The sequence below is a fragment of the Trachypithecus francoisi genome, unplaced genomic scaffold, assembly GCF_009764315.1.
Source record: "Trachypithecus francoisi isolate TF-2019V2 unplaced genomic scaffold, Tfra_2.0 Lachesis_group10, whole genome shotgun sequence".
Taxonomy (NCBI): domain Eukaryota; kingdom Metazoa; phylum Chordata; class Mammalia; order Primates; family Cercopithecidae; genus Trachypithecus; species Trachypithecus francoisi.
In genome coordinates, this window is record NW_022681455.1 from 35423380 (window position 1) to 35488953 (window position 65574).

General features: G+C 53.0%; 3 protein-coding genes across 5 annotated transcripts in view; 1 reads left to right on the forward strand and 2 right to left on the reverse strand.

The window, feature by feature from the left end:
- Positions 1-1226, forward strand: part of RPL10A (ribosomal protein L10a) — a 2681-nt gene extending 1455 nt beyond the window's left edge. Inside the window, exons 5-6 of the mRNA XM_033216924.1 lie at positions 621-793; positions 1026-1226. Coding sequence (XP_033072815.1) covers positions 621-793; positions 1026-1196 — 344 coding nt within the window. The 3' untranslated portion in view covers positions 1197-1226. The remainder of the gene's footprint in view (positions 1-620; positions 794-1025) is intronic.
- A 3862-nt stretch (positions 1227-5088) lies between these two features.
- On the reverse strand, positions 5089-30761 carry TEAD3 (TEA domain transcription factor 3). 3 transcript variants are annotated; one of them, XM_033216926.1, is made up of 14 exons: positions 30261-30761; positions 19288-19538; positions 17410-17474; positions 12833-12895; positions 12573-12635; positions 11814-11825; positions 9953-10090; positions 9794-9843; positions 8821-8882; positions 7800-7933; positions 7417-7590; positions 7061-7201; positions 6831-6983; positions 5089-6652 (listed from the first exon to the last, which is right to left on the reverse strand). In XM_033216926.1, exons 2-14 carry the CDS (start codon positions 19292-19294, stop codon positions 6539-6541), a joined length of 1176 nt encoding a protein of 391 aa, XP_033072817.1. In that variant the 5' UTR covers positions 19295-19538; positions 30261-30761; the 3' UTR covers positions 5089-6538. The 3 variants fall into 3 exon arrangements, with proteins under 3 accessions (XP_033072817.1, XP_033072818.1, XP_033072819.1); XM_033216927.1 differs by lacking the exon at positions 12573-12635 and having other exon boundaries at positions 5098-6652; positions 30261-30751; XM_033216928.1 differs by lacking the exon at positions 12833-12895 and having other exon boundaries at positions 5141-6652; positions 30261-30759.
- Positions 30762-31233: 472 nt separating this feature from the next.
- TULP1 (TUB like protein 1) lies at positions 31234-46080 on the reverse strand. Its single transcript, XM_033216925.1, has 15 exons — positions 45990-46080; positions 45823-45874; positions 45378-45468; positions 44854-45012; positions 44062-44211; positions 43037-43138; positions 42844-42960; positions 42437-42540; positions 39457-39462; positions 39186-39353; positions 38924-39036; positions 37222-37333; positions 37044-37142; positions 33346-33517; positions 31234-31820 (listed from the first exon to the last, which is right to left on the reverse strand). Exons 1-15 carry the CDS (start codon positions 46034-46036, stop codon positions 31687-31689), a joined length of 1626 nt encoding a protein of 541 aa, XP_033072816.1. The 5' UTR covers positions 46037-46080; the 3' UTR covers positions 31234-31686.
- Between the last annotated feature and the right edge of the window lie 19494 nt (positions 46081-65574).

The following is a 65574-nucleotide window of genomic DNA, read 5'->3' on the forward strand; positions in this document are numbered from 1 at the left end:
GACATTCCCAGTTGTCACGTGTCCAGGGTCCACCGCTAAGAAATAGGCACAATTCGAGCCGAAGCAGCCTTTTTTTTAGTTACTTTTTGAGACGCGCTGGAGTGCAGTGGTGCAATCTCAGTTCACTGCAAGCTCCTCTTCCTGGGTTCATGACATTCTCTCGCCTCAGCCTCCCTAGTAGCTGGGACTACAGGCGCCTGCCACCACGCCCGTCTAATTTTTTTTTTTTTTTTGTAGTTTTAGTAGAGACGGGGTTTCACCGTGTTAGCCAGGATGGTCTCGATCACCTGACCTCATGATCCGCCCAAAGTGCTGGGATTTACAGGCGTGAGCCACCGTGCCCGGCCTGAGCCCTGGCAATCTTGACCGGAGCATCCGTTGTACAGCGGTTATGCCATGGATCATGGGTCAGCCTGATTTTCTGAGAGCATGTTTCGGGACCAGTGAAGGTCCAGAGGACTTTCTGGAAACCTTTTAGGCGGGGGAAAAGACTGAGGAGGGGGTAGAGAGGGTGCTGCTTGGATGTCACATGGTTGATTCAAGTTTCTGGCCTGCCACATTTGAGGTGTGCCTTGGTGACCAGGTCCTAAGCAATGCCAATGGCTTCCTGTCTTTACCAGCCAAGAAGTATGATGCATTTTTGGCCTCAGAGTCTCTGATCAAGCAGATTCCACGAATCCTTGGCCCAGGACTAAATAAGGCAGGAAAGTTCCCTTCCCTGCTCACACACAACGAAAACATGGTGGCCAAAGTGGATGAGGTGAAGTCCACAATCAAGTTCCAAATGAAGAAGGTGAGGGGATCTGGTGGGTTGCTATGGGTGAAGGTGTTGGCAGGGTCTAAATCTTACCCAAGTCTCTAAATATGCCAGTAAGAGCACCCACTAGGATTGAAACTTTTGGAGTAACCCTGGTCTTCCTTGGCCCAGATCCAAATACCTGCTCACCAGGCCACTGGGGGAGGAAGGACAGGCCATTTGCCATTCTTCCACCAACCTGACTTGATCCTCTTTTCTGTCCTCCCAGGTGTTATGTCTGGCTGTAGCTGTTGGTCACGTGAAGATGACAGATGATGAGCTTGTGTATAACATTCACCTGGCTGTCAACTTCTTGGTGTCATTGCTTAAGAAAAACTGGCAGAATGTCCGGGCCTTATATATCAAGAGCACCATGGGCAAGCCCCAGCGCCTATATTAAGGCACATTTGAATAAATTCTATTACCAATCCCCTCTGTCTGCCTGTGATTGAGGGTGGGGGGTGGTTTGTCAGCTGACAAGTGAGGGCCTTGGCCCTGCCATGGTTAGTTGTGTAGTTTGTCACCTTGATGATGGATAGTTGGGTACTATAGGGAAGAGGATGTTTTTCTGCCATCAAAATTAGGCAGTCTTGGGTATGTGATAGGGTACTAACAGCATTGAAGCTTTTTGACAGGATTGGTCCATGTAAATTTAAAATAAGGATTTTAGTCAGCATTTCTGTCTTAAGGCCCCACGTGGAGTATCCCATGCTTTAGGTCAGTAATGAGTAAATGTTAAGGAAAACAAGGCGCACAGCAAACCAGTACAAAAGTGTAATTAATTAACGGACTTTGTTTTTTCTTTTTTTGAGACGAGTCTGTAGCCCAGGCTGGAATGCAGTGGTGCGATCTCACTGCAATCTCTGGGTCCCAGTTCAAGCAATTCTGCCTCAGCCTCCCTAGTAGCTGGATTACAGGTACGCGCCACCATGCCCAGCTAATTTTTGTATTTTTAGTAGAGATGGGGTTTCATCATGTTGGTCAGGCTGGTCTCCTGGCCTCATGATCTGCCTGCCTTGGCCTCCCAAAGTGCTGGGATTACAGGTATGAGCAACTGTCTCCAGCCAGATCCTGTTAATTTTTCTAGGGGAACCAACAGTATTCCAGGTCCTTGCCCCAGGCAGGCTAAGCCCCCTCCTTTTCTGAGGCATTTCCGTGTTGGCAGTTCTTGCCTCTAGCACCCAGTACTGGAAGGGTGGCTTTTGGTGTGGTGGGAGATACCTGCTTTAACCTTAGACTAAAATCAGCTTCGTTTGACTTTGTTTTTAAACAGGGGACCCATTTCATCCCTGCTTTTTTTGGGGGGGGGGGGTAGGGGTAAGACGGTCTCGCTTTGTCGCCCAGATTGGAGTGCAGTGGCACCATCTCAGCTCACTGCAAGCTCTACTTCCTGGGTTCACACCATTCTCCTGTCTCAGGCACATGCCACCACACCTGGCTAATTTTGTGTATTTTTTTAGTAGAGACAGGGTTTTACTGTGTTAGCCAGGATGGGCTCGATCTCCTGACCTCGTGATCTGCCTGCCTCGTCCTCCCAAAGTGTTAGGATTACAGGCATGAGCCACTGCGCCTAGCCTCATCCCCGTTTCCGTTTTGTCACCCAGACGAGAGTGCAATGGCATGCATGATCACTGCTCACTGCAACCTCTGCCTCCTGGATTCTCTTGCCTCAGCCTCCCACGTAGCTGGATTACAGGCACATACTACCATGGCCAACTAAACTTTTTTTTGTATTTTAGTAGAGGGTTTCACCATGTTGGTCAGGCTGGCCTTGAACTCCTGACCTCAAGTGATCCACACACCTCGGCCTCCCAAAGTGCTGGGAGTACAGGCATAAGCCACCATGACTAGCTGAGAAGGATTATTGTTTTGAGACGGAGTCTCGCTCTGTTGCCCAGGCTGGAGTGCAGTGGCACAATCTCAGCTCACTGCTGGCTCTGCCTCCCAGGTTCATGCCATTCTGCCTCAGCCTTCTAAGTAGTTGGGATTACAGGCACCTGCCACTAGGCCCGGCTAATTTTTTTTTTGTACTTTTAGTAGAGACCGTGTTAGCCAGGATGGTCTCAATCTCCTGACCTTGTGATCTGCCTGCCTCGGCCTCCCAAAGTGTGGGGACTAAAGGCATGAGCCACCACACCTAGCGGAGAAAGGTTATTTTAAAGCATAAAAGTAGTGCTTAAAAACGCTGCATTTTGGCCGGGCATGGTGGCTGACGCCTGTGATCCCAGCTACTTGGGAGGCAAAACTGAACCCGGAAGGTGGAGGTTGCAGTGAGCTGAGATTGCGCCACTGCACTCCAGCCTGGGCGACACCAAGATTCCATCAGTGGTGGTCTGGGGGAGATGCCACATTTCTCAAAACAAGCTTTCCCTGTCTCTGAACTGAAGAATAGGGTTTTCACTCTTGAGCAGCTTTTGCTTTTTTAGCTTTTAAGTTACAGCACTTTCCTTTTTTTTTTTTTTTTTTTTTGAGACGGAGTCTTGTTCTGTCGCCCAGGCTAGAGTGCAGTGGTGCGATCTCAGCTCACTGCCAGCTGCCTCCTGGGTCCACGCCATTCTCCTGTCTCAGCCTCTGGAGTAGCTGGGACTACAGGCATGCACCACCATGCCTGGCTAATTTTTTTTTGTATTTTTAGTAGAGACAGGGTTTCACCGTGTCAGCCAGGATGGTCTCGATCTCCTGATCTCGTGATCCGCCCACCTCAGCCTCCCAAAGTGCTGGGATTACAGGCGTGAGCCACTGCGCCCGGCTAATTACAGCACTTTCTTGGTAAGAAAGATAGAAAACCTAATGAGGATGAGCAGTGAATTTTGGTTCTAAAGACAGGTCCAGCCAGCTACTTTAGCTTATTTTTTCTTTGGGCTTTTCTGTATTTTCTAAACCTGTGATCTTTGCAATCAGAAGGAAAAGGGAAACTTCAGCTTAAAGCAAAAGCAATTATCTGAAAACTTGGGTGCTAATCACGCACAGATGTAATCGGTATCCAGTGGATCCTCCAACAAAGGAATTTCTGCCTCCTGGACCCCTCCTACCTACTGGAGCTCTGGGCACCCTCCCATCCATCCATCCATCCATCCAGCAGGACAGTTTGGGGCTCCCTAGTGGGATACCAGACACACAATGTGGAGTCAGGCAGACCAGGTTGGAATCCTGATGTTGGCAGTGACTGGCTGTGAGAAGTACATTTAACATGTCTCAAGTTCTCCCCATCTGTTAACTTGAAGGTTGGACTAGAATGACCTAGAAGACTAGATTCTAGAGGGTTGCCAGATTTAGCAAATAAAAATGCAGGATGTCCTTAGTATTGCATGGAACATACTTAAATCATCTGTTTATCTGAAATTAAAATTTAACTGGGTCATCCCCATTCTGTTTAACCCTTTATTCTAGAGTCTCATCTCTAGCCTGCCACCCTCAGAGCAAATACAGTTTCATCCTGTGACAAGTGAGTCCAATCAGTTCACCCATGTTTAACTGCAGTTTGAAAAAGCTGGAACAGCCTCTTTGGAAAATGTTCGCTGAAAGTGTTTTTTTTTTTTTTTGAGATGGAGTTTAGCTCTGTCGCCCAAGCTGGAGTGCAGTGGTGCAATCTCGGCTCACTGCAACCTCCACCTCCCGGGTTCAAGCTATTTTCCTGCCTCAGCCTCCCAAGTAGTTGGGACTACAGGCACGTGCTACCACGCCCGCCTAACTTTGTTTTTTTTGTTTTTTTTTTTTTCATAGAGATGGGTTTTCACCATGTTAGCCAGGATGGTCTTGATCTCCTGACCTTGTGATCCACCCACCTCAGCCTCCCAAAGTGCTGGGATTACAGGTGTGAGCCACCGTGCCTGGCCGCTGAAAGTCTTGGACTATCTCTGCCCCAGCCCGCTAAGGACTCTGGTCTGTCCCTACTGAGGACAGGTGGCTCAGGACAGCAGGGCTTTCCAGGCAGACATGGTAGGTCAGCAGCTGTCACCTGGGGAGAGCGCCTACCCTCCTTGAGTCACTTAGGGTCAATTGCTAACCCCCAGGCTTTGGTCTGTGTTGTGCTGGCTTAGCAGGGGGCCCTGGAGCTTCCATCTCAGTCAATGTGCAACCTTGAGCAAATCACTTCCCTCAGGTGACCTCAGGCCAGCACATACAAGTGCTCAGCTGGAAGCAGGAGGGAGTGAGGGAAATGTTGAGTGTGGGTAGGGCTTGGGGCCCCCCAAGAGATGGCATTGCAGGGGTTGGGGGTGATGATACACCACGACCTGGGAGGAGCCCTCAACTGAAGCTGTTGCAATCCCAGGGTCTGGCACATTAAGTGGTTACATGAGTGACCCACAAACAAATAACTTTTAATTTTTTTTTTTTTTTTTTTGAGCAGGAGCTGGGCCTTGATGGCCCCTGCCCCAACCCCAAGCTGCATTTATGATACAACCCATCACAGCTGGATTTTAAAAATACACAAAAAATATTTATAATATACATTATAAAACCTAGGTGGGGTTTGGAGGTGGCCTGAGCGATATGCAAACGGTGAGGACCTTCAGGAAGCTCGGGCAGGGTCGGGATGAGGAAGGGAAGGGGCACAGTACTTCATATGAAACTCATAAATACCCACAGGTGGCTGCTGGACAGGCCCGGCTGGCTCTGGGGGCCTGGGTGTTGAGAAGGGGCAGCAGGTGAAGGGTTAACCTTCAGTCCCAGAACTGGGTCTGGGCGCTGCTACTCTAGGCAGGTAGACTGAGGTGGGGAAGAATCTAAGGGAGCAGTGCCCACAAAGGGTTTGTCAGATCCAAGCCTCAAGCAAGAGAAAACCCAAAAGCCTTCTGCTAGCCCCGCCCTCTGGGCCTCTGGTCTGCCCAGAGGCTGGGACTCCTTCCTCTACCTTGCCCTCAATCTGGAGGGTGCTGGGGGATGCCCCATCTTCCTGGGGCCCCTGGCTGGCTTGTGGGGTGCTAATGGGGTCTAGTAGCTACTGTGCTCCCCTCTTCATGCCCAGTCTGAAACAGGTACTCCCCTAACCCAGCTGCCCTCAATGAGGCTCCACCCCTCACACTGCAGAGCCTCTCCCCTACCCTGCGGCCAGCCCCCGCCCCAGGGAGGTAGTGTAAACCTGGGCTCTGGGGACAAGCAGCCCTGGGTGAGAACTCCAGCTCTGCCCACCTCTCCTGTGGGTCCCTCAACTTCCTGGAGCCTGGGCACTTCATCTGAAACCCAGAGACCCACACACGCTGTGCAGAGTCAGAGGACTGCACAAGCCATGCAAGGAGTCTGGGCACCAGGCCTGGGACACAGAGGGGCAAAGATGTATGGTCCCCTCTGTCCTCAGCCCAACCCTGACCGGACACTCTCCTTTCCCAGGGCCTCTACTCACTCACTAACTCCCTTGGTCTCCATCCTGCCCTCACCTGCCCATCACGCTTCCCCAACGGGGGGTGAGGGGGCAGTGGCCACACATGCCGGAGGCTGGAGGTGTCCCCTATCCCCACCTCGCTGAGGTCACGCGAGGCTTGGCAGAGCGAGGTGATGGTGGGCCAGCGCCCCAGACAGGCTGCCCCACCGCTGAGCCCTCCTCTCCTCTCTTCTCCCACAATTAAAGCGCAGAACAGTGGCAGGGAGTGTATGTGCTGGGGTAGGTGGGGAGGCCTCCTGGTCCTGGGCCTGAGGCCTGGCAGGTAGATGAATCCTCAATCCTGGACCCTCCCAGGGGTGCCAGGCAGGTGTGGAGAGGAGATGCTCACCCTGCATCCTTATGGAGGCGCAGAGGGCACCCTAGTCTTTGACGAGCTTGTAGACATGGTGCTGGGCCCCGTGCTCGCTGGTGGAGACTTCGAAGACAAAAGCAATGACAAGCAGGGTCTCCTGGGAGTCCCGGCTCGTGACCACCTGGGGGGTGAGCAGGTAAGAGATTCAGGAGGTCAGGGAGAACAGGGCCATGGGGCAGGGGGCTGAGCAGACCGTTCTCCTTTCCGGATCTGTGCCTCTCATCCCAGCGATGTGTCTGGCTACCCAACTTGGAGGCCCTGGCCTGTGGGACTCCCCACGACCCCTGCTGCCCCCATACCTGCAGGATGGTGAAGTTCTCCAGCACGCTGTTCATCATATACTTCTCAGGCAGGTGCTTCAGCTTATGAATGAAGTTGATCATGTACTCGCACATGGGCGAGCGGTGGATACGGTACACAAAGCGCCCGTTCTCCAGCCTGGCGTACTCAGTCTGCAGAGAACATGGAGAAGGCGTCACTCAGCTTGCCTGCTCCCAGCCCCACCAAGCCACCCAGAGCCCACACTCACCTCCACCTTCTCTACCACCTGTTTGCCAAAGGAGCACACCTTGGTGGAGACGCTGATGGTCATACTATCAGCAGAGCTGTACTGAGAGCTGACCCCATAGAAGGCTCCCGGGCCCTCCTGGATGGTGCTGTTGAGGTCGGCCTGGGCATAGGGGTCGGGGGTGTTAGGTGCTGGCAGAGACCAGAAGTATTCCCGCCACACCACATCAGAGTCCTGCCCAAAGATCCATCTCTGGCACTCTGCCCACAAGGCACGAGGAGACGGAGCAGGGTCAGAGGTCAATGCAGTAGGCCTGGATGTTGCACCTCTGTGGTAGGGAAGGGGACTTGGAGCAGAGAGGGCCAGGGGGGACTCACCCAGAACTTGACAAGGAAGAAGGCATTAGGGGGCCCCTTCTCATAGAGCTCCTTCAGTCCCCCCTTTTTCTCAGGGAATTTGTCATAGATCTGGCGCACGTCTACTGCCTCCAGGGGTGGGTCTGAGAAGGCGGGGTTCGTCTGGCCGATGTGCACAAACAGGTGTTTGCTGTACTGTGGGGAGGGCCCAGACAGGGTCAGGAGAGTACTCAGGCTTGCAGGCCCGGAGGTGGGGAAGGGAGCACTGCACAGGTACAGAACTGCCTGGAGCTTCCTGAACAGGCCAGACCCCCAACCCCAGCATCCTGAGTTGCAGTCCTGGATCACCTGGCTGGCCTCTCCACAATTGTGCAAAGGCTCACTCTCACCCCCAAACACATTACCGTGTCAGGGTCTCGCTGCACCTCCATGAAGGCTGAATACTCAAGGAGCCGCAGCCGGGACGAGGCAATGGTACGGTCCTGCCACACAGGCACAGAGGCAGCAGCTGAGGGGAGCGGGGCCAGGGGCTCATAACCTGGGAGGGCGAGACAGATTCTCATCTGCATGGACGCATGTAGGTGCTTACTGACAAAGCTGCCCCCAGCCTGCAAAGGTGCCCCTTTTGGCAAGGAACATGGGTTGGATTTTGACTCCCCTACTAGGTGTCCTTGTACAGTGTACAACCTGCACAACCATATGTGGTGGCCCTTAGTAGTATACATCAAAAACATTTCCTTGTGTGACTATTAATGTGTGTTTAAACAGAAAACACAGAGAAGTAAAAAACAGAAAGAACAATGACCCAGAATCCCACCATCTAGAGAGAGAAAGCCTTGTTAAGATTTCGGTGCATTTCCTTATTGGGAGTTTCCTACCCATAGAGATGTGTATAAATGTAGGTTTTGGTGGTGTGTGCTTGTAGCTGTGTACTGGCTATGGTTTTTTGTTTTTCTGAGATGGAGTTTCACTCTTGTTGCCCAGGCTGGAGTGCAATGGCACAATCTTGGCTCACTGCAACCTCTACTCCCTGGGTTCAAGTGATTCTCCTGCCTCAGCCTCCCAAGTAGCTGGGACTACAGCCATGTGCCACCACACCCAGCTAATTTTTGTATTTAGTAGAGACGGGGTTTCACCATGTTGGTCAGGCTGGTCTTGAACTCCTGGCCTCAAGTGATCCACCTGCCTCAGCCTCCCAAAGTGCTGGGATTACAGGCGTGAGCCACCACGCCCAGCTTGGCTATGGTTTTGTGCCAGAGATCTGGAACAACATTGTACAAAGTAAAGGGGCTATTCCTGGCCTGTCTCAGTCTCCTATAGATGTCACAACCCCCTCCCTCCCAAAGCAAACACACACAGTTGGACCCCAGCTCTCCTGAGCGGAGGTGCAGGTGCCAAGGGAGAGCACCTCGTGTGGAAACTTACTGCTGAGCGTCGGCGGCAGGGGCGGCTGGATGGGGTAGGCTGGCTGTGCAAAGGGCTTGATGCTGCAGACAAAAGCACAGTCTGGTGAGAGGGCTCCCTCTTCCCCACCTTCCACCTGGCCCAGCCCCTCTTCCAAGACCCCAGGAACAAGCCACCCCGCCTTTCTGCTGAGGCCTAGAAATGCATGCTGAAAAGCTAACTCGCAAGCTTTTGGTTTTCTGCACGTTTTAGCTTTTGTGAAATCCTGGAGCGTCTCCCAGCTGATCTGTGCATTTAATGTAGGATTTCAACCCTCCCCACGCCCCACCCTGAAAAGCTGCTCCTTAAGCTCCTTAAGCTGAGGGTCTTTTGATGAAAGTTGTTTTAAAGTTGAAGAACCAGCACACTTGACCACCTGACTGGTTAACTGAGAGACTGCCTCAGAAACTGAGTGAAAAGTAAACAAAGGGACAGATGACAAGTGGATGCATGCTGATGAGAGAACGCACAGGTGAACAGCCAGAGCATCAGCTCTCCTGTTGCCACTATCCAGCTTTTTTTTTTTTTTTTCAGAGACAGAGTCTCCCTCTGTTGCTCAGGCTGGAGTTGCAATGGTGCAATCAAGGCTCACTACAGACTGGAACTCTGGAACTCCTGAACTCAAGCAATCCTAGCCTGCCTCGGCCTCCCAAGTAGCTAGGACTATAGGCACCCACCTCAGCTATTTTTTGTTTTTGTTTTTTTTGAGAGAGCAGGTCTTGCCATGTTGCCCAGGCTGATTTTGAACTCCTGGCCTCAAGCACTCCTCCCACCTCGGCCTCCCAAAGTGCTAGGACTGATTACAGGTGTGAGCCACCACCCAGACTGCATCCCTCTCATCCCTCTATTTTTGAATTAACATTTTGCTCAGCTGTTGCCGGAGCCCAAATGGGAGGGAAGCCCTGTGTGGCTGCCAGGAGGAAGAGGGCATGAGACGATGAGCCACAGTACTCACTCCTGAGAGGGTCCAGGCTGCTGTCCCAGGAGAGGGGGGCTGCTCCAGAACTGCAGGGATGAGACAAGGCCCAGGGGTCCCTCAGCATCCATGAACCCCACTAAAGCTCATCCTTTATGGCACACCCCCACACCAGCCCACCTCCTGGGACCCATGTACCCGCGAGGAAGTGGAGAAGACGGCCTGGGGCAGAGGGGAAGGTGGGCTGAACTTGTTCTGCAGGACGCTGGCAGAGACAATCTGGGCAGAGGACATGGACGCCATGCTCTGAAGGGCTTTGTCCTTGGAGACCTGGTCCTGGGGAGAAGGGGCTGCATGAAGCCAGGGCCAGGCTGGATGAGGCCCAGATTTGCTTTAGGGCCCCTCCCATAACCCTGGCAGAATGCAAAGCACTAGGATGGCAGGTGTTCCCGAAGATCCAGGCCTGGATTCCAGCCCCAGTTCTGCTGTGTGATCTTGGGAGAGTCTCTGCACCTTCCTGGCCTCAGTTCCCCAAGTGCTCATCACCGCTGACCACAACCACAGTAAGAAATTTTTATTCCAAAGGCCAATATATATCAAGATATTTCCTCTTACTGTATGTCATGTACTCTCCTATTTTCTTTCTTTTTTTTTTTTTTTGACGGAGTCTCGGCTCTGTCGCCCAGGCTGGAGTACAGTGGTGTGATCTCGGTTCACTGCAAGGTCTACCTCCTGGGTTCACGCCATTCTCCTGGCTCAGCCTCCCAAGTAGCTGGGACTACAGGCGCCCGCCACCACGCCTGGCTAATTTTTTTTGTATTTTTAGTAGAGATGGGGTTTCACTGTGTTAGCCAGGATGGTCTCGATCTCCCAACTTCGTGATCCACCCGCCTCGGCCTCCCAACGTGCTGGGATTACAGGCGTGAGCCACCGCGCCCGGCTACTCTCCTATTTTCTATTCTGTTTCATCAGTGGTTCTCAAAGTATGGTCCCTGAACTAACACACCAGCATCACCTGGAAGCGTGTTAGAAATGTACATTTTTATTTTTTATTTATTTATGTTTTTTGAGACGGAATTTCACTCTTATTGCCCAGGCTAGAGTGCAATGGCACGATCCCAGCTCACCACAACCTCCACCTCCCGGGTTGAAGCAATTCTCCTGCCTCAGCCTCCCGAGTAGCTGGGATTACAGGCATGCACCACCACATCCGGCTAATTTTGTATTTTTAGTAGAGACGGGGGTTTCTCTATGTTGGTCAGGCTGGTCTCGAACTCCTGACCTTAGGTGATCCGCCTGCCTCTGCCTCCCAAAGTGTTGGGATTACAGGCATGAGCCACCATGCCCGGCTGACATTTTTATTTTTTAAAATTTTTATTTGTAGAGATGCGGTCTTGCTACATTGCCCAGGCTGGTCCAAATTCCTGGGCTCGATGGATTGTCCCACCTTGGCCTCCCAAAGTGCTGGGATTACGGGCATGAGCCACTGTGCCCAACCAGAAATGCACATTTTCAGGCCCCTGCCCAGACCCCACTGAATCAGAAACTCTGAGGTGAGGCCCAGAAATTTGTTGTAACAAGCCCTCCAGGTAATTCTGATGCACTCTAAGATTTTTTGAGAACCACTGTATTTCGTTTTTTTGTTTTTTTTTGAAATGGAGTCTTGCTTTGTCACCCAGGCTGGAGTGCAGTGGCGCAACCTCGGCCCACTGCAACCTCCACCTCCCGGGTTCAAGCAATTCTCTTGTTTCAGCCTCTAGAGTAGCTGGGATTACAGGCACTCGTTAACATGCCCGGCTAATTTTTCTATTTTTAGTAGAGACGGGGTTTCACCATGTTGGTCAGGCTGGTCTCAATCTCCTGACTTTGTGATCCACCCACCTCGGCCTCCCAAAGTGCTGGGATTACAGGCATGAGCCACCACGCCCAGCCATTTCGTTTTTTAAAAAATGAGGCTTGCACACCTATTAAGCTGGTTTCATAATCTGTCATTTGAAAATCCTGTATTAGGTGTTAAGACCCTTTCCCCGCTCCCACTGGGGAGGGCCGTGCTACTTACCAGGTTCATGGCCTGTGAGGGAGAGAGGGAAGATGGATTAGAGGACATGTGTAGCATCAGGGCTGTGGGGTGAGGGACGTCTTTGCGCCTACCTCCACCCAGTGCCCATGGCTTTTTAGCTTCTGAGGAGCCCAAGGCTCAGGCTCAGTAGACCCTCCCTGTCCCCCTAGAGGGAGTGCCTGCCAGCTAGGTCAAGCCCTGGAAAGGGCCGAGTGAGGGAAAACAAGCTGGCACCCTCTGGGTCTGTCCATATGTTCTAGAACTAGGCTCTGGGCATGGGGGCCTGGAGGTAAGAGGCCCCCTCCGCTGCACTGCTGTGGGCAGGGAGAAGAGCACATGGCCAGCATGAGGCCCTGAGAAGGGCCTCAGTCATGAACCCCAGACTCTCAGATCCGCAGTTGCAGGACAGCCAGATCTGCAAGGAACTGCCATGCCCACCTCAATAGCCCTGCCGGCCAGTACCCCTGGGGCCTCCTCCCTGCCCACGGAAGTCCCCATGCAGTTAGTAAGCAGCAGTCAGGAGGAAGGAGAAAAGGAAAAACAGAGAAGAGGAGGGGTGGGCCTTAGTGGCCCCTAGATGGTCTCCCTCTCCCGCAATGACAGGGCCCTTGGGCTTCCTGCTGCCACTTGTGTTTCTTTCTGGACCCCCTCACAGCTTCTCAGCCCCTTGCCTGTCCCAGGCTGGAGCCACAGAGCAGCAACAGGCCTGCACCCAGGAGGGTGCTGGGCAGGCCAGGGTGGGTGGCAGGGGCCCCATACCTTCAGCTTGGACTGAATCTCTCGAGATTTCCGCCTGGCTAGAACCTGCAAGTGGCTAGAGACCTGTAGAGAGAGAAAGAAAGAAAAAAAGAGAAAAAGAACAGAAAGAGCGGAAGGAGAGGCAGGAACAGAACTTCAGCCAGAAAAGAGGCACAGTGGGGCTGGAGAGCTGGCCAAGGAAAGGCCTGAGCTATGCAGAGATAGCGCCGTGGGTGAGGGGCCCAGGAGGGCTGAAGGCCCCCGCCAGGCACCCAACATACCTTGATGCCAACCTGGTACTCCCGCACCTTCTTCCGAGCTAGAACCTGTATGTGGCTGGACACCTAGGGGCCGCCCCGCGCCCCGCCAGAGAGGAAAACACAGACAGTGAGGAGGCACAGCCATGGGGTGGCCACGGGCAAGGAGCATCCCAGTCCCCTCATCTCTAGGGGACTACATGTAAATGGGGGGAACTTTTTTCTTTTTGAGACAGGGTTTATGTTGCCTGGGCTGATCTCAAACTCCTGGGCTCAAGCGATCCTCCCACCATAGCCTCCCGAGTAGCTATGACTATAGGCATGTGCCATTGTGCCCGGTTCAGACACCTCTTGACACTGCCAAATCTGTTCTCTTCGTGGCCTTGTCATGATCAAGAGCCACAGTAGCCTCCAGGGCCACCATGTACAGATGCACAGGTTGTTCACTGGCCCAAAGGGCACCAGTGAGGGTTGAAATCCAGCCCAAGTTCTACTGCCCAAGCTATGTGTCACTGTACAAGGCTGTGCCTAACCCTGTCCTCCCCCCAAAAAAGGTGACTTTTTCTCACTGGTGTCCTCAGAGGAGACCACCTTTTTCTAATTGGCATCACAGGTGCTAGCAATGGCCATGGTGCTCCTGTTGGTCATTAGCTTATACACCAAGGCCACATCCTCTACCAGGGATTTCCCTGGTACCACTGCCTGAGTCCTCCTGTCAACCCCAACCACAGCCCCAGCCTATGAAACCAGGCCTGGCCCTCCTGCTTTGCTCCCATAACTTTTTCCCCTAATACACCTTCTCTTTGCTTGGGCTAATATACGCTAGTGTATATATATGTACTCAGTAGGTGTTCTTAATTGCACTTCTCTAGCAATCTCCTCCTTGAAGCCTCCACTGGCAACTTGAGCTAATCACAGTCTGGATGTGTGCGCCCTGTGCTGTGTGCCCAGCTGACACAACAGACCCTTGACCTTGTCAAAGATCTGACCCAGAGGCACAGAGAACTCAAATGTCACTGTTTTCCCCAGGAAACACACAGACCCTTGATGCCGCTTCATGCTTCCAGCATTGGCAAGTGGCTTTCTTGGCAAGTTGTTTTTATTCTTACAAAGAAAGCTCCTTTTTCTCTTTAACCACAGCCTGACAGTGAGTATGTATGTGATGCCACCTGGTTAGGACCTGGGTGGGTGCTCCTCACACTGCCTCACTGAGCCCAGGAATCAGACTCCTGTCCAGCAAAATTACTGACCACTTCATGCTGTGACAGTAACTGACATTTACTGAGCACAGATACTGTTGTCCTCTGCATTTACACATACCGACCCCTTGATCTTTACAGCAACACAAAAACATAGGTACTAATATCCCTGACTTACGGATAACAAAACTAAAGCCTGGAAAAGTTAAGCCATCACACAGCTGACTGCCACAGCCAGGATTACAAACCCAGGCGGTCTGACTCCAGAGCCCACTCTGACTCCACTCACCACCAAGCTACGCTACCAGGAGTCGCTTGGACCCTGAGCTCAGAAGACTACCTCCACATGGTTGACTCTGTAACAGCTGAAAGTCACAAGGAGCTTCATTCTAACTTAATATTTAGCTCTTTTGTCCATATGGAGGCGCTGTGCTTGCTACAAATTGCTGCATGTATGTATGTGTAAAAACCTAAAACTGCATTTCTTTGCCAAAAGTAATTTTTTTTTTTTTGAAATGGAGTCTCACTCTGTCACCCAGGCTGGATTACAATGGTGTGATCTCGGCTCACTGCAATCTCTGCTTCCTGGGTTCAAGTGATTCTCCTGCCTTAGCCTCCCGAGTAGCTGGGATTACAGGTGTGCACCACCACGCCTGGCTAATTTTTGTATTTTTTAGTAGAGACGGGGTTCCACCATGTTGGCCAGGCTGGTCTCAAACTCCTAACCTAAGTGATCCACCCGCCTCGGCCTCCCAAAGTCCTGGGATTACAGGTCAAAAGTAAATTTTAAAAGGACCAAAAAAAACCTTGTCAGTGGTTACTCTTTTTAACACATAAAGACATGCCTTGTTCTCACAACTAGAGGATGGTCCCCTTTCACTGGGATCTAAAAGCCCAGAGTTCTAAGAAAGAGTACAGATAGGGGGAGTTTCATCCTTGTACCTTATGCTCTTACGATGAAGGCAGTGGTTTCTAAAATTCCAAGCTTGTCAATAGTTGGTTTGTAAAAGCTCTTTTCTGGGCAGCCCTCTCAGGATGCTGGGCAGGAGCAGGTGTGATGGTGGACCCTGAATTCAGGGGCTGGGATGTGCCCACCTCTGCAGTCCACCCTGGCCTCAGTTCACAGTGACCCAGCGTGGCTGGATGCAATGGCTCGTGCCTGTTATCCTAGCACTTTGGGAGGTTGAGGCGGGAGGACTGCTTGAGGCCAAGAGTTCAAGAATAACATGGCCAACATAGTGAGACCCCCATCTCTACAGTAATTTAAAAAACTTAAAAAAAAACAAACAAACCAGTGACCTAGTTTAATGACCCTTGACCCCTTCCCACTCTGACTAACAGGTTCCTATGAATACCTCTTCTGGGTAGAGGAGGACCTGCTGAGAGTTCACTTCTGAGCTCAGAACAGCTTTCTGTTTATAATAATGACTGGAATAATAATAATAGCAGCAGCAAATTCTTCTGCAGCGCTTATGCTGTTCTAAGAGTCTTCATATGTTAACTAACTCAAAGGCTGAGGACGCAAGGGTGGGAGGCCAACTACTGCCCACTCCCAGGTAGAACTAGTATTTGAACCCAAGGGCTCCAGGGAACAGGGCCCTGTGTGTACACCTCCATGTGGTATCCCTGGTGCCTAGAACATAGCAGTAGGTCAATCATTAGCTAAGTGAATAAATTTGGTGCTGCATGAGCTAGACTTAGGGAGGGTGGTTCATAAATGCTTGAATGAATGAGGGATCTTCGCTGCCCCTACACTGGGAGGGGAGGCTCAGAGCCTTCCTTTGAGAAGGAGGTGGGCCGGGCGCGGTGGCTCAAGCCTGTAATCCTAGCACTTTGGGAGGCCGAGACGGGCGGATCACGAGGTCAGGAGATCGAGACCATCCTGACTAACACGGTGAAACCCCGTCTCTACTAAAAACTACAAAAAACTAGCCGGGCGAGGTGGCGGCGCCTGTAGTCCCAGCTACTGGGGAGGCTGAGGCAGGAGAATGGCGGGAACCCGGGAGGCGGAGCTTGCAGTGAGCTGAGATCCGGCCACAGCACTCCAGCCTGGGTGACAGCGCGAGACTCCGTCTCAAAAAAAAAAAAAAAAAAAAAAAAAAAAAAAAAAAAAAAAAAGAGAAGGAGGTGGAACAGGCCAGACTTGTCATATGCACCATGGGGATCTGTGGGTCCAAATCCCACCAGGACAGGAGGCTGGGAACGTGAGGGAAGTACTGGCCTCCATTCCTCCAGGTCCTGCCTCCAGCCTGGCCTCTCTCCCAGGCGGTGGGGCCATCACTCCCATCCACTCCCCTTCAGATTTCTGTCACCACACTGCCACCTTCCCTGGACCAGAAGCCACCAATTGTCTCTTACATCATCATTTTTCTCCGTTCCCACCACCACTACCCTTGTCCCAGGCCCTGGCACTGTTGATCTAGGCCTTTGCTTATGCCCCCAATAGCCAGCCTCCCTGTCTCCACCCAGTCCTCTCTAATCCATTGTCCCGGCTGCTTGAGGGCCTTCCTCAACAGCTGCCACCTGCCACTCCCTGCTCCATACCCTTCTGTGGCCCACTGCTGCCCCTTGGGGAACCTGTCCTCCATGTCTCCTGCTGAGTGTCCCCTACCCCAGCAGTCCCCACCCTCCCTCTGCCACATCATGCTGCCCACAGGCATGGCTCTTTCCTGCCTGGGGGGCTTGAGGAAATTACTTAACTTCCCTATGCATCAGTTTCCTCATCGTAAAAAAGAGATAATTACTGTACCTATCTAATAAGGTTGCTGAGAGGATTAAATGAATTAACTTAAAGGAAGCTCTGTGTGGGTTTACCATGATGATTAGTTGTATATTCAACTTCCTCAGCCTGGAAGGAAGGGTCCTCTCCCTTTTCTCTGCCTGGCTAACTCCCATTCCTTCTTAAAAATACATCCCTAGTGTCACCTCCTCCAGGGAGCCTTCGCAGCTCTCTCTCCCCACTCCCCTAGCTTTGTCTGGGTTGGCTGCTTGTCCCAGAGTGCCCTGCACCCACCCCCTCTCAGCCCCGCCACCCTGCTCTGTACCCGTCCATCTGACTGTCTGGCTCCCTGGCTTGTGACTCAGGGCAGAGACCATGTAGCAGCCACAGCAGCCCCGTGGGCTTATCTGTGGTCCCTGAACCAAAGGCCCTGGGCAGGTAGTGGGTGGTCAGAGAGGACAGTGGGGCCATCTCTCTAAGAGAAGATGGAAGGGTGAAAGGAGCTGCTCGGGAGTGGGAGGGGGTAAAATCGAGGGCGTAAGGGGAGCACGATGAGGCAAGGAGGGTGGCAGGCCAGGTCGGGGGCAGCCTCGAGGAGGTGGGCAGGGTAGGGGCAAGGGGTTGACCAGGGCAGCTGAGACAGAGTGTGTGGGTGGCAGACCCAGCATAAACTGTCTCTCTACCTGTTTTCTCGTCCGAGTCTTCCCCGTCCTCAGTTTAATATAGCGTGCAATCAACTCATTTCGGCCTAGATTGGGGTGAGAGAGAAAATGAGGAGTGGGCAAAGGGTGGAGCCAGAGGCTGGAGACCCCCACCCCACTGGGAAGCCACTCCAGGTCCCTCCCCAAAACACTGCTCTTCTGTTCCCCACTCTCTTCACTCCAAGCTGCACGTGCAGGGCGTGCAAAAGTGGCTGGGGAGTCTCAGCTGCATCCTACGGCCTCCAGGACCTAGAGGGGCTGCTCTTCAGGGGAGGGGTGCATTAGGAGCTGCAGGGTAGGAGGAAGGAGGGCTGAGGCACCCTGACAGGCTTCCTTGCAGACAGACCGGGTGGCTGTGGTACAGGTCAGCAGGACAGTAGCAGAGTAGGGCTAGTCCTGGCCAGGCACGCCCATCCTCCCAGCCCCCAGCAGTGCTTCCTGCCTGTGTCACCAGCTCCAACGCTCTTAGTGCATGGATTTGTGGAGGCGTGTGAATGAGCCTGCCCCAGGTGGATGTCCTGCCCTTACTCTGTCTTTACCCTGGACAAGTCCCTTCCCTTCTGTGGTGAAAGACCAGGAAGGACAGGAAGGCAGCATTGAGCGCCTCCAATGTGCCTCCTACACTGGCAGCCTTGTCAAGATGTGTCACTGAGCATGTCGCCAAGTCCTTGTGCCTTTTACGACCATGTCACCAGTTCCCAGTGTCTCTCCACCCTGTGAGAGCCTTGTGAGCCTTGGGGTGCAGGCTCTGTTCTGCACCACAGACCCTCTGAGGGCCCAGAAGCTGCCAGTGTCCAGGGACTTGGGCCTGAAAGGGGGATGCCTGGGCCACACAGCTGAGCCCACATCAGCATGGTCAAGGTGTACACCTCTACCCCCAAATCCAGGCTATCTGCCCCCCAGCCCCATGGCCTCCCCAGAACAGCCAAATTCTCCAAATTCCATTACAATGACTGAACCAGCCCCATTGCTCCTCCCTTCCCGCCAGCCCCTCTCCACCCCACTCTCTCCACCCTGTCTAAAAATACCCTGTGGGGCTCCCCCAGCCTGGGAGGCAGCAGTGGGGGCAGACAGCACCCACCCTGTGGAAGGCACCCTGGATCATCTGCCTGCCCCCAAGGTGGGGCTCTGGGGCTGGGGTGGGCGTGGCCAAGGGACACAGAGCAGCCCTGATCCCGTCCCACAGGCTCGCCCTGGGAAGGGCTGGGCCTGCCTCGCTCAGCCATGGGCTGCTGGGAGGAATAGGGGAGCTGGCCAGGAACCAGGCCCAGAAGGGTCAAGTTATCCCAAAAATGCAGCTCTGGGAGAGTCCTCTCAGGGCTGGACAAGAGGGGACACTCCCTTCTGGAAGTGGGCAAGATGGCATAGAGAAGGGCCAGCAAACACAAGGAGTGGGGAAGGGGACTGAGGAGGGCACGCGTCCTCTCGGCCCCAACGCAGGTCTTTGTCCCGGTGCGACCTCCCACAGCCCGCACTGGAGGGAACTGTGTTGCGACTGTCACCGGGCCTCCTTTCCACATCTTCCTCCTGGAAGGGATCCCCTTCAGGGTCCCGACTGGCGCAGACTGGGCTGACCCACTTTCTTGGGCCCACTGAGTCACCTCGAAACCTCCAAGCTGGTAGCGGGGAGGAGAGGAGGAGCAGGCGGGGCTGCCAAGGTGTGGGCTGTGCCTTGGATGGGGGGCGAGCCCGGCTTGTTTATGAGGAGGAGCGCGGAGGAGGATCCAGACACACAGGCTTGCGCGCCCAGACTCGCCCGGCCAGCGGCTGGCAGCCTCCGACGTCATCAAACCGGTTGGGTGAGAGGGCAGAGAGCAGGGGGAAGGGCCGCAGTCCCGCCCGAGCTCCCGATGCACGCACCGTACATCTTGCCCTCGTCGGACAGGATGATCTTGCGCCGGCCGCAGGGCGGGTAGATGGCCAGGGCCTCCTGGAAGCTCTGCTCGATGTCCGGACTCCACACGCCCTCCGCATCGTTGTCCAGCCCCTTGTCCAGGCCCTCGGGCCCATCCTCCCGGGCTTCCCCGGGGCTGTTGCTGGCGTTCCAGCTGTTGGACGCTATTGTGCTGGTTGCTCTGGGCTCTGGGCCTGAGCCCGCTGGGCGGCCGAGCCTGGGGGACAGAGAGAGAGGAGCTGGGGCCAGGGTCCTCCTCGACCACAGCAATCTCCTATCCCACAGCCGCTGGGTCTGGAGCTCCGCCCCCAGCCCAAAGCCCACCCTAGGAACAGGTGCTCCGGGTGGAATGGAGGTAACAACCAACCACAGCTTGTTCAGAGCTGTGTGACCTGGGATGCACGCACTACTTCACCTCTCTTGGCCTCAGTCCTGTAAAATGAGAAAAGGGTCTCCTTGAGGTTGTGAGGGTTAAAACTTAAATGAGCTCATGACAAAGTACTAGCCATATGCCCGGCTCATGACACTCAAGAAATACGTAATCAGTAACAACAATGCCTCACACCAACACAGCACTTTTGTAGGAAAAAGGCATTTTCATATTCATTCAAACCTCACAAAACTAGTCCGGCATGGTGTCTCATGCCTGTAATCCCAGCACTTTGGGAGGCCAAGGCAGGCGGATCCTTTAAGGTCAGGAGCTCGAGAACAACCTGACCAACATGGTGAAACCCCGTCTCTACTAAAAATGTATCAGGGCTGGACACGGTGGCACATGCCTGTAATCCCATCACTTTGGGAGGCCGAGGAGGTTGGATCATGAGGTCAGGTGTTCGAGACCAGACTGACCAACATGGTGAAACCCCATCTCTACTAAAAATACAAAACTTAGCTGGGTGTGGTGGCACGTGCCTGTAATCTCAGCTACTCAGGAGGCTGAGGCAGGAGAATCGCTTGAACCCAGGAGGCAGAGGTTGCAGTGAGCCGAGATCACGTCACTGTACTCCAGCCTAGGCAACAGAGCAAGATTCCATCTTTTTTTTTTTTTTTTTTTTTTGAAGCGGAGTCTCGCTCTGTCACCCGGACTGGAGTGCAGTGGCCGGATCTCAGCTCACTGCAAGCTCCGCCTCCCGGGTTTACGCCATTCTCCTGCCTCAGCCTCCCGAGTAGCTGGGACTACAGGCGCCGCCACCTCGCCCGGCTAGTTTTTGTATTTTTAGTAGAGACGGGGTTTCACTGTGTTAGCCAGGATGGTCTCGATCTCCTGACCTCGTGATCCGCCCGTCTCGGCCTCCCAAAGTGCTGGGATTACAGGCTTGAGCCACCGCGCCCGGCCGCAAGATTCCATCTTTAAAAAAAAAAAAAAAAAAAATTAGCAGGTCATGGCAGCGCACTCCTGCAATCCCAGCTACTCAGGAGACTGAGGCATGAAGATCACTTGAACTCCAGAGGCAGAGCTTGCAGTGAGTAGAGATGGCACCACTGCATTCCAGCCTGGGTGACAGAGCAGACCCTGTCTCAAAAAACAAAAACAAAAACAAAAAACACTAAAGCAGGGAGGGTAGGGAATAACGCCCATTATCCAGAGAGGAAAACTGAGGCTCACAAGGTCATGCAGCTGCCAAAGGCATGCTAAGGAGCACAGAGAGGAGGAGCAAAGGGGCAGGGCTGTGCTTCCTCAGCTCTCCCTATCAGCTCCTCCTCCCCAGTGTCCAGATCCCCAATCAGGGAACTCTACCCCTCACTCTTGCCCCAGCATCAATGCAACCCAGCTAAGGACCCCTCAGGGGACAAGGAGGGTCCCTGACCCAGGAAGGGAATAGTTTTACCTTCCCCAAATCGATAACCAAACAGAACTCTGCCAACGGGCCTAACATGGGGCAGGAACTGCCCCAGGAATTATAAAAAGAGAACTGGAGAGGGAGCAGCTGAGAAGGTGCTTGGCCAACAGCCTGGCTCAACCTCACCCGCTCCTCTATCCCACTTCCTGTTCCCGCACCTCCAGGCCCCACAGCAGCCTGTAAACCACTCACACCCGTAAACCACCCACACGCCCACCCCCGCCCTGGCCCATCCTCCATGTGGGCCAGGGCTCTGTAAACTGTGAGCGCCCTGAACCTACCAGGCTGAGTTATTAATTAGGACCACACCCCACCAGGCCCCCCATCACTCACAACCCCAAGCCTCAACCCAAATCCCCTTCAGCCCCAGAACCCACATGTCCAATGTATTCAGGGTCCTGGAAACCTAAGAGCCCATGATGGCTGGATCCTGGGACTTAGCTCTGGGCAGCAGGAAAAAGGGAGGGGTGGAGAGGTGGGGGACCCCATCAGAAGCCAGGGAGAGGAAGATGAATTCCAGGTCCTGCTGCTTGAGTGGGGGTGGACTCTCTCTGCAGAGCCACCTGTTTGCTTGGGGAGGCTTGAGGGGGTCACTAGTAGAACGAGGTGGGGAGGGCCTGGGGGGCCTGAATGTCAGCTAGTTATTCAGTTATTCTTTTTTTCTTTTTAAAATGTTTTCTTTTTTATGTTTTAGATGGAGTCTTGCTCTGTCACCCAGGCTGGAGTGCAATGGCGCGATCTCTGCTCACCGCAACCTCCACCTCCTGGGTTCAAGCGATTCTCCTGCCTCAGCCTCCCCGCTCAGCATGGTGCCACGTACCTGTAGCTGGGATTACAGGCACGTGCCACCATGCCCGGCTAATTTTTTTTTTTTTTTCAAGATGGAGTCTCGCTGTCTCCCAGACTGGAGTGCAGTGGCGCCATCTCGGCTCACTGCAAGCTCCGCCTCCTGGGTTCACACCATTCTCCTGCCTCAGCCTCCCCAGTAGCTGGGACTTACAGGCGCCTGCCACCACGCCCGGCTAACTTTTTGTATTTTTAGTAGAGACGGGGTTTCACCATGTTAGCCAGGACAGTCTCCATCTCCTGACCTCATGATCCGCCCACCTCGGCCTCCCAAAGTGCTGGGATTACAGGTGTGAGCCACCAAGCCTGGCCAATTTTTTGTATTTTCAGTAAAGACGGGGTTTCACCATGTTGGCCAGTCTGCTCTCAAACTCCTGACCTCATGATTCACCAGCCTCGGCCTCCCAAAGTGCTGGGATTACAGGTGTGAGCCACTGCGCCTGGCCCTCGGTTATTCTAAACTATTATTCAGTTAGTTATTCAGCTATTCAACTAGTTATTGTAATTATTCTAAACTATTGAGTTTAGACTTAATATTACTACTAATAACAGTACCTGTCATATGCCAGGCACTGTTGTGGGATTTCACACACATTGACTCATTTAATCTTCACAATAACCCTATGGGGCAGATACTATTATTATTCCTAGTTTATAGATGAAGAATCCAAGAAACAGAGAAGTTAAGCAACTTGCCTTAGGGCACACAACAAGTAAGTACTAGGGCTGGGTTCTGAACCCAGGTAAGCTGGCTTCGGTTTTATAACCAGGAAGGTTATAGGGAGGGTGCTGAGAGACCCCACCACCTGGAGAGAGAAAGGAGGTTCACCTGCCATAGCAACCGCCCTAAGTCTGCCCAGGAGGTCCCCCTCAGCCCAAGCAGCTGCAGCAACTTCAAGGACCCCTGCACTGCTGTACTGCCCTTTCTGTGATGCCTCCAGAGTCACCAGGAATCTCTCTCCCATGGCCAGTGGGCAGCCAGAAGGAGCTGTGCCCCTGACCTGTCAGAGGGGACAGATGCCCTTATTCCCAGCCTGTCCCTCACCCCAGGAAACTGGATTGAGAGCCCCAGCCCCCACTCCTCAATCAGAGGGGAATTCTTGGAATAGAAATGTGAGGGGTAAACAAAATAAATAAATATAAATAAATAAATAAGGAAATGGGGGGGTGGTGGCTCATGACTATAATCCCAGAACTCTGGGAAGATCACTTGAGGCCAGGAGTTCAAGATCAGCCTGGGCAACACAGTGAAAACCTTGTCTCTATTTTTAAAAATTAAATTTGAATTTAAAAAAACAAAAAGAAAAACAAAAGTGAGGGGACAGGGGTACGCTAGCTGAGTGGGCACACCTAGCGACTCCCCTGTTGATATAGCTGGGATGCAGGCCCTGTCCACAGGTATCAGTCTGATACTGCCACAGAGCTGTCGGAGGGGAGGGAGAAGAGGGGCTACAATGAGCTAAGACCCCTCTTAACCCCTTCCCGAGGCCTCCATCGAGCAGCAGTGGCCCAGGCAGCCCCAGACTTTTAAAGGAACTTTCCTGCCTCCCCCAAGTCCCTGCCCGCGTCCCCTCAAGCAGGCTGTGGCCCCCCTTCTGAGGGTGATGTCAGCCCCGCCCCGCCCCCCGCGGGAGCACTGTGGCCAAATATGGCGAACACAGCAGCAGGCTTGGGAGCTGGGACAGACTGGGGGGGCGGGGCAGGCGGCCCCTGGCTGGGACCGCTGGCAGCTGGTGAGGGGGAGGGGAGGGGGGACGGCCCAAAGGACGTGTCAAGGAGAGAATAGGACCACCATCCCTCCCTTCCGCTGGCTCCTAGATGCATGCGAGACTCACTTTCTAGGAACACTCCTGGGGCAGAGGCACCAACACAGGAGCAAGTGGCACTCCCCACACACATCCATGCACAGGAGCACACTGTGCAGAGGGGCTGTGTGAGTGCTCGGGTGGACAACCAAGCGAGAATGTGTACCCCCAAGCTGAGGCACACACATGGGCAGTCGCGGGCAGGCAGCTGCCCCGGGCTGGGGGCTGGACCGGGGTCTCAGTGGAAGGGAGTCTGCAGGAGGCATGAGCACTGGCTGCTCTGTTCTCCTAGAGACCAGCATGTGCCCGCCTTCTTCTCCCTAGACCCTCTAACTGCTGGGACCCAGGCCGGGCTGAGAGACGAGGCTATGGCTCCCTGGACAGGTGCGGGCTGGGCTGGGGCAAATGTGGGACTCTGGCTTGGTGGATGGGTGGGACATCTAGAGAAGGCTGACTGTGGGCGAGAGGGCAGACCCTGGGCTGCTGGCTGACGATGCCCAGGTGTCAGGTGTCTAGAAGCTCTGCCTCGCTGTGCCATGAAGAGGGGTAGGAGAGGGAGGAGACTCAACTGAGGGTCAAGGGGAGGGAGACCAAGGCCAGGGTGGGGCCTGAGACAGACAGGAGGGGCAGGGGAGACAGGCTGGGGGAGAGTCTGGGGCAAAGAGAAGCTGAGGTAAACCCAGAGAGAAAACAGACCAGAGACAGGAGAGTTCCAGTGAGTGAGAGACAGAAAGCCCAGCCCAGCGGGGGACAGACCAGAGCCCCGCAGAGTGAAGGGAGAGACCCCAGGAGAGACGTGGAGGCAGGGCTGGGGAGTGCTGGACCGTCAGACCCACAGACTGACAGAGCCGGTGGGGGGTGGAGGGAGAAGGCGTGAAGGAGGGCAGGAGAGGGGAGAAGAAAGAGGCGGCACAGACAAGGCAACCAACAAAGACCCAGAGAGACACAGAGCAGAGAGGGGTAGACCAGAAACTCAGATATGACAGGCATCGAGGGAGGGGCAGGCCAGGAGGGGACAGGGAGAAAGAGAAAGACAGGGACAAGGACAGAGACCCAGAGGCCAAGGCCGAACAGAGGGAGGGAGTGACAAGGGAGGCCACTGCCGGGGGCTGGGGGCCAGCCACAGTCCAGGACACCCCCACTCCCATCTCAGGAGCTCCCACCCTCCACCTCCTCTTAGAACCCCTCCCATCTGCCCCTGCAGAGGAGTCCTGTTGTACCTGTCCTGCAAACCCGCCAGCAGGCTGCAGACCCCCAGGGGACTCAGTCTGCCTTCACCCTCATCCTGACCAGCCACACCCGCTTCCCCTCTCCCAGGGCCCTCAGCCTTCCAGGCTCAGAAGGCCTCTGGGTGGAGGCAGGGATGGGGGCTAGGAGGCTGCGTGAGCAGGCTTTGGGGCCCTGGGGAAGATAAGGGGCACCTTGCTGCCCACCCCCACCCTGGGGCAAGACCTGCCGGAAGAACTGGCTGGACAGCTCCAGGGATCAGGCCAGAGCTGGGGCCGCTGCAGAGGCCCTGGCCCCCCACCCCCACAGGCCCTGCAGCTTCCAGACCACCCAGCCCTGTAGCTCCCTTTAGGGGCCCCGGAGCCACTGCCTCAGTAGGAGGCACAGAAAAAACCAGTCTGGGTGGGTGGGCACCTCCTGTCTTACCCCTCCCCCTGCACCAGCCCTGCTGGGAGGATGAGCTGAGCTATGACCTTCCTGGGTCTAGCAGCCAGCAGTCCACCCCTGCAGGGACCCCAGCCCCCAAAGCCTTCTCACTTGGAGTGAGAACATCACTCAAAATGTGGGAAGATCAGTGAAATCAGCAGTTTCCTCCCAAATCTCTGCCCTCAAACCTGAGCTGGGCTGACCAGCCAGGGGGTCGAGGATGGGGAGGGCAGCTGAGGAGGGCTAAGGGAGCCTCCCACCCCCTCTGCCTTTTCCTCCCTCCTCCCCTATCCGCCCGACAGCGGGCCAGCTGTTCTCCAGCTGCCAGAAGCTCCTACCCTAGAAGTAGCCATGCTCTGGGGCAGCAGAGCAATTAGGGATGTATCTGCCTCCCCCAGCTCCAGCCCAAGGACCCCGGAGGGACCCTGCCAAGCAGCCACACCCTGCCAGGCTAGGGAGGGATTCCCTCCTCCCTGGAACAGGGTCTCAATTTTTACAGGAGGAAGCAATTTGCAGAGCCCACTAGGAGGGAGGTGGGGGCCCCTCCACTCTCCCCCCTCCGCTTATTAATGTGCTTCCAATTTGGGAATGGAGACTCTCTCGGCCCCTCCTCCCCACACTACTTGGGAAAGGGGCTTTCTCAGGGAGCAGAGGGGGTTGGGATAGTTCCCCCAGGCCCCAGGCCTCCTTCTGCAAAGCTCATCCGTTGTCACGCCCCCTCTCCTTGAAGCAGTATAGGGGGTAGGAGGGTGGAGACTCAGCCCTCAAGTCCCCTGCAGAGAGAAGGGCCCAGTTGCCAGACCTCCCTTCACCCCCTCCCTGGGACTGACTTGTCTCCTCATCTTGTCCTAGTCCCAGGGTGGGAATCTCAGGTATCCAGTGGGAGACAGGCTGTGGGCGGTCACTGGGTTTCTCAGTTCTCAGTTACCATGCCAGACTCCTGGTACTCCGGGTCGCCCACTGGGCTCCCACCAGCCACTCAGTCAGTGCCCCCATGAGAGTCACGGTGTCATCTAGAAACAAACAGGCTCCCTCTGCGCCCTTCCTCTCGCTCGCATACACAGTTGCGTCACAGCCACTGTCCTGCACATTCACTGTTACCCGCATCTCTCTCCTGCTGGGTTTTTAAAAAAATCTTTATTGTGATAAAATATACATAACATCAAGTTTACCATTTTTGCCATTTCTAAGTGTACAATTGAGTAGCATTAATTACATTTCTTCTTTCTGTTTTTATCAGTGTCTTTCTCATGGTCTTCCACATAGATGCCACACGTGTCAGGGACCACAGGCCCCCAAACGCATCCCACAGAGCCTCCTACACGCCCTGCCTGGCACAGCCCTGGGGGTGTCACCCACACTACCCGAGAGTCCCAAACACGTTCAGATAGTGACCACCCACCCACAGTGCCAGGATCAGTCACACCCCACAGTTTCTCTCACACACGGCGTCGCTTTCTGGTGCTCAGTGTCACCCACACACCACATACCATATTCATGCTTGGCACATATCGGATGGGGTCCACCTTGCTGGTACACACATCATACTGACACGGAGTTGGTCGTATTGTTTTACTCGCATGTAGTGTCACACGTAAGTCACACATAGACAAACCTGAAGCCATCTCACAGGCTGCGTCACAACATACAGGTCACAAGTGGTCACACCACAGTGTAACACATCACACAGATCGCCACTCATCCGACTTCTCACGCACACACGCCCGCGCGCTCACATACACACAGCATCATGCAAGCGTGGTGTCCCTCACACGCAGGTCACTTGAGCATCAGAGTCACACCCAGTGTAATCTCCAGGCACACAGATGGTTAGGCAGCCGGCTTCCTTCAGCGACACATCCAGGGCACACACAGAACATCCCCATGCAGGTTCTCAGGTACACAGGTGGCGGCATGCCCGGACACATGAAGAGTCACCAGTTTCTCTTATGGATGTGTATATCTGTCACACACACGAATGTCACAAAGCCACAGTTTCTCTCCTGCATACACCCAGCCCCACACAAGCCGCTCTGACCAGGGTTCTCTTCCACACATATCCAGCCCCACAGAAGGCAAGTCTCACCCACACAGAAATGTCCCACTCACGGCTTCCCTCACACACATCCAGCGCCACACACAGTTGCAGTCTCATTTCCCTCTAACACTTCCTGCCCTTTCAGGCCTGGCAGGGAGCACAGGAAACAATCAGCACTCTAGGAAACCCCAAGGGCTGAGGCTTTAGGATGTACAGGGGGATGAACCTCTCTGGCCCTAACCTCAACCTCCTGTGGGTCAGGGAAGACAGGCAGAGCCCTCCCTCCCACAAGGCAGAATTCTCCCTGGAGGGAAGCGGCCCCTTCTGCAGACAGCCTAGGGCACAACACCGGGAGGGGAGGGGGGAAAGACAGGGCAAGGCCACCGGGACAGTACTGAGTGTGATCTGCTGACCTCCCCAGCTCTATCCAGAGGCAGGTCCTCAGGGTCATCCCTGGAATCCCACAGCTTCTGCAGCCCCCATGTGGGAAGAAGAGGCTGCGACCTCCTAGCTCCTTCACAGAAAGCTGCAGCATTTAGACCCCTAGGCTCCTCTCCCCATCGTGAGTGGGGAGGAGGAGGAGGGCAGGACCAGCGATTTCCACACTGAGCCCTGGGGCCCCCAGAGGTGTTTGGGAGTGGGGCAGAGGGTAGGGCCACCCAAATGGCCTCTGAAGACCCTTTGTGCCATCCAGCCCTACCAGAACGCTCGACCACCTCAGAGGCAAGATCCCCCAATCCACTAAGCCTCCCTGTTCCTTGACACCTGCTTCCTGCCACCTTTTCAGCCCTGTTCACCTGGCTGAGCTACTCCTCAGTCACTCCTTGGTTTGTCCCTGCCTTCTTCCTTGGGCCACTGGATCACCCACCCACCTCTCCAGATCCCACCAGGTTCAGGTTCCATCATGGGAGAAGGGAGGCAAACTGGGAGACAGACTCTGGGAGGAGCTCAGAGAAAAGGGACCTGAGAAGTCATTCATTCCAAGCAGGGAACTGAGGCCCAAAGGGGCTGGCCAAGATGGCACAATTGGTTAAAGGTCCAGAGGGGACCAGATCCCTATTTCTTGACCACTGCTGTTGAGATGTGGTTTTGATATTCCTTCAGTCGGTAGAAAGTGCCAGGATCTACAAACCTTAGGGTGAGGATGGGAGCAGGGCTCAGGACCCACGTGATGCTCCTGTATACTTAATGCGCCGCTCTGTCCTGGCAAGCACTGACCATTCTAATAAGCCATTCCCCAGCCCAGATGCACTCATTAGCATTAATGACGGTTCCCTCCTTAGGGGAGTGGGGAAAGGCCCAAGAGCTTGGGACTCATAATGGCTCCTACACTCTCCCTGAGGAGGGGGCATCCAGGGCCCCTGAAGTCACCCTTACTGGACAGCCTTGTCCTGGAAGATCTGTGTACTCCCTGCCCATTGGGTGAGCAGGGACCCAGAAGACCACAGAACCACATCCTTTAGGTAATGCCCCTAGGAGAGGGCTCTTGGGGGGAGGGGGGGCTACAGGAGTCTAGAAGGGAGGGGACATAATTCCCCCAAATCTCCAACTTTTGGGGAGAGCCTTCCCTCCTTGCCCCAGGTGGCCCCAGCACTGCTGTGGAACATGTGTACAGAGAATCAGGCCACAAGAGACTGGATACACAGAGCCACCATGGGCACCAGCCCCTCTGAGCTGTGTCCAGCCCCTATCCCTATGCCCTGTTCTTCCGGACAACAAGTCCAGGCCTGACCTGGTTCTGCCCCTACCTGGAAAGAGGGAAGACACAGAAGACAGCTCTTGAGAAGCCCGCCCCAAGGCCTCCTTCCCCCTCGCACTGAAAGAATCTCTCAGCCCTGGATCAGGGCCCCTCACCAGTCAAGTTGACAGAGCGGGGTCTCAATGACACTGCCCCAGGGCCCAGCTGGGCTGGAAAACAGATCCAGACCAGCGACCCCAGCCCTCCCTCCCATGGCAGGAATAAAGGGCACGACAGACAATGGAGGGGACCGGGGTAGGAAGCGGGGGACCAGCCACCCTCAAACCTTCTCAAGTCTAAACAAGAGCCCTGAGAAAGTGTGGGGAAGAAAAGGCCCCAAATCCAGACCCCTCCGAGCCAAGCTCACAGCGTTCAGGGCTGGAACTCTGAATCGACACCCCGACGCAGGCGGCAGAACTTAAGGGAACGTGAGCCCCTCCCTGCCTCTCAGGGGACACACGGCCGGGGCGCGCGGTTTTGCTCCTAGACACCCTCCACAAGCCAGCGCAGCCGCGGCACTGCGCGCAGAAACCGGCCTGGGGGGAGGCCGGGCCCGAGGCCTGCGTGGAGCTGAGGCCGGGCGGGCTCCGGGAGCGCGCGGGCCGGGAGTCCAAAGGGCGGTGGGGCCCGGGACTGGGCGCCCCGGATATGAGATCCCGGGTGGCAGGCAGGCCCTCCACACTGTGCGGCCCCTGGATCCCCGCCCCGACCCCCCAAGCGCGGATGGCGGGACAGGCGACGGCACAGGGGACACGGTCTCCCCGGCTTCCCCACCTTCCCAGACCAACTCTTCCCCGTCGCGGGGGGGGTGGTGGGGAGAGCGGGGGGCGGGGCTTCCCGGAGAGATTTTCTCCCTTCCCTCTAAACTTCCCGGCACCCCAATCCGGGGCTCCAGCTCCGGCTGGACAATAGCTCGGGGACCCAGTCCCCCTCGGGTGTCGCCCCCCCTGCCAGCCCAGCCGACCAACCAAACCACCTCTCCCGAGCGGGGCCTCCTCCCGGCGTCCGCCGGGCTTACCTGGTCCGAGCTCGCGGGGGCGCTCCGGCCGGGCCGCTCCGCCGGGCCCGAGGGAGCCGCGAGGGGGGCCGGGGAAGGGGGGTCGTGGGGAGGGGGCTGGCCGGAATGTGCGGAATGAGCCGGGTTGGAGCGGGAGGCGCCGAGCGCGGAGGAGGGAGCGAGCGGGACGGAAAGTTTGTGTTGAGGAGCCGGGGCGGGGGTGGGGGCTGCGGGAAGGAGGGGGCGGGGCGCGCAGGGGGCGGTGCTGGCCGAGAGGGGCGGGGCCGGCCAGCCGCGCTCGGGCCGCCCACCCTGAGGCCTGGCGACCCGGCCACCCCGGCCGGCGCGCGCCTGGGAGCCCCACTCCTCGCCAGCCCGTGCGCAGCTGCCTTCCTCCCCCTGCGCGCCGGGCCTCGCCCCGCTCCCGGGTACCCGCCGGAGTTTGGGGCCCCGGCCTGGGGCGGGGCCGGGGGCGGAACCCCCGCCTCGGGGGCAGGGCTCCCGGTGCCGGGGGCCTTGGGTGCCGCGTCACGAGGAGCCCTGCAGAGCCGGAGCGCACGGGCCCCGGGGCTCCCGGCCTCTCCACCCTAGTCCCGAGCCGCCGAGGCGGAGCGTCCCCTCCAGCTCGCGGGCCTGCCCCCCACTCCCGGGGCCCCAGACTCGGCTCCGCCCTGGCGGCTGCGCCCGCCCTGCCGGGACCCAGTTTGTCTGGTTCTCCCCGCGTGGCTCGTTTCTCGAATTTCTTCTCCCTTTCTCCCTCTTCCCCGACCTCCGGGACCCTCCCTTTCGTCCTGGCTCCCCGGGCCCCCGCGGGGGGCGTCTCGACGCTGCGCGGCCGCCGAGTTTCGGTAGGACCCGCGACGGGCGAGGGGAGGGGACGCCGGAGCGCCCGGGGCCTGGGCGGGAGTGGGGCGGGGGTTGAGGCTTCTAGCCCGCGCCTCGGACGCCTCCTGCCGCCTCGTTCTCCGCACGCGCTGAGGAACCACCGCTCCGCTTGGCCAAGGACGCGGCTTTATTGGGGATGTGGGTGCCTGGTCCTCGTCCCCCATCACCTACCCCCTCCTCCTAGCACGCCCCAGCTCCTCGGAGCCCTAGCGCGGTCCCGGGGAGAGGGGAGGTTAAAACAACACTGACTACTGCTCCCGGACAGGAAGTGACTGGGACTCGGGGAGGAGGGGGGCACAGCGGCGCAGGCCAGCTCCGAGACCAGATGTGCGGCTCCAACTCCAGATGTTCTTCATCTCCGTCCTACCCGCCGTCCGGGCTCCTCCTGCGTCGGCCTGTGCCAGGCTGGGGAGCGGACAGAGGTCACCGAGAGGCAGTGAGGGGTCAGCCCCGACACAGGAGCAGTTTTCCGCCGGGGCTTTGCTGGAGGGACCCTGCAAGCCTCCACTGAATCCTTCCCCCCACGCTGACGGGCTCTGGGGGCGCTGAGGGGCTGCTGGGGTCATTCGCAGGCCAGCTTCCCGTCGAAACTGGAGAGGGCGATGGCGAAGGCCTGCAGGGCGCACAGCGGGTACCGGTAGTCTAGGGTGAAGGCGTCCTCCGCCACGCGGCCGAACTGCAGCACGATATAGTCGGCTATGGACACAAGACGGGGTGGGGGCAGCCCAAGACCTCCTTGGACTCCCATCGTGGCAGACAGTGCCTTCAACCTTGGGGGCAGTCTCTCCCTTGCCTTGGGGATCCAACCCTCAGCCACCATCTCAGTTACTCAACACCCATCCCTTCTTCCTATCTCACTCCACACCAGCACTACATGGCTTTGCAGTCACACTGTAATATCCTGGGGGCAGGGACCCTGCCTTGTCTGCTGCTGCCACAGGCCATGCCTAGAGCCCGCACCTGATTAACTATGGGACCCTGTCAAATTTATCCAAGCCCAGAATTCTTCCTTCCCAACTTCTCTGTTGTTTCCGGCCACATTCTTTCCTCCTATCCCCAGCCACTAAGTCCCACCTTAGACCCCAGCTCCACCCCTTGACTAGCCCCTAGGCCCCTTCCTCAGCCTCACTGGGCACCTCTCCCCTCTCTGATCCAGGTTCCCAGCCCAACCTCAGCACCTCCCACAGCATCCATAGGGACAGAAAGTTGCTAAAAATACCCCCAAACTCAGGTGGACCAGGCTCCACCAGAAACATGATCTGGAGAGCAGTCCCACGGCCACAGGACAGGTGGCACTGGGGGCACATCTCTAGGATGGAGTTGGGGCTCACTCAATGTTGGTCCAACCCTGTGAACCCAGAGACCTATGGGAGATACCCTGCCATCCCCAAACTTCCTCACCCTAGTGGGAAGGAAGCCTTTCCAACCAAGGCTTGTAAGAGGGACACCTTGTTTCCCTGACCCTTCCAAGGTAGTCCTTTGACCTCTCACTTGAGAGAAGACACAGAGTAGGCACTCAAAAATGCTTAATATTCCCCGCCCCTAAAAGGCAACCATCTTGAAGAGCTTAAGAGCATGGCCGCTGGAGATCCTGACTGTCAGCTCTACCTCCTACTAGTGATGTGACCATGGGCAAGTTGCTTAACCTCTCTGTGCCTCAGTTTCCTGTCAAATAGAGATAATAATGGCACTCCTCACAGGGATGTTGAAGGGATTTAATGATTCAGTATCTGTAAAATCCCGAGAACAGTGCCTGGCATATAGTAAGCACCGTGTAAGTTTTGTGAAATAAATTTTGAGGACCAGTGTAACTTCCTGGAGAAGTTGCTGAGAGACTTTGGGCAAAGGGCTGCCCTCCCTGAGCCTCAGCACCCTCTTTGACCAAAGAGGAGTCGGGCTGTCAGTGGTTTTCATACTCTAGGAGCTCAACCCTCCCTTCAACACAATCTTATCCAGAATGTCCCAGTATCTAACCTACTGCTCTGGCCAATGCTGGAATGGGAAACTGGAATCATGAGCCCCAAGACACCTGCTTAGAATATCGAGGCTCTTGAGAGCACAGCGTCAGTACCTATGGAGGAGAGAGTGACCTTGTCGGATGTCTCAGCTCTCGGGATAACCGTTGGTGTGTGTGTATGTGAGGGGGTGAGGGGAGCTTGAATAAGGGTCAGCGTCCTGGGGGTGGTGGAGAAGAGTCAGACCTGGGCCCTCAGGTACTCACGATCATCAGCGTGGACAATCTGGAAGTTCTTGACTGAGGCCTGGGTGACCCGGCCTTGGAAGTTGAGGGTGTAGGAGCCGCTGTCATCGTTCCAGACAGGTGGCTTGTTGTGCAGTTCTATGAGGCTCTCCAGTGTCTTGTTCTGCCAGCGCACCAGCAGGCCGTCACTAGCCTGGGGTGCCCCGGGGGGCAGAGAGGGAGAGGACAGTTAGAGGTGACTGAGATGGCTCAGGACTGACCAGAGAAGGGGCCTGGGCCTGTGTGCGCAGGGGTGTGGCCTGGACATCTTTATCCATTAGGATATCTGAGAACAGGTTTGGCATCTGTGGCATCCTCGTGGACAGGGTTCACATCTGTGAGAATGGGGCTTTGTCTCTGGGATGTCAAAGCGGAGGGCTGGAAAATGGCAAGGAGTATCTGGCACATAGGCGCTCCATGCCATTGGTACCCAAGCAGTCTTAGGAGACAGACACACACTGGTACCTAATGACAGGATGAGCCAATCTCGGACCTACGAAGGGCACACAGTTGAGCTGGGGAGATGGATAGGTAAATTGCAGTTAAGAGAAAATGTACTTGGAGGAGAGTTTCTGAAAGGAAGGAGCAGGGTCTGTATGATGTGCCCTTAAGATCTTTCTTTCCTGAGTTTCCTTGTCTCCTGGTCACGTTCATTGATTAGAGTGAGTCCACTCAAGATCACCTCCTCCTAGAAGCCTTCCTGACCCCCCATCTGATTTACATGTCTCAGCTGTGAACTGAGACCATGACACCTTGCTCTTACCATTCCTCCTACTGCACTGTAGTTGGCAGAAGAGAGACCCAAAACAGCACTAGGCATTTCTTACAGGGCCCAAACAAGGGCAGGAGATGCTGCCTCTGGGGGATTTGTGTGTTTATTCCAGGCATGGGAGGGGCAACTGTGGGGCCCACAGGCTGAGTGAACCCTCAAGACTGAGCCTCGCATGGCTGGTGCCCTGCAGATCAGCCTGGGCTGTGACTTTCCAGCAGGGAAGGATGTGTGATCAGCTGACAGGGGTATTATCTTTCATTGTAAATGAGTAAAATGACATCAGTCTCCTGTGAGGATGGGGCATGCGAGTCACCCAGAGCCTCTGAAATCCTGGACTCACTGGACCTGTAGTGCTAAAGAGCAGAGCACAGGACTGACACATCTCTCCAGAACATCTCTGCATCTTAAACTATGCCTCATACATACACACGCAAAACAACCTTTGCCTTTTAAAATACAAGTCATGCCAAGCATGGTGGCTCACACATATAATCCCAACACTTTGAGATAAGAGGATCACTTGAGGAGTTTGAGACCAGCCTGGGCAACAAAGTGAGACCCCCAGCTCTACAAAAAACTAGCCAGATATGGTGGCATGTGCCTAGGGTCTCAGCTACATGAGAGGCTGAGGCAGGAAGCAGCACTGTTTGAAGCCAGGAGTCAAGGCTGCAGTGAGCAGTGATCATACCACTGTACTCCAGCCTGGGCTAGAGTGAGACCCAGAGTGAGCAGTGATCATACCACTGTACTCCAGCCTGGGCTAGAGTGAGACCCAGAGTGAGCAGTGATCATACCACTGTACTCCAGCCTGGGCTAGAGTGAGACCCAGAGTGAGCAGTGATCATACCACTGTACTCCAGCCTGGGCTAGAGTGAGACCCAGAGTGAGCAGTGATCATACCACTGTACTCCAGCCTGGGCTAGAGTGAGACCAGAGTGAGCAGTGATCATACCACTGTACTCCAGCCTGGGCTAGAGTGAGACCCAGAGTGAGCAGTGATCATACCACTGTACTCCAGCCTGGGCTAGAGTGAGACCCAGTGAGCAGTGATCATACCACTGTACTCCAGCTGGGCTAGAGTGAGACCCAGAGTGAGCAGTGATCATACCACTGTACTCCAGCCTGGGCTAGAGTGAGACCCAGAGTGAGCAGTGATCATACCACTGTACTCCAGCCTGGGCTAGAGTGAGACCCAGAGTGAGACCCGTTCTCAAAAAAAAAGGCCAGGCACAGTGGCTCAGGCCTGTAATCCTAGCACTTTGGGAGGCTGAGGCAGGTGGGTCACTTGAGGTCAGGAGTTCAAGACCAGCCTGGCCATCATGGCGAAACCCCATCTCTACTGAAAATACAAAAATTAGCTGGGTGTGGTGGTGGGCATCTGTAATCCCAGCTACTCGGGAGGCTGAGGCAGGAGAATCTCTTGAACCTGGGAGGCAGAGGTTGCAGTTAGCTGCGATCACGCCATTGCACTCCAGCCTGGGTGACAGAGCGAGACTCCGTCTCAAAAAAAACAAGTCATGTCACTCCTTTTGCTCAAAACCCTGCTGTGGCTTCCCATTTCTCTCAGAGCAAAAACCAGTTTTACAGGCCCTGTCTACCCCTTACCCTCACTTTTCTGACCTCCTCTCCCTCCAGCCACACTGGTTACCTGGTGGTTCCTCCAGCCCACCAGGCCCCCTCCTGCCACAGGACCTTTGCACTGGCTCTTCCCTTTGCCCAGGTGCTCTTCCCCCAGATATCCGTAGGCTCACTCCCTCACCTTCTTATTGAGGTCTGCTCTCACAACTATATTTAATACTGAGACTTACACACTTGTCATCTCCCTTCCCCTGTTTGGCTTTTTTCTTTTAAAATTTTTTATTTTTTTATTATTTATTTATTTGCTTATTTTGAGACGGAGTCTAGTTCTGTTGCCCAGGCTGGAGTGCAGTGGCATGATCTTGGCTCACTGCAACCTCCGCCTCTGGGGTTCAAGCGATTCTCCTGCCTCAGCCTCTTGAGTAGCTAGGATTACAGGCGCCTGTCACCACACCCAGTTAATTTTTGTATTTTTAGTAGAGACGGGATTTTACCATGTTGGCCAGGCTGGTCTCAAACTCCTGACCTTGTGATCTGCCAGGCTTGGCCTCCCAAAATGCTGGGGTCACAAGCGTGAGCCATCGTGCCCAGCAACATTTTTAAAATTTTTGAGACGGCGTCTCGCTCTGTCGCCCAGGCTGGAGTGCAATGGCGCGATCTTGGCTCACTGCAACCTGTGCCTCCCGGGTTCAAGCAATACTCCCTGCATCAGCCTCCTGAGTAAACAGGTGAGATTACAGGTGCCCACCACTACATCGGCTAATTTTTGTATATTTAGTAGAGATAGGGTTTAGCCATGTTGGCCAGGCTGGTCTCAAACTCCTGACCTCAGGTGATCTGCCCACCTTGGCCTCCCAAAGTGCTGGGGTTACAGGTGTGAGCCACTGCGCCTGGTCTGACGTTTTTCCCCATAGCACTTACCACCTTCCAGTATGCTTCATAATTTACTTATTTATCACAATTATTGTCTACTGTTACTCTCCTCCCAATATAATGCCAGCTTTGGGGGGATGGGGCAGATCTTTGTTTTGTCCACGATGTCTTCCAGGTGCCTAGGATAATACTTAGCACTCAATATGTGTGATCAATGAAGATATGAATGGATGTAATATATGAATTTGATGTAAACTCCGAAAACAACCAAAAAGCCTATTGTGGTTTTTCAGTGAATTCAATTACAAAAAGCCCAAATCCATTCCATAGGTGATCAGAATGAATTTGTGTTGGAGGGTGATGAACGTGCCCAGGTAGTTGGCTATTTCCTAAGCTGAGCCCCGACTCCCCTGTTTCTCAAATAGGGAGCCAGAGGCCATGGAGGTGCGGGGCTCACATTTCGGGGCCGGATGGGGACCCTCTCGTTCTCCGCACTCATGCCAGGAATGATGACGGTCATGCGCCGGGGGCCACGGAAGCCCAGCACGTTGGTTTCCTGGGAGGGAAACAGATGCCTGTGAGGCCAGCCCCTGTAAGGGGAGCAGCCTGGCATGGGGGACAGGTGGAGTCCTCACATAGATCACAGCTGCCAGCTCCTGCCGAAGGCTTGCCACGTTAGTGCTGTACCCACGCTGTGGGTTCTGCCCGTTGTCAAAGACCGTGAAGCGGTTCCCCAGGAGGTTGGACCTGCAAGCAGGGTAGAGCTTGGGGCGGGGCTGAGGGGACCTACATCCCTGCCCCAGGCCCCTTCCACACAGCCAAGCAGTTTAGAGAGCTTCCTACAAGGGTGCGGGTGTCTTAGAACCGAGCAATTCATGTTCCCTGCCCCAGGCTTCCCCCTATGCAGAGGTCTTTTTAAATGCTGGCCCAATCCAGGGCATGGTGGCTCAAGGTTGTAATCTCAGCACTTTGGAAGTCAGAGGAGGGAGGATCGCTTGAGTCCAGGAGTTTGAAACCAGCCTGGGCAACATGGCAGGCAACCCCGTCTCTACAAAAAATACCCGCCCCCCACCTGCCAGATTATCTAGGCACTGTGGCATGTGCCTGTAGTCCCAGCTACTCAGGAGGCTAAGGTGGGAGGATCACTTGGGCCCAGGAGGTCGAGGCTGCAGTGAGCCACGGCCATGATCACATCACTGCACTCCAGCGTGGGTGACAGAGTGCATGCCAAAATAAATAAATTAAATAAATAAACAAACAAACAAATAAATAAATTAAAAAGTCTGAATCTACAAGGAGACTAGGCAATGTTAAAATCCCAACTCCATCTCTTACTATTACTAGCTGTGAGATCTTGGGCAAGGTATTTAAACTCTCTGAGCCCCAGTGTCCCCAAATGGCCTGAGCAACAGCATTTCCCTCATTTGGACAGTAAGAGGATTGAATGGGTTAACATTTGGAAGTGACTTAGAATTACACCTGACACATAATTAGGCCTTATAAAAGTTTTGTTAAATACACACATTTATTTATTCATTTATTTTTGAGACAGGGTCTTGGTCTGTTGCCCAGGCTGAAGTGCAGTGGCATGATTTCAGCTCACTGCAACCTCCACCTCTTGGGTTCAAGAGATTCTCCCACCTCAACCTCCCAGGTAGCTGGGACTCCAGGTGCGTGCCACCATGCCCGGCTAATTTTTGTATTTTTAGTAGCGATGGGGTTTCACCATGTTGGCCAGGCTGATCTCGGATTTCTGACCTCAAGTGATCCACCTGCCTCGTCCTCCCAAAATGCTGGGAACACAGGCATGAGCCACTGCGCCCAGCCTAAATACATAGATTTAAGAAATAAGGCCTGACTCAGGCGTCCCCTTCCTTCAGCGCTCAGATTTGTGGTGAGGATTAGATGAGATGTATGGGAAGACAGCACAGGATAGTGCTGAATACATGTTCATTCATTTGATCAGTAAATACTTGTTGAGCTAATAAGTGTTCAGTGCTAGGAACTGAGCCCTAAACAAGACAGGCACAGTGCCTGCCCTTGTGGAACTTATGCCCTGCTCCAAGTGAAGCCCTGTGCTGGCAGCAGTGTGGGCATTGCCTGGGTGCTCATTAAAAAAGTAGACTCCCGGGCCCACCCCACACATTGAAACATTTTAATAAGCTCCCCAAACGATCTATGTACATCAAAGTGAGAGGCCCGAGGCTAGGGGATGTTTCCAGGGTGCCCAGTGTGGTGGGTGCTCTGCCAGGCACAGCAGGACAGAGATGACTGGCTATGGCCTTCTTGCTGACCCAAGCAACCCCCACCCCTCCGTCCCAGGAAGCCCAGCCCCACCTCAGCTTCCCGATGAAATTCTCCCCGCCTCGGGACAAATTGGTAGGGTCGCTGGAGATGAGGTAATTGGCTGTCTTGCTCCGTTTTCGTTTCCTGCCAGCCAAGAGGAACACCTGGGGAAAAGGGGAGACAGGTGAGAGGATGGGAAGAGAAGGTGGGAAGGGATGGAGGTGAGCGGCGGGGAGAAAGCAGGCCCGTTTGTCCCCTGGCCCCCATCCCCGACCCCTCCACCCTCCCTCCTCTGCTGCCTCTCCCCACCCACCTTCTTCTCTGAGTCCAGGTGCAGGAAGTAGGAGGGATACATGCCTCGATCCATGCCCTTCTTGTCCCGGGTCAGCCGGCAGCGCACCGTGCGGCCCTGGGGGGCAGGCCGGAGCACAAACTCCCGGGGTTCATCCACCTCCACCGGGGGAGACGGGGCCCTCTCCTCCTTCTGGGTGGGGGCAGAGGGTCCGTCAGCCCCAGACCACCAGCTCCCCCGCCCCCAGCAGGTCCCAGTGCTGAGACACGGGCAGCCCGGCAGGACAACTCACCGCTTTCTGTGTGCAGAGAGAACAGAGAGGCTGGCTGGAGCAGGGGCCGCATCCCTGGAGGCTGGGACGCCACTGCCCCTCACGCTCCCTGGCAGCCCGGCACGGCCAAGTTAGGAGGCTCTGGGGAGCTCTGTGATTTATTTTTATTCTGCTTAGCTTGTGGTTAGGAGCACACACTTTGGAGCCAGACTGTCTAGGTTCAAATCCTAGTGTCACCACTAACTGTCTTAACTGTTAAGTTTCACCACACTGTAACTCAATTTTCTCATCTGAGAAGTAGGTATAGTAGGGGTGGATAACTGGGACAGGCCTTCCCTATGTATTTAACAAATGCTTGCATAAATTCTATCAGGGTACCATAGTTCCAAGTACTTTCCAAGTATTTACTCATTTCATCCTCTTATCACCCCACCGCGGTAGTCATCTCCATTGTGTAGATGAAGAAGCTGAGGTTTAGAGAAGTTAAGTCACTTGCCCAAGTTCACATAACTAGTAAGAGGTGGGGCTGGGGCATGAGTTCTGTCCAGTCTCCTATGAGGTCCAGAGCCTTTAGAAAGACCTTTCCTCCTTTGCACACTGTCTCAGACAATGAAGTGGGGCTAACAGAATGGACTGCTGTGTTCTAAGCACTATGAAAGTGTTAGCTGCCACTCTTACTGTTAACTAGTGAATACTATAGTCAAGATGATATTCATTATCATAAGATGGCACCCAATGATCCTTGTCTCCTGGTATTTGTGCCTTTATGTAGTCTCCTCCCACTGCATACCAGGGTTGCTCCCTGTGACCAGTAGAATATGGCAGAAGTGATCATGGGCCACTTCCAAGGTTAGGTCATAAAAGATATTGTGGCTTCTACATGGCTCTCTGTCTCTTGGACTTTGGGAGAAGTTGCCTGCATGTCATAAGAACACTCTGAAGCAAAAAACAGATAAGCATAAGAACACTTATGAAGCATAAGAAGCAAAAAAATAAATAAAATTTTAAAAATAAGAAAAAAGAACACTCAAGCAGCTTCCAGGAGAGGTCCCTGTAGGAAGGAACTGAGATCTCCAGCTAACACCCACCACAGGGAACTATTTTAGAAGTGGATCCTTCATTTCCAGTGAAGCCTTCAGAGTGACCGAAGCACCAGCTGACATTTTGACTGCAACTTCCTCAGAGACCCTGAGCCGGAACTACTCTGCTAAGCCACTCCTAGATTTCTGGCTCTCAGAAACTGAATAAGAAAGTAAATGTTGTTTTAAGATACTCAGTTTGGGGTGATTTGTTACACAGCAATGCATAGTTAATACATGAATGAATATGTAAGCCCACTTTGCTCATTGAGAAACTCCTAAGAACAATTTGGTGACATAAAACCCTAGGGTGGCCTGGTGACCCCACAACAGCCCTTTCTGTTCTCACAAACTTGGTGCCCTTTGTCTTCATGTTCTATCCCTCACAGGAAGGGAGCCAAGCGTCTAAGCTCAACTTTCCCAACAGGGGCAAGCATAGACTGCCAGCCTGGATGTGTGTATTTGAGGGTTCAATCCTATTTGGGAGCCACGAAGAATCCCTGATGTGCTGTGTGGTTGGCCGTTTTTTTTAAATTTATTTTTCATTTTTTTGAGATGGAGCCTCGCTCTTGTCACCCAGGCTGGAATGCAGTGGCGCAATCTCAGCTCACTGCAACCTCTACCTCCTGGGTTCAAGCGATTCTCTTGCCTCATCCTCCCAAGTAGCTGGGACTACAGGTGCGCACCACCATGCCCTGATAATTTTTGTATTTTTAGTAGAGATGGGGTTTCACGACGTTGGCCAGGCTGGTCTCGAACTCCTGACTTCAAGTGACCCATCTGCCTCCTCCTCCCAAAGTGCTGGGATTACAGGCATGAGGCACCCTCCTGGCCATGGCGGTTTTTGTTGACCACAGGTTTGCAGTGTGTTTGAGGGAGGCTGATGTGGAGCAGTGAATCCTCAGCTCAGGGACAAGTGATCACCTGTTCTCTAGGCTAGGCTGTTCCAGAAGAAACTTGGGAAACAAAAGACTATGTTTGGAACATGATGTGGAGAAAGCCAGAACTTATTCAAACACTTCAGCAGCTGCGAATTTCAAGAGCCTACTGTACTGAAAGCTCTTCTGCAGTTACATTCCCCCCTGGGAGACAGTAAACTGGCCTTTCAGTTTGTACATCAGCATCTGGCGATCTTGGTTAATGTGAATCAGTCCCCTCTAGACCTGACCACTCCTGCACAAACTAATAAACTTACAAAGCTAAAATCCAGGCCCTGTCCTTGTGATGATCTCCCCGCTGGGGGAAACCTGTTCCTTGAAAACTTTTGTTACTTTCTCTCAGTTGGACCTCCCTCTCCTGCTTACTCCAGCTTTTGTGTGTTGGTATCTGAGTCCTGTTTGGGAGCAGGGGCAATATTCAAAATATTTAACAACTTGTTCGTCATGGAGATGCCTACTGGTAAGCTTGGAGGAGAAACCAGGAGGCCCCTGATGGGCAGTGTTAACCCTTTTGTTGCTGGAGTGTTTAGTTGTGGGAGGTTGGGAGATCCTGGGTAAGGTGGGTGAAAGTGCCTGGGGAGCTCAGGGCAGTAGGGTGGAAACATTTTAACAACCGGTGCAGCTGACTATCAGTCAGTCCTCATCTGCCTCTCTGCCTGTGTGCTCCTCCTCCCCGGCACAAAAAACATAGGGTGGCGTGGGGGCATCTCTGGCTGTCTGGTGGTTACGCTCCAGAGGGGAGGCCTCAGAGAGCCCAGATGACATAAGGCCCTTGCATGGCAAGTCCTAGCTTAGTGACCCCACAAACGCCTCCTCTGTTTGCACAAACCTGGTTTCCTTTGTCCTTATATCCTGTCACAAGAGGGGAGAGCCAAGGTTCTAACCTCAAGTGGCTCCAAGCCCCCACCCGCTAGGACCCCAAGTCCAGGCCCTTCCCTCTGCTCCCTGAAGGGACCTCAGCCCCCTGCCCCTCTGGGCCCCGACCTTTTTGCCTTTTCCTTTGGCTTTGCCCTTTTGATTGCTGTTCTTTGTCACCGCAGCTGCCTCCTCTTCCTCTTCTTCCTCCTTCCTCCCGCCTTTGGGAGTGCCTGGGCATGGAGGGGAAACAAGGTTGTGAACAAAGTGCTTCCAACACCCATGTCTCACTTGGATGCTCCCCACAACCACAAGAGAGTCGACTCCATGTTATTATTAGAGCTCAGAAAGGCTAAGACACCTGCCTGAGTCCACACAGCTATCCATGCGGGGGTCAAGATGCCCCGCACATTGTCTGACTCTAGACCCCGAAAACTCCTTACCTAGCACTGTCCCGTATGATGTTAGGACCCTCCAGTTCCCCGCCCCCAGGACCACCTCAAGATGTCACCACACCAGAAGCCCTTGCCATCTACCTTTCTTCTTCGGGGCTTTCTTGTCAGGACTGCCTTCCCCAACCAGAAACATGGCTGCTGGGCTCTTCCTTGCACTGGCTGGGCTCCCTGAGGGGTCCTTGTCGGCCTCCCCAGACCCTGCATGTGTGGATGTGAAAGTGTCACAACCCCCAGTGCAGCTAGAGTTCCCTGTTCCTCCCTGGGCTGGGCTCACCTTTCTTCTTGGTCTTTCTCATCTTGGTCCCCTCCCCTGCTGGGGCTTCCTTATTCCTAACACGCAGAGGTTTCGGCGGGGGGTTAGGGCTTCCCAGGTCTCCTGGAAATGGAAGATGGGGGTCAGGCAAATAAGGTGTCTACTGGGGCTGAAGGCTGCCTTCCAACTCTCTTGTCCTCCCTATAGTCCCCAGGGAGGCTGGAAGCTTGACAGAGGCCCACAGCCTGCTGTCTTTTTCTTTTCTTTCTTTCTTTTTTTGCTGTTGCCCAGGCTGGAATGCAGTGGCGGGATCTCAGCTCACTGCAACCTCCACCTCCCGGGTTCAAGTGATTCTTGTGCCTCAGCCGCCCAAGTAACTGAGACTACAGGTGCACACCACCACGCCCGGCTAATTTTTGTGACTTCTGCTCATCTTGGTTTTTCTTTCCCTGAGGCCAAAAAAGCTCTGGGCAAAGACCAGGAGCTTAACTAGCAGTTCCGGAATGAATGAACACCAGGCCTTCTAACCAAGCCTCTGAATCCCGCCTTTTGTCCCGTGTCCTCCAGGAAACCTTCTCTGGTCACCGCTACAGAATGTGCTCTCCCTGCCTCAGAGGCCCAAGGTCCTAGCTCTAGGCCAGGCTGCTGGTCCCTATCAGGTAAGGTGCCCAGGCCAGGACGCCATCACAGCATTGATTCACTGATTTCTTTTTACTGTAATCACTTTGATACTTTTATAAAAATCATAACAATTTCCATTGAGTTAAAACAAAAACTAAACAAAAATCACAAAGAAAACTAGAATCCTCTGTCCTCCTCTGGCTCACAGAACTCAAGGGACAGGGGCAGTGGGGCCAGGGGTAGGAGCATATATTGGTCTGTGTCCTTAAGGACCATCTGGGAGAGAAACCATCAGAGGAAAAACCCTCCGGTCACAGTACTGGATTCATTTTGAAGCCTCGATCGCTGTCTCAGTGAGACACCAAGCCCCCCAAGCACAGAGCTGTTTTGCATCCCCGTGAGCTCTCAGCACCCTCAGCACCCACCCCTTGGGCCCTGGGCCTTGGCCCTCCTCTCCTTCAGGTCTGCGGAGCTCTTCTCTTTCAGGGGCTTCTTGGGAGGCAGAAGGATTTTCTCTTTCTTTTCCTCTGCCTCCTCTTCCTCGTCATCCTCATCCTCCTCTTCCTCCTCCTCCTCTGTAGGTAGAAACTCTTCATAATGGGAGTTTGAGCGGGGCCCTCCTTATCTGCGGAGCCCAGTCCCTCCAGACTGCTGGGAAGTGGTGCATGGGCACCAGGAGGGGAGCCTGCCCTTCTGAAACAAGAACCCGAGACGTGGCACCTTCCCAGAAGAATGAGGGTGACTGGCAGCCTTCAGGGTCTGCAAGTCAGGGGAGTGGCTGGGGTTGGAGGACTCCTGTCCTGGGGAAGTGCCCTCCCTCTCTCTCCCTGAGACCCTCCTCTCCTTACACACTCCCCTTGCCTCTTGTTTCCCCTTCTCCCTGCATCCACTCTGCTTCTTCCTGACCTTGTCTGTTTCTGACCTTGAGTCAGACCCATCTGGGCTACTTCTGGCTCCTAACTGCTATTTAAGACAAAACCCTTAACGGCTCTATGACTCAGTTTCTCCAGCTGTACAATGGTGGTGGAGGGGAACAAAGGAATCACCCTCTCATAGTTGGTGCTTAGCACAATACCTGGCTCAAAGACAAGGTTAGAAAAGTGGGGGCTGTTTGATGACAATTGTTTTCTGCCTCTCTGGGTCCTTCCCATCCAGCCAGCCCCTTCTCTCCTTAGCTCCACCGCCCCCTCACCCGCGTCCCTGGGGCCCTCTCTCACCGTCCTCCGCGTCTGGGGCACGGGCTACCAGAAAGGTTTCCCGGGGGTCGCGCTTCTTGGCCTCGGGGTCCCTGAGGAACCTGGCGTAGACCGTCTGCGGCGCCCGGGCCTGGGCTGGGTCTGGGGAAGGCTCCTCCCGCGGCCTCCCCTTCCGCCCAGCTGAGATGAGGGGTTCAGACGGGGTCCCATCCAGGGCTCCTCAGAGCCTCTACCCCCTACCCCCAAGCCTGGGCGCTTCCCCTCAGGCTCCTCACCCTAGGGGTCTCCCCTGGACTGTTTCCACTTTCAACACTTCTCCCAGGCTTCCATTCGGCCTCCCACCCCCTTCTATTCTACCCCCACCCCCACCCCCTTCTACCCCACCCCTACCCCCTTCTATCCCAACCCCAACCCCAACACCCCCTCATCACTCCCCGCCCCCCTCCCCCTGTTCCAGGGCTGGGCAACATCCGCGCCGGCCCTCAGGCCCCTCCCTTCCGCAGCCCACACCCTGGGGGTCCACCAAGGCTCTGCACCCTGCCCACCTCCGGGCTTCCGGGGCTTGGATCCCGTGGGGCAGGGGGATTCGGGGGCCTCCGTCCTCTTCTTCCTTAGCCTCTGTGCCGGGGTGGGTCGCTGCGGAACGGGGGTCAAGAGGAGGGCGAGGAAGGAAAGGGGGGAGCTGAGGCCTGCCCATCCCACTCTAATCCCTTGAGCCGCCAGAAATAACTGCAGATTATCCCGGGGGCAACTGCAGCCCCTTTCTTGGAGTGAGGAAGGATGACTCCTTCCATGCATTGTGGCCATATCCAATGCTCCAAAGTCCCAATTCCTCTCCTGGAAACCCCAAGCCCCCAAACAGCCCTCTCTCCCCCCAAATCCCCAGACCCTGCTGAGGGGGGCCTGTCCCACCCCTAGACCCCCTACCCTGCGTGGGTTTACGCACAGTGGGGACATCTTTCTGCTTCCTTTCCAAGTGGGGTGGCATACCTGCTTGGGGCGCCGCGGGGCCTCCGGGCTCAGGCTTTCTTCTTCATGCCCACTGAGGGTAGCAAAGGGATCAGCCTGTCTCCCTTCCCCTTCCCTCCCCATCCCACCTAGCTCCTCCATCTAGGCCACCCAGGGTTCAGGTACCACGAAATGGGAGCCTTCCAGACCTGTCAGAGGCCCACACCTCTCGGAGGGTTTCATCCTGCAGAGGCATGGTGCCTTTGCCTACTGCACCCCTTTCTCTGCAGGTCTAGGAGCCTCCCTCCCGACTCCTGCTAATCCCAGCTCAACTTCACCCCCCTCCCCCTGCTCAAGGAGTGGAGGCCTGGCTGCGCTGTGGGAGGTGCTACAGCCCACGACCCTCCCCTGCTAGGTAGGCCCAGGCCACTGGCGGAAGAATCTCAAATCCAGTTCTTCTCAGAGCCCCAGCAGCCTGCAGGATGGCCACCAACTCCACCCGCCCCCAGAAGCCCCCAGAAGCTTGGGGTGAGAGGGGCCAGTTAGTCATTTGTCAGTGGGATGTGGGAAGAAAACATTAGACTGGATCTTGTATTTATCTTTATTTTTCACAAAAAAATAAGAACTAGGGCCAGGTGCAGTGGCTTGCACCTGTAATCTCAGCACTTTGGGAGGCTGAGGCAGGTGGATCATTTGAGGTCAGGAGTTCGAGGCCACCCTGGCCAGCACGGTGAAACCCTGTCTCTACTAAAAATTCAAAAAGTAGCTGGGCATCATGGTGGGCACCTGTAGTCCCAGCTACTGGGGAGGTTGAGGCAGGAGAATCGCTTGAACCTGGGAGGCAAAGGTTGCAGTGAGCTGAGATATTGCCATTGCACTCCAGCCTGGCTAACAAGAGCAAGACTCCATTTCCAAAAAAAAAAAAAGAGAGAATATGTCCGTATTGGAGGTATACTCTTAACTCTTTTTCTTTTTTCACTGATAGGGGACATGCTTTTGTGGTTTTGGTTTGGTTTGGTTTAGTTTTAGACAGAATTTTGCTTTTGTCACCCAGGCTGGAGTGCAGTGGCACAATTCTGGCTAATTAGGGTAAATCCATATCAAATGGACCTTTCTAAAAATACTACTTCTTGGCCGGGCGCAGTGCCTCACACCTGTAACCCCAGCACTTTGGGAGGCCAGGGTGGGCAGATCACGAGGTCAGGAGATCGAGATCATCCTGGCTAACACGGTGAAACCCCGTCTCTACTAAAAATACAAAAAACTAGCCGGGCAAGGTGGCGGGCGCCTGTAGTCCCAGCTACTCCGGAGGCTGAGGCAGGAGAATGGCGTAAACCCGGGAGGCGGAGCTTGCAGTGAGTTGAGATCCGGCCACTGCACTCCAGCCCGGGCGACAGAGCAAGACTCCGTCTCAAAATAAATAAATAAATAAATAAATAAATAAATAAATAATAAATAAATAAATGTGTTGGGTTGACATTCAAGGCTCTCCCTGATCTGGCCTCAGTCTGCCTTTCTAACCACAGTGTTATCCCAAGACATACTCTTCACACAGCCACATAGGTTTCCTTACTGCCTTTACACTTCTGTCCTCCAAGGCTTTGCTCAGGCTGTTCCCTCCTGGAATGCCCTCCCTATTCCATGAAACCTATCCAACTCTCAACAGCCCTCAAGTCGCCACTTCAGAGAGGCCTCAGTCCTCACTTGGCTCTGACCGTATGATAATAATAGCATTTATTGTCCACCGACTGTGGCTTGCTCCCATTCTCACTCCACCCTCACAATAATATTTATGAGACAGATATTAGCACCCTAATATTAGGGCGAGGAGCAGTGGCTTATGCCTGTAATCCCAGCACTTTGGGAGGATCACTTGATCCCAGGAGTTCAAGACCAGGCTGAACAACATAGTGAGACCATGTCTCTACAAAAAATTTAAAAATTAGCTGAGCTATGTGGTACATGTCTGAGGTCTCAGCTACTTGGGAGGCTGAGGCAGGAGGATGACTTGAGCCCAGGAGGCAGAGGCTACAATGAGCCAAGATAGCGCCACAGCACTCCAGCCTGGGCAATGGAATGAGACCCTGTCTCAAAAACAAAACCAAACAACCAAACGAACAAACAAAACACCCTGATATTAAAGGTGAGGAAACTAACAGCTGAGTGTCAGTCAACAAATATTTCCTGAGCACCTATTGTATGCCAAGCGCTATGCTAAGTAACGGTCATACAGAGATGAACAGAATGATGTGGTCCCTGCCCTCGTGAAGCTTACACGCTTGTGAGAGAGACAGATAGTAGAGACATAAATATGCAAATTAGTGATAATCATCTCATCATTATTAGTTGTGAGAAATGCCAAGAAGGAAAAGAACTGGGCTCCACGACAACAGTAGGTAGGATCTAGTCTGGACTTAGAGCACAGACAAGGCTGCCTGAGGAAGGAAGGTTTTGTTTTGTTTTGTTTTGTTAGATGGAGTCTTGTTCTGTCACTCAGGCTGGAGTGCAATCATCTCAGCTCACTGCAACCTCCGCCTCCGAGGGTCAAGCAATTCTCCTTCCTCAGCCTCCTGAGTAGTTGGGATTACAGGCGCCTGGCTAATTTTTGTATTTTTAGTGGACAAGCAGTTTCACCATGTTGGCCAGGCTGGTCTTGAACTCCTGACTTCAAGTGGTCCACCTGCCTCAGCCTCACAAAGTGCCGAGCCTCACAAAATGCCTCACACAGGCATGAGCTACCATGCCCAGTCCTGAGGAAGGTTTTTTTTTTTTTTTTTTGACATGGAGTCTCACTCTTGTCGCCCAGGCTGGAGTGCAGTGGTGCAATCTGAGCTCACTGCAACCTCTGCCTCTCAGGTTCAAGCAATTCTACTGCCTCAGCCTCCTGAGTAGCTGGGACTGCAGGCACCATCATGCCTGGCTAAGTTTTTTTTTTTTTTTTTGTAGTTTTGGCAGGGATGGGGTTTCACCATGTTGGCCAGGCTGGTCTTGAACTCTTGACCTCTAGTGATCCGCCCACCTCAGCCTCCCAAAGTGCTGGGATTACAGGTGTGAGCCACCACGCCCGGCCAAGGAAGGAATTTTTAAACTGAAATCTGAAGGATTTTTTTTTTTTTTTTTTTTTTTTGAGACGAACTTTTGCTCTTGTGGCCCAGGCTGGAATGCAATGGCGTGACCTTGGCTCGCTGCAACCTCTGCCTCCCGGGTTCAAGCGATTCTCTCCTGCCTCAGCCTCCCGAATAGCTAGGATTACAAGCGTGTGCCACCATGCCTGGCTAATTTTTGTATTTTTAGTGGAGATGGGGTTTTACCATGTTGGCCAGGCTGGTCTCAAACTCCTGACCTCAGGTGATCCGCCCGCCTCGGCCTCCCAAAGTGCTGGGATTACAGGTGTGAGCCACTGCACCCAGCCTGAAGGATCTTGAAGTCTAGAAAAGAGAATGTTCCAGGCACAAGGCACAGCATGTGCAAACTGTTACCAGGCAGCAAAGAACTTGGCACACTGGAGCAGGACTGCCCCCTGGACCGGGACAAGAGTGGCCCTGACTGCAACCTGCACTTCAGAGGGCTCCTGAGACTTGCAAATGCCAAACGGACACATTGCTAAGAACTGTCTCACAGTTGGGCACGGGGGCCCACGCCTATAATCCCAGCACTTTGGGAGGCTGAGGTGGGCAGATAACTTGAGGTCAGGAGTTCAAGAGCAGCCTGGCCAACATGGTGAAACCCCGTCTCTACTAAAAATACAAAAATTAGCCAGGTGTGGTGGTGGGTGCCTGTAATCCCAGCTATGCAGGAGGCTGAGACGGGAGAATCCTTGAACCCGGGAGGTGGAGGTTGCAGTGAGCCAAGATTGCGCCATTGCACTCCACCCTGGGCAGCAAGAGTGAAACTTCGTCTCAAAAAAAAAAAACAAAAAAAGGACTAAGGACTGTCTCACGAGGGGTCTGGGGCTTAGTGCTGACCTGGCAGGACTATAAGAACATCCACCCTCTGGCCGGGCGCGGTGGCTCACGCCTGTAATCCCAGCACTTTGGGAGGCCAAGGCAGGTGGATCACAAGGTCAGGAGATCAAGACCATCCTGGCTAACACGAGGAAACCCTGTCTCTACTAAAAATACAAATTAACTCGGTGTGGTGGCGGGCGCCTGTAGTCCCAGCTACTCGGGAGGCTGAGGCAGGAGAATGGCGTGAACCCTGGAGGCGGAGCTTGCAGTGAGCCGAGATCACGCCACTGCACTCCAGCCTGGGCGACAGAGCAAGACTCCGTCTCAAAAAAAAAGAACATCCACCCTCTGACACAGCTCAGGCCCCAGGGAAGCTTCTCCAGTTTCTCACCTTCTGTCCTCAAAATCACAGGTAAAGCTGGGTGTGGTGGCGCATGCTGGTACAGCTACTCAGGAGACTGAGGTGGGAGGATTGCTTGAGCCCAAGAAGTCGAGGCTGCAGTGAGCTGTGATTACACCACTGCACTCCAGCCTGGGTGACAGAGCGCCACATTCTCTCTGAAAGAAAAAAAAAAAAGATAGAAAGAAAACACAGGTACCTGCACCCAAATCTGGGAGAGGTATGCGGGTTGAGCTGCAGTGACGTCAGAGATGGAAACTACTTTGGAGTAAGGGGAGGATTTGAGCTGCAGAAGCTCTTAGGCGAAAGAAAAAATAATTTCTCAGACCTTTCTTCTCAGGTTGCATGGGTGTGATGGATATTTGCATAACAAGTGTCCATTTTCTTGCTTCTTTCCATGTTCTGGAGATTTTCATATATTCATGTGCTATTCCTAACAGTTGCACATGGCAGCTGAGAAGCATCTGACAATACTCAATGACTGTTAAATTTGTATATATGTAACTCTCAACATATGTGACACATGATAGCACTTCTTTTTTTTTTTTTTGAGATAGGGTCTTGCTCTGTCATCCAGGCTGGAGAGCAGTGGCCTAATCACAGCTTACTATAGCCATGAGTTCCCGGACTCCAGCTATCCTTCCCCCCTTCAGCCTCCCAAGTAGCTGGGAATACAGGCGTGTGCCACCATGCCCAGCTTATTTTTGTATTTTTTTTTTTAAAGATGGGGTTTTTCCATATTGCCCAGGTTGGTCTTGAACTCATGGACTCAGGGGATTTCCTGCTTCAGCCTCCCAAAGTGCTGGGATTACAGGTGTGAGCCACCTTGCCTGGCCTGATAGCAATTCTTTATATTGACAACTAGAGGGATGTTGGAAGCTAATTTGCAAACAGTTTTTTTTTTTCTTTTTTTTGAGATGGAGTCTCACTCTTGTCGCCCAGGCTGGAGTGCAATGGCACAACCTGGGCTCACTGCAACGTCTGCCTCCTGGGTTCAAGGGATTCTCCTGCCTCAGCCTCCTGAGTAGCTGGGATTACAGGCGCCCGCCACCACTCCTGGCTAATTTTTTGTATTTTTAATAGAGATGGGGTTTCACCATGTTGGTCAGGCTGGTCTCGAACTCCTGACCTCGTGATCCGCCCGTCTCGGCCTCCCAAAGTGCTGGGATTACAGGCATGAGCCACCATTCCTGGTCAAGTTTTGTTGTTCTAAAAATATTTAATAAGATGGAATTAAAATTTCAAAAAACCCAGTTGGGCATGGTGGCTTATGCCTATAATTCCAGCACTTTGGGAGACCAAAGCGGGCAGATCACCTGAGGTTGGGAGTTTGAGACCAACCTAGCCAACATGGTGAAATCCCATCTCCACTAAAAACACAAAAATTAGCTGGGCGTGGTGGCAGGCGCCTGTAATCCCAGCTCCTTGGGAGGCTGAAGCAGGAGAATCATTTGAACCCAGGAGACAGAGGTTGCAGTGAGACAAGATCACGCCACTGCACTTCAGCCTGGCCAACAGAGCGAGACTCTGCCTCAAAATAACACAATAAAATAAAATTTCAAAAAACTCATTTGATTAAATTTTTGATATTTATTAAGCATAAGCCATATTTTGCCTTTTAATTTGAATACAAAATTTTGAATATGTTAAAAGAAAACTCACTTTTGAATGCATGTAAAAATTTTAATTTAAAAATGTCTTACTTTAGTCACTTTTGAGGAGAATGTATTCAGGTTTTTCATACTTTGAATGCAGTTCCATCTGTTTTCAGCCCTCAAGAACAAGTACAGGTTGGGATCATGATAGAAACAGGAAGTGCCAAAGTGAAGCTCGGAAAAGAAGAGAAAGAGGCCGGGCACAGTGGCTCATGCCTGTAATCTCAGCACGTTGGGAGGCCAAGGCAGGTGGATCACCTGAGGTCAGGAGTTCGAGACCAGCCTGACCAACATGGTGAAACCCTGTCTCTATTAAAAATACAAAAAATTAGCCAGGAGTGGTGGCGGGCGCCTGTAATCCCAGCTACTTGGGAAGCTGAGGCAGGAGAATCCCTTGAACCCAGGAGGCAGACGTTGCAGTGAGCCCAGGTTGTGCCATTACACTCCAGCCTGAGCGACAAGAGCAAAATTCCTTCTCAAAAAAAAAAAAAAAAGAATAGAAAGAAACGCTGAGGTTTTGGTGCAGCTACACTGATGAGCCGGTGAGCATGTGGAGGGAACTTAGGGGCAGTATAAGCATCCAGATTTGGGTCAGGGGTGTGTTTAGGAACAGGAGGCAAGATTTTAGTTAAAGCGAGACTTCTGTTTAGGGATAAGATTCAGATCAGGAACAGAGATAACCTCTAGCACCTTTTGATTTGACATAGGTACTCCAGGCTTCCAGAAAAACAGGCTTGAGGCTCTATAATTATACCCTGTTTGGCCTAAAAATTACATTTCTGGCTGGGTGTGGTGGAGCACGCCTGTAATTACAGCACTTTGGGAAGCCAACGCAGAGGGATTATTTGAGCCCAGGAGTTCCAGGTCAGCCTGGGCAACATAGCAAGACCCTGTCTCTATTAACAACAACAACAACAAAAATCAGTTTGATCACTGGCATTAGTTCCCAGACTTAATTCCATATGAATTTTATCTGTTTCCTAAAGTGAAACCTACTTTTAGAAGATGAAGATTTGCTACCACCAGCAATGCTGACACTGATCAATAATGTCTCCTAACACACGTCAGGCACAGTGTGTACTCAGTGTTCTCAGTTCATCCTCACAGCACACTCACATATCTGTGGCTCAGAGAAGTTAAGTAACTTACCCAAGGTCACACAGCCAGTGTAGTGGAGCCATTCCACGACCAAGCACCCACTATGTGCCTGTCTAGTTTTACTTGTGTTATTTCTAGTCCCTATGGAAACTTCAAAAGGCAAGCAGGTACTTTTCTTCACCTCTCTGTGCCTCTGTTTTTCTAGTCCATAAAATGGTGATGACATTTGTAATCTTGTAATCAACTTTATGGAAACTGTCGTGAAAATTGAATAGATTGAAACATGTGCAGAGCTTAGCACAGTGCTGGCCACAGAGCAAGTATCCTATGAATGTCAGCTATGTGCTGTTTTACCCTCATTTCACCACTAAGGAAATGGAGGCCCAGGTCCCTAAAGGAACTCTATCTCAGGCCTCCAGGGCTTAGCTTACCGGGCACAGAGGTGAAAGGAGGGGACTTTGGAGAAAGTTAAAGGCGAGTGGTTTTGCCTAGAAACAGACCCAGTGTCCCGCTTCCCCAAGTTTCTGCTGGGTGGCCTTGGGCAAGCATTCCCCCTGCTTGGAGGCTCCAGCCTGGGCATCAGTGTCTCAAACTGGCACTTTTGCATCTCAAAAGGATCCATGCAGGTGGGCGCATCAGAAATAGGAACTGCGGTCGCCTGAGGGTGTGTCCGGGCTCTTGTGAAGTAGAAAGTAGGGCTGAGCTGTGATCGGGCTGGCGCAGGCTTCAGTTTTGTCCGGGTTGTGTTGTTACATCACATAGCCCCTGGCCGACTGTTCTAAATGGAAGTTTCTCTAAGAGAACCCTAGGAGTCCAGTGCCAGGGTTCTTGTGTTATCCTTGCTTCTTGGAGGCTCAGAGAGGTTAAGTCACTGTCCGGGTCTCCCAGGTGGGTAGTGATTGAGTGGTATTTGGGCAGATTCTCTGAGCTCAGATCCCAGGCACAGCCCAACTTTGGCCCGCAGAGGGGCTTCTCAATTGTTGGTCGGACAAAGCCCTGGGTGGCTGCTGGGCACTGGCTGCAGGAGCTGGAAATGCAAGCAAGCCCAGTCTTTGCCCTCATGGAGCTCACAGCCTGGGAGATGAGTGTTGCTGGTGGGCGTGTACAGAGAATAAAACAAGGATACTCATGTCTCCTCCAGAGAGGAATCTGGGCCGGGCGCGGTGGCTCACGCCGTAATCCCAGCACTTTGGGAGGCCAAGGCGGGCGCATCACCTGAGGTCAGGAGTTTGAGACCAGCCTGGCCAACATGGTAAAACCCCGTCTCTACTAATAAATACAAAAATTAGCCGGGCATGGTGGCAGGCACCTTAATCCCAACTACTTGGGAGGCAGAGGCAGAAGAATTGTTTGAACCCCGGAGGCGGGGGTTGTAGTGAGCTGAGATCACGCCATTGCACTCAAACCTGGGGGACAAGAGTGAGACTTCTCTAAAAAAAAAAAAAGAAAGAAAGAAAGTGGAATCTGGACTGGGCATAGTGGCTCACGCCTGTAATCCTAGCACTTTCAGAAGCTGAGGCAGGTGGATCATTTGAGGTCAGGAGTTCGAGATCTGCTTGACCAACATGGTGAAAACCCTATCTCTACTAAATATACAAAAATTAGGCCGGGCGCGGTGGCTCAAGCCTGTAATCCCAGCACTTTGGGAGGCCGAGGCGGGCGGATCACAAGGCCAGGAGATCGAGACCATCCTGGCTAACACGGTGAAACCCCGTCTCTACTAAAAAGTACAAAAAACTAGCCGGGCGAGGTGGCGGGCGCCTGTAGTCCCAGCTACTCCGGAGGCTGAGGCAGGAGAATGGTGTGAACCCGGGAGGCGGAGATTCCAGTGAGCTGAGATCCGGCCACTGCACTCCAGCTTGGGCGACAGAGCCAGACTCCGTCTCAAAAAAAAAAACAAAAATTTGCCAGGAGTGGTGATGCATGCCTGTAGTCTGAGTTACTCAGGAGGCTGAGGCAGGAGGATCGCTTGAGCCTGGGAAGTGGAGGTTGTAGTGAGCTGAGAGTGCACGCCAGCCTGGGCGATGGGAGTAAAACCCTGTCTCGCAAAAAAAAGAAAGAAAGTGGAATCTGACAAGTGATGCTACTGGGGGACTCCATGGCTTTTCACAGAATCCATGTGAATCTGAGCTGGCCCCAGCAGAGTCAGGAATCCCTGGGTAGACACGGTTCTTCCCTCTGCTCACACATGCCCAGGCACAGGCTGCTCGCTGTCTTCCGAAGCCATCATGCTGCACAGGGACAGCTGCTTGGGAAGCTCTTCCACCCATGAGGCCAATTCTGTCTCAGTGCAGCACCCCTCTGTGGTCCACTGGGCCCCCCACAGTGGGATACTCACAGTCTTAGTTCAGCCAGAGAGGGGCCTCCACCCTCCAAACCCCTAAGAACCCAGGGGTAGAAAGAGCAGCAGTCCCCTGGTCCTCAGCTCCTATACGCAGGGCAAGTGAACGGGGACCAGATCTGCAGATCTGTTTCTGTCCAGTCAGGCAGAGACCAACAGGAGAGATGGATGAGGGCTGGAGCCAAAGGACAGACAACGGGACAGGTCAGGCTGTTGTGGTGCGGAATGAGGTCCATTCAATAGCTATTCATTGAGCCCCTACTGTATGCAGGGCGCTTCTAGGCACTCCACCCACAGCAGTGAACAAAACAGACCAAAGTCCCTGCCCCTGAAAGACTCAAAAGATGTCCTTGAGCCTCTTCGTCCCATCTCTACTTCCCTCTGTGTTAACAGGAAAGGTGCCCACACACCTCCTGTGTCCGTGCCAGTCCCCCCAAGAGGGGCCTGACTGCCCTGCTTGCTTACCCTGGCTCAGTCGGTTGAGTCCAGTGATGGGAAACTCGGATTACTGACTGGATCGTGTGCCTGCCCCTTGCCCGCTCTCTTTGATGGCTAGCCCCTCCCTACGGGACAGTGATCTTTCTAGAACAGAAAAGAGCTGTTCTCTTAATAATTGGCGAGTAGTCCAAACAGGGTGCGACTGATGAAATAGTAATGCTACTATTAGCAGTAGCAGTAGCTGTATTCATTGAGAGCTTGCTGGGTTCCAGGCACTGCTCTAAGTGCTTTATCTGCTGTGTTAGCCTGTTTAATACTTAACAAATAGGCCCTGCAGGGTGGCTCATGCCTGTAATCCCAGCACTTTGGGAGGTTGAGGCAAGAGATTTGCTTGAGGCTGGGAGTTCAAGGCTGCGGTGAGCTAGGATCACACCACTGCACTCCAGCCTAGGCAATAAAGCAAGACCCCAACTCAAAAGACAAAACAAACAAACAAACAAACAAAAAACTCGACAATTTTACACGACACTTGCTACAGTTTTCATACCTGTTTTACATTGGAGGAAACTTCATGGAAATGTGCAGTCACTTGCTGAAGGTCAGTACGCAGCAGAGTCTCCCTCCAGAACCCCGCAGGAGCCAGCCTACCAGTGCAGGAGGATCAGAGCCCCTGCTGCAGGCTGGAGGCTGTCCCGAGGTGCACATCCTCTGCTGCAGCTGCGTATTTGTGAGCCCCCAGAGCCCAACACTTTGCTAGAATCCCCAGAACAGAGGACAGAACCCCGAAACAGAATGGGCGAGTTCAGAGCAGTGGCTGTCACACTGGCTGCCCATCAGGATCCCTCCTGAGCCTTACAGTCCCCTAGACTGGCTCCTCAGAATCCTTGGTGTAGGGACCAGGCATCAGCATTTGTCAAGGCTCCCCAGGTGAATTCAATGTCCAGCCAAGGTGGGGAACTACCAGGGTAGAGGCCTTGTGGCTTAGTGGAAATAGTTGTGGGTTAAGACGCACCTGGGCTTGAGACTTGGCTCTGTCATTTCAAGCTGTGTGACTCTGCGCCAATCACTTAACTTCTCTGAGCCTCAATGTCCTCAGCTGTGGAAAAGGGGTAAGTCCTTCTACCTTACAAAGGGTTTGTGAGGGTGGAATGAGAGTGTCTGCAAGGACCCTAGCAGGCAGGTTCCATCCTTACAATTAAGGAGGGGGCAGAACAGACTAGGCTGGCAGAGCGGTGTCAACGACTCACCACCGCTGGGATGGGTCTGTGGAATGTGTTGGGACCCCTGGACCCCAGGCTCTCCGACCGTGGGCTTTCAGCTCTTCAGGGGGCTTAAGGCTTCTGACGGGGGCCAGCCCAGGCTTGGAGTGGGAGGGCCGTGAGGGTGCACTGACTCAGCCTCACCACCAGGTGGCGACACGAACACACCCACCAGGGGAGGACACGGGCCGCGCGGAAGGTGAGGATAACTGTGAATACCGGGCATGTTACAGGACTCGGTTTTGGTTTGGTTTGGTTTGGTTTTAGTACTAGCTACATACTTACGGCTTATTTTCTTTCATTTCCATTGACTTCGTGCCACAGTCCTGTGGTAGCGCCACTGCCCTCCTTTAGCGGGTGAAGAAACTGAGGTGGTGCTGGCAACTAGGATGTGAACTTCACATCCGCTTCCTGACCAGAGAGTCACAGAAGTCAGAGCTGCAAGGGAAAGCGTCAGGTCCCGCGGTTCCTAAACCTGTCTGATGATAAAAATCATCCAAGGCTGTTAAAAAAAAAAAATATCCTGGGCCCCAGGCCAAGTATTGAACTAGAATCTCCTGGGAAAAGAGGCCTGAGAATGTGTGTGGTTAAGAGCACCTGGACGGGCGCGGTGGCTTACGCCTGTGATCCCAGCACTTTGGGAGGCCAAGGACCGAGGATCACTTGAGGCCAGGAGTTCAAGATTAGCCTGAGCCCGTAGTGAGAGCCTGTCTCAGTTTAAAGAAAAACTTAAAGGCCGGGGGTGGTGGCTCACACCTGTAATCCCGACAGTGGGAGGCCAAGGCAGGTGGATCACCTGAGGTCAGGAGTTCGAGACCATCCTGGCCAACATGATGAAACCCCATTTCTACTAAAAATACAAAAATTAGCCAGGCGTGGTGGTAGGCGCCTGTAATCTCAGCTAGTCGGGAGGCTGAGGCAGGAGAATCGCTTGAACCCAGGAGGTGGAGTTTGCTGTAAGCCAAGATCATGCCACTGCACTCCAGCTTGGGGGACAACAAGGCTCTGTCTCAAAAAAACAAAACAAAACCCAAACAACAACAACAAAAACCATAAGAGCACCTGTTTTAGAAATAAGGATCTGTTTCCAGAGAGGAAAGTGACCTGCCCACAGTCACACAGCCAATCCCCTCTAAGCTCCTATCTTAGCTCCTAACACCCTCTGGTCCAGAAGCCAGGCCACTCCCCACAAAGACGAGATCCTCTACCAAATGACTCAGCAATCTCAATCCTGGGTTTATGCTCAAATGAAAGCAGGATCTCGAAGAGATACTTATACATTTGCGTCCTTAGCTGCAATATTCGCAGTAGCTGAAATGTGGAAGCAACACCAGTTAGTGTCCATGGTCTGATGAATGGGTAAACAAATGTCCTGTACCCACACAATGGAACATTATTCAGCCTTAAAAAGGAAGGACATGGCCAGGTGCGGTGGCTCACGCCTTTAGTCTCAGCACTTTGGGAGGCCGAGGCGGGTGGATCACGAGGTCAGGAGATCGAGACCATCCTGGTTAACACGGTGAAGCCCCGTGTCTACTAAAAATGCAAAAAATTAGCTGGGTGTGGCGGCGGGCACCTGTAGTCCCAGCTACTCGGGAGGCTGAGGCAGGAGAATGGCGTGAACCCTGGAGGCGGAGCTTGCAGTAAGCTGAGATTGCGCCACTGCACTCCAGCCTGGGCGACAGAGCAAGACTCCGTCTCAAGAAAGGACATTCTGACCCAGCTACAGGAGGAATCTGGGGGACATAATGCTAAGTGAAATAAGCCAGATACAAAAAGACAAATTTTGTATGATTCCACTTACAGGAGGTATTTAAAGTAGTCAAATTCATAGACACAGAAAGAATGGTGTTTGCCAGGGGCTGAGGTAGGGGGAATGGGGAGTTACTGTTTAATGGATACAAAGTTTCAGTTTTGCAAGATGAAAAGAATGCTGGAGATGGATGGTGGTGTTGGTTACACAACAATATGAATGTTACATTGAAAAATAGTTAAAATGGGTTGGGCCCAGTGGTTCATACCTGTAATTCCAGCACTGTGGGAGGCCAAGGCAAGAGGATCACTTGAGGCCATGAGTGGTCAAGACCAGCCTGGTAAAATAGTGAGACACTCTGTCCCTACAAAAAAAAAAAAATGGTTAAGATGGTAAATTTTTTTTTTTTTTTTTTTTTTTTTTTTTTTTTTTTTTTGAGGTGGAGTCTCGCTCTGTCGCCGGGACTGGAGTGCAGTGGCCAGATCTCAGCTCACTGCAAGCTCCGCCTCCGGGTTCACGCCATTCTCCTGCCTCAGCCTCCCAAGTAGCTGAGACTACAGGCGCCCGCCACCTCGCCCGGCTAGTTTTTGTATTTTTAGTAGAGACGGGGTTTCACCGTGTTAGCCAGGATGGTCTCGATCTCCTGACCTCGTGATCCGCCCGTCTCGGCCTCCCAAAGTGCTGGGATTACAGGCTTGAGCCACCGCGCCCGGCCAAGATGGTAAATTTTATGTCATGCATATTTTATCACACATATACACCCAGAGCAAAGGGCAGCGCACCCCCAGAATACACACACACACACAGATGAGACAATCTGTGCCCAGTCTGATTTTTTTTTTTTTTTTTGAGATGGAGTCTTGCTCTGTAGCCTAGGCTGGAGTGCAGTGGCACGATCTCAGCTCACTGCAACTTCCGCCTCCTAGGTTCAAGCAATTCTCCTGCCTCAGCCTGCTGCATAGCTGGGATTACAGGCGCCTGCCACCACATCTGGCTAATTTTTGTACTTCTTTAGTAGAGATGGGGTTTCACCATGTTGGCCAGGCTGGTCTCAAACCCCTGACCTCAGGTAATCTACCCGCCTGGGCGTCCCAAAGTGCTGGGACTATAGGCATGAGCCACCATGCCTGACCCTGATTATTATTATTATTATTATTATTATTTTTAATGAAATGGTCTCACTCTGTTTCCCAGGCTGGAGTGCAGTGGCTCCATGATCATGGCTCACTGCAGCCTTCTGCCACCGCTCCTGACTAAATTTATTTATTTATTTTATTTTATTTTATTTTATTTTTTGAGACTATGTCCCACTGAGTTGCCCAGGCTGGTCTCGAACTCCTGGGCACAAGCAATCCTCCCACCTCAGTGGTCCAAAGTGCTGGGATTACAGGTGTGAACCACCATGCCGGGCTGATAGTTCTTTATTGTTGTTTACATTTATATGAACATTTATTAGATCTAAAGTAGAATGTCCAGAATTTGCTACTGTCCTTGACAGCCTCAGAATGATTTTCCCCAAAATGTTAGTATCCAATTTATAATATACTGAAGAAAACAAACCCATGGTTATTGTTAAAATAAGTTGATAAAACTACTAAGTTGACCAGGCAGGGTGGCTTATGCCTATAATCCCAGCACTTTGGGAGGTTGAGGCGGGCGCATTACCTGAGGCCAGGAGTTCGAGACCAGCCTGGCCAACATGACGAAACCCCATCTCTACTAAAAATACAAAAATTAGCTGGGCATGGTGGCGGGCGCCTGTAGTCCCAGCTACTCAGGAGGCTGAGGCAGGAGAATCACTTGAACCCAGGAGGTAGAGGTTTCAGTGAGCTGAGATCATGCCACTGCACGGAGCCTGGGCAACAAATGAGACTCTGTCTCAAACAAACAAACAAAACAAAACAAAGCAAAACAAAAACTGCTAGGGCTGTGATTGAAGGAGGAGACGGCTCTTGCCTTGACTGTTCCTCCTTATTCAGCAGAAGTTCCAGGTTTTCACAGGGAGGCTCTTAGGGCAGAGGGATGGTGATGGGGAGCACTTAAATAAAACCCCTGCTGTTCATTTAGACTCAGGGCCATTTTTGTTCGTTTGTTTTTGAGATGGAGTCTGGCTCTGTCACCCAGGCTGGAGTGCAATGGCACAATCTCGGCTCGCTGCAACGTCCACCCCCGAGTTTCAAGTGATTCTCCTGCCTCAGCCTCCTGAGCAGCTGGGACTACAGGTGCCCGCCACCATGCCTGGCTAATTTTTTGTATTTTTAGTAGAGGCGAGGTTTCACCGTGTTAGCCAGGATAGTCTCGATCTCCTGACCTCCTGATCAACCTGCCTCTGCCTCCCAAAGTGCTGGGATTATAGGCGTGAGCCACTGCGTCCAGCCAACTCAGGGCTGTTTTACTGCTCCACCTGCTGGTATTAGGTGGCTCCTAGGTCACTCCCCTTGTGGTAGGACAAAAATGGTCAAGGAGAGTCTGGGCAGACTTCTCCCATCCTGACCTACCAGAGCCCCGTAATTTCTCCGCCATCTCACCTCCTTCCTAAAGAAGGAAGGGCCAGGCACCATGGCTCATGCCTGTAACCCCAGCACTTTGGGAGGCCAAGGCGAGTGGATTGCTTGAGCTCAGGAGTTCAAGACCAACCTGGGTAACATGGAGAAACAAACCCCCTCTCTACAAAAAATACAAAAATTAGCTGGGGGTGGTGGCACATGCCTGTAGTCCCAGCTACTGGAGGGGCTGAGATGGGAGGATCACTTGAGCTCAGGAGGTTAAGGCTGCAGTGGGCCATGATTGCACCACTTGTCTCAAAAAAACAAAAACAAAAAAACAAAAAAACCTGATTATCCCATATTGGGAAAGTGGCTAAGTTGAGGTGGGTTTGGAAGAGGAGAGATTTTTTGGTGGGAGACAGAGATTGAAATGAATGGCACAGCGTTGCTTTAGGAAGGAAGAAAAGAGAAAGGAAAGGGGATTTTTATTAGCGTGGCTTTGACTATGTATATGTATATTAATCATTTTAAAATCTTTTTTTTTTTTTTTTGAGACAGAATCTTGCTCTGTCGCCCAGGCTGGAGTGCAGTGACATGATCTCCACTCACTGCAAGCTCCGCTTCCCGGGTTCACACCATTCTCCTGCCTCAGCCTCCTGTGTAGCTGGGACTACAGGCGCCTGCCACTGCACCCGGCTAATTTTGTTTTAATGTATTTTTAGTAGAGACGGGGTTTCACCGTGTTAGCCAGCATGGTCTTGATCTCCTGACCTCGTGATCCGCCTGTCTCGGCCTGCCAAAGTGTTGGGATTGCAGGCGTGAGCCACTGCGCCCGGCCAAAATCTTTTGACTTTAAAGGAAATGACTTTTTAATTACTTTAGGCAATTAATTTTTTTTTTTTTTTTTTGACAGGGTCTCACACTGTTGCCCAGGCTGGAGTGCAGTGGCGGGATCTCGGCTCACTGCAGCCTTGACCTCCCTGGCTCAAGCCATCCTCCCACACCAGCCCCCTGAGTAGCTGGGGCTGTAGGTGTGCGCCACTATAATTCATTCTTGTATTTTTTGTAGAGAGATGGGGTTTCGCCATGTTGTCCAGGCTGGTCTTGAGTTTCTGGGCTCAAGCAATCCTCTTACCTTGGCCTCCCAAAGTGCTGGGATTACAGGTGTGAGCCACCACACCCAGCCAAGTTGTATGTCTTGAATCAGATACTATTCTGAGACTCAAGCACGTGGGACTGAGCTTTATTAGGGTGACACCCTTATTAATGAAGACTCCTCATGGGGCTGGAAAACCAACACCTTGGTGTCTTGGCTCCTTGACAGCTGGGTCACCCACTGCCATGGCCATGCCCTGGACCCTGTCATCACCCGAAACTGCTCCACCTGTCAAATTACAATTCAGATGCCCATTCTCTGACAACAGTCTCCTCCACCACACCTCTTCTTTGACCCCATTGGGACTTCCAGCCCATAGCTCCCAGTTCTTCTGCCCAAGCATCTTTTCCCTTTTCTCTTGGTAATGGCACCTACTTTTCCTTTGAGGAAAATCCAATTTCCCCCTATATGGATAATCAGATTCAGCTGAGGCTGACTCCATTCTCCCTAACTAGAGGGGCAGACCATGACCCACATCTGGTCACCCATCCTATGTTAGTCCTTTGGCCTCAGCAATTGGTCAAGCATGGGCATGTGACTCTAGCCAGTGTAGGGAGAATAGGCCCCAGGACTATTGCTAAGACTCCAATGAAGGGGATGTTTTCTTTCTGTTCAGGTGGCTCGACTGGAAGGACATAGCCTGGATTTGCTGAGAGCTGTCCTTAGTGGGGAGCCTGTAGGAGACTGAGAAAATCTGAGCAAAGAGATAAATAAACCAATTCTTAATGATCTTGTTGGAGTATCTGGAACTAGTTCGTGAAACTACTCTGGATTTTTCAGATTCTGTATGTGAGTCAGTATTTGAGATCTGTGAGTCAGAGTTGGTTTACATCACTTGAAACAGACGTGACTTCTGTTTTGTTTTGTTTTGTTTTGTTTTTGAGACGGAGTTTCTCTCTTGTTGCCCAGGCTGGAGTGCAATGGTGTGATCTCGGCTCACTGCAACCTCCACCTCCAGGGTTCAAATGATTCTCCTGCCTCAGCCTCCCCAGTAGCTGGGATTCAGGCACGCACCACCACACCCAGCTAATTTTTATATTTTTAGTATTTTTTGCTATGTTGGCCAAACTGGTCTCAAACTCCTGACCTCAGGTGATCTGCCCGCCTTGGCCTCCCAAAGTGCTGGGATTACAGACATGAGCCACTGTGCCCGGTCAGACGTGACTTTTCTTTTTTTTTTTTTCCTTTTTTTTTGAGATGGAGTCTCGCTCTTGTCGCCCAGGCTGAAGTGCAATGGTACAATCTCTGCTCACTGCAACCTCCGCCTCCCAGGTTCAAGCAATTCTCCTGCCTCAGCCTCCCAAGTAGCTGGGATTACAGGCGTGCGCCACCATGCCCAGCTAATTTTTGTATTTTTAGTAGAGATGGAGTTTTACCATGTTGGCCAGTCCAGTCTCGAACTCTTGACCTCAGGGGATTTGCCTGCCTCGGCCTCCCAAAGTGCTGGGATTACAGGTGTGAGCCACCGCACCCAGCCACAGACTTGACTTTTGTAGTGTCTCTCCAGTAGGGTCTAGAGCAGGAGTCTCTAAATGTGGTTGCCCATCAGAATAATTTGGGGCCAGGCGAGGTGTCTCACTCCTATAATCCCAGCACTTCGGGATACTGAGGCAGGTAGATCACTTGAGCTCACAAGTTTGAGACCATCCTTGACAACAAGATAAAACCCTGTCTCTACAAAGAGTGCAAAATTAGCCGGGCATGGTGGTGCACACCTGTAGTCTCAGGTACTCAGGAGACTGAGGTGAGAGGATCGCTTAAGCCCAGGAGGCAGAGGTTGCCATAAGCTGAGATAATACCACTGCACTCCAGCGCCTGGGCGACACAGCCAGACCTTGTCACAAAATAAAAATAAAAATAAAAATAAAGAAGAATTACGTGGGAAGATTTCTTTTTTATTAAACCTTTATGTGAAGTAAAACATACTTATTACAGAAAAGTGCATAAAACACAAATGTACAAGTTAATGCATTACTATAAAGTCAGCCCCTTTGTAACCTCAACTAGGTCAAGAAATAGATATTGTCAGGTGCCAAAAGCCTCATCCTTTTCCTCACCTTCAAAGGCACCACCACCCTGATTTCTATGGGTATGTGGATTAGTTTTGCCTGTTTTGGAGTGTTATGTAAATTGAATTATACATTTTTTTTAAAATTTAATTTTTATTGCTTTAATTAATTTTTAAACTTTTTATTTTTTTTTCAGAGAAAGGGTCTCGCTCTGTTGTCCAGGCTGGAGTGCAGTGGCACGATCATAGCTCACTGCAGTCTCAAGTTCCTGGACCCAAGTGATCCTCCTGCCTCAGCCTCCCAAGTACCTGGGAATGCGGGTGCCAGCTGTACACCTGGCTACTCTCTATTATTTTTTATTTTACATTTATTTATTTATTTGTTTCTTTGTTTGTTTGTTTATTTATTTATTTATTTAGAGACAGAGTTTTGCTCTTGTTGCCCAGGCTGGCGTGCAATGGCATGATCTCAGTTCACTGTAACCTCTGCCTTCCGGGTTCAAGTGATCTACCCACCTCAGTTTCCTGAGTAGCTGGGATTACAGGTCTGCGCCAACACGCCTGGTTAATTTTGTATTTTTAGTAGAGACGGGGTTTCTCCATGTTGGTCAGGCTGGTCTCAAACTCCTGACCTCAGATGATCTGCCTGCCTCGGCCTCCCAAAGCACTGGGATTACAGGCGTGAGCCACCATGCCCAGCCTGTTTTATTTATTTATTATTTATTTATGTTACTTTTGAGACAGGGTTTCACTCAGTCACCCAGGCTGGAGTGCAGTGGTATGATCATGGCTCACTGCAGCCTCAACCTCTCAGGCTCAGGCGATCTTCCCATCTCAGCCTCCTGAGTAACTGGGACCACAGGTGTGTGCCCAGCTGGTTTTTTGAACTTTTGTAGAGACAGGGTCTCCCTATGTGGCCCAGGCTTGTCTCAAACTCCTAGACGCAAGTAATCCTCCTGCCTTGGGTTCCCAAGGTGCTGGGATTGCAGGTGTTAGCCCCTACACCTAACCCTGTATTATTTTTATAAGCTTTATTCTTTTGCTTTTCATATTGAAGACTATAGCCCACCTGGAATTTATCTGTTGATGGTGTGAGATAAGGGTCAGATTTCATTTTTTTCCCATAGGAGCACACTCTGTTCATTTATTGAAAAGTTTACTCTTTCCCTGTTTTTTTTTTGTGTTGTTTTGTTTTTTGTTTTTTTTTTTGACAGGCTCTGGCTTTGTAACCCAGGCTGGAGTACAGTGGCATG

What these genes read in the sequence shown, in the direction of transcription:
- TEAD3 (XM_033216926.1), bottom strand. An exon ending in AGACTCGGACGAGAAAACAG is followed by an intron (nt 12,896 to 17,409) that starts GTAGAGAGACAG and finishes GGCGGCCCCTAG; the next exon opens with GTGTCCAGCCACATACAGGT. An exon ending in TCTTCTCCACTTCCTCGCGG is followed by an intron (nt 9,844 to 9,952) that starts GTACATGGGTCC and finishes TCATCCCTGCAG; the next exon opens with TTCTGGAGCAGCCCCCCTCT.
- TULP1 (XM_033216925.1), bottom strand. Translation starts at nt 46,036, where the DNA reads ATGCCTCTGCAGGATGAAACCCTCCGAGAGGTGTGGGCCTCTGACAG. An exon ending in CAAGCCCCGGAAGCCCGGAG is followed by an intron (nt 45,013 to 45,377) that starts GTGGGCAGGGTG and finishes CCCTCATCTCAG; the next exon opens with CTGGGCGGAAGGGGAGGCCG. An exon ending in TGCCCCAGACGCGGAGGACG is followed by an intron (nt 44,212 to 44,853) that starts GTGAGAGAGGGC and finishes TTCTACCTACAG; the next exon opens with AGGAGGAGGAGGAAGAGGAG.